The sequence below is a fragment of the Salvelinus namaycush genome, chromosome 4 (genome assembly GCF_016432855.1).
Source record: "Salvelinus namaycush isolate Seneca chromosome 4, SaNama_1.0, whole genome shotgun sequence".
Taxonomy (NCBI): domain Eukaryota; kingdom Metazoa; phylum Chordata; class Actinopteri; order Salmoniformes; family Salmonidae; genus Salvelinus; species Salvelinus namaycush.
In genome coordinates, this window is record NC_052310.1 from 78,298,720 (window position 1) to 78,370,808 (window position 72,089).

General features: G+C 44.9%; 2 protein-coding genes across 2 annotated transcripts; both read left to right on the plus strand.

Annotated features, from left to right (window-relative positions):
* The first annotated feature begins 8,465 nt into the window (after positions 1–8,465).
* LOC120046010 (protein TANC2-like) lies at positions 8,466–29,234 on the plus strand. Its single transcript, XM_038990922.1, has 10 exons — positions 8,466–8,478; positions 8,526–8,659; positions 8,797–8,920; positions 9,137–9,312; positions 10,174–10,306; positions 13,590–13,681; positions 25,863–26,009; positions 26,519–26,619; positions 26,876–27,767; positions 27,933–29,234. The coding sequence occupies exons 1-10, from the start codon at positions 8,466–8,468 to the stop codon at positions 29,232–29,234; spliced, it is 3,114 nt and encodes a 1,037-aa protein (XP_038846850.1).
* Positions 29,235–42,569: 13,335 nt separating this feature from the next.
* Positions 42,570–57,804, plus strand: LOC120046837 (protein LSM12 homolog A-like). Its single transcript, XM_038992384.1, has 5 exons — positions 42,570–42,715; positions 53,018–53,148; positions 54,133–54,242; positions 54,914–55,040; positions 57,156–57,804. The coding sequence occupies exons 1-5, from the start codon at positions 42,589–42,591 to the stop codon at positions 57,240–57,242; spliced, it is 582 nt and encodes a 193-aa protein (XP_038848312.1). The 5' UTR covers positions 42,570–42,588; the 3' UTR covers positions 57,243–57,804.
* The last annotated feature ends 14,285 nt before the right edge of the window (positions 57,805–72,089 follow it).

Below are 72,089 nucleotides of genomic sequence, written 5' to 3' on the forward strand. Positions count from 1 at the left end.
TGTTCTCTCCTTTCTTTTTCTCTACTGCCACACCACTGTTCTCTCCTTTCTCTTTCTCTACTCCCACACCACTGTTCTCTCCTCCCTCTTTCTCTACTGCCACACCACTGTTCTCTCCTCTCTCTTTCTCTACTGCCACACCACTGTTCTCTCCTCCCTCTTTCTCTACTGCCACAACACTGTTCTCTCCTCCCTCTTTCTCTACTGCCACACCACTGTTCTCTCTTTCCTCTTTCTCTACTGCCACACCACTGTTCTTTCCTCACTCTTTCTCTACTGTCACACAACTGTTCTCTCCTCCCTCTTTCTCTACTGTCACAACACTGTTCTCTCCTTCCTCTTTCTCTAATGTCACACCACTGTTCTCTCCTCCCTCTTTCTCTACTGCCACAACACTGTTCTCTCCTCTCTCTTTCTCTAATGCCACATCACTGTTCTCTCCTCCCTCTTTCTCTACTGCCACACCACTGTTCTCTCCTCCCTCTTTCTCTACTGTCACACCACTGTTCTCTCCTTCCTCTTTCTCTACTGCCACATCACTGTTCTCTCCTCTCTCTTTCTCTACTGTCACACCACTGTTCTCTCCTCCCTCTTTCTCTACTGTCACACCACTGTTCTCTCATCCCTCTTTCTCTACTGACACACCACTGTTCTATCCTCTCTTTTCTCTACTGTCACACCACTGTTATCTCCTCCCTCTTTCTCTACTGCCACACCACTGTTCTCTCTTTCCTCTTTCTCTACTGCCACACCACTGTTCTCTCTTTCCTCTTTCTCTACTGCCACACCACTGTTCTCTCTTTCCTCTTTCTCTACTGCCACACCACTGTTCTCTCTTTCCTCTTTCTCTACTGCCACACCACTGTTCTCTCCTCCCTCTTTCTCTACTGCCACACCACTGTTCTCTCCTTCCTCTTTCTCTACTGCCACACCACTGTTCTCTCCTTCCTCTTTCTCTACTGCCACACCACTGTTCTCTCCTCCCTCTTTCTCTACTGCCACACCACTGTTCTCTCCTTCCTCTTTCTCTACTGCCACACCACTATTCTCTCCTCCCTCTTTCTCTACTCCCACACCACTGTTCTCTCCTCCCTCTTTCTCTACTGCCACACCACTGTTCTCTCCTCCCTCTTTCTCTACTCCCACACCACTGTTCTCTCCTCCCTCTTTCTCTACTGCCACACCACTGTTCTCTCTTTCCTCTTTCTCTACTGCCACACCACTGTTCTTTCCTCACTCTTTCTCTACTGTCACACAACTGTTCTCTCCTCCCTCTTTCTCTACTGTCACAACACTGTTCTCTCCTTCCTCTTTCTCTAATGTCACACCACTGTTCTCTCCTCCCTCTTTCTCTACTGCCACAACACTGTTCTCTCCTCTCTCTTTCTCTAATGCCACATCACTGTTCTCTCCTCCCTCTTTCTCTACTGCCACACCACTGTTCTCTCCTCCCTCTTTCTCTACTGTAACACCACTGTTATCTCCTCTCTCTTTCTCTACTGTCACACCACTGTTCTCTCCTTCCTCTTTCTCTACTGCCACATCACTGTTCTCTCCTCTCTCTTTCTCTACTGTCACACCACTGTTCTCTCCTCCCTCTTTCTCTACTGTCACACCACTGTTCTCTCATCCCTCTTTCTCTACTGACACACCACTGTTCTATCCTCTCTTTTCTCTACTGTCACACCACTGTTATCTCCTCCCTCTTTCTCTACTGCCACACCACTGTTCTCTCTTTCCTCTTTCTCTACTGCCACACCACTGTTCTCTCTTTCCTCTTTCTCTACTGCCACACCACTGTTCTCTCTTTCCTCTTTCTCTACTGCCACACCACTGTTCTCTCTTTCCTCTTTCTCTACTGCCACACAACTGTTCTCTCCTTCCTCTTTCTCTACTGCCACACCACTGTTCTATCCTCTCTCTTTCTCTACTGCCACACCACTGTTCTCTCCTCCCTCTTTCTCTACTGCCACAACACTGTTCTCTCCTCTCTCTTTCTCTACTGTCACACCACTGTTCTCTCCTCCCTCTTTCTCTACTGCCACACCACTGTTCTCTCCTCCCTCTTTCTCTACTGTCACAACACTGTTCTCTCCTCCCTCTCACTACTTATCACTTATCTTATGTGTTTAAATGCAGTGGGGTCATTGGTTTAAAACACTGTTGTGATATCTAACATTTTTCATCCCTTCATAGAATGCTGTGTAAAACCACTATTAATGCCAGATATTACAATCGTTCCACCATCAAACCATTCTATTAATGTCAAATAATATAATCAGTCCACCATCAAACCATTCTATTAATGTCAAATAATATAATCAGTCCACCATCAAACCCTTCTATTAATGTCAAATAATATAATCAGTCCACCATCAAACCATTCTATTAATGTCAAATAATATAATCAGTCCACCATCAAACCATTCTATTAATGTCAAATAATATAATCAGTCCACCATCAAACCATTCTATTAATGTCAAATAATATAATCAGTCCACCATCAAACCATTCTATTAATGTCAAATAATATAATCAGTCCACCATCAAACCATTCTATTAATGTCAAATAATATAATCAGTCCACCATCAAACCATTCTATTAATGTCAAATAATATAATCAGTCCACCATCAAACCATTCTATTTATGTCAAATAATATAATCAGTCCACCATCAAACCATTCTATTTATGTCAAATAATATAATCAGTACACCATCAAACCATTCTATTAATGTCAAATAATATAATCATTCCACCATCAAACCATTCTATTAATGTCAAATAATATAATCAGTCCACCATCAAACCATTCTATTAATGTCAAATAATATAATCAGTCCACCATCAAAACAATAGCGTACGAGGGATTGTTTCATTATGCAGACAATGCAGTCTAGCCTACTAGATTATCCTTAGCGATAGTGCCTTCGGAAAGTATTCAGACCCCTTGACTTTTTTCACATTTTGTTACGTTACAGCCTTATTCTAAAAATTACTAATTTGTTTTTTTCCCGTCATCAATCTAAACACAATACCCCATTATGACAAAGCAAAAACAGGTTTTTAGAAATGTATTTATTAAAAATAAAAACTGAAATATCACATTTACATAAGTATTCAGACTCTTTACTCATTATTTTGTTGAAGCACCTTTGGCAGCGATTACAGCATTGAGTCTTCTTGGGTATGATGCTACAAGCTCTACGAACCTGTTTTCACTTTGGCATTATGGAATATTGTGCATAGATTGCTGAAAGAAAAAAAATGAAATCGATTTTAGAATAAGGCTGTAACGTAACAAAATATGGAAAAAGTCAAGGGGTCTGAATACTTTCCGAATGCACTGTACAGTATTTACTGGTAGCCCATTATATTACACATTGGAACTCAGACTCCCCGCTGTCGGGGCAATCATAGGCTTACCAGTGTTCTCAGAAGGGGGGTCACTCTTATGAGCACCACTGGGTCTCAGGCAGTCATCAGCTTGATTTTCTGGAAGAGGAGGAAGGCCAGCACTCTCACTAGAGGAACTGTCACTCTTCTGGAGAGGAGGAGGAGGAGGAGGGCCAGCACTCTCAGTAGAGGAACTGTCACTCTTCTGGAGAGGAGGAGGAGGAGGGCCAGCACTCTCACTAGAGGAACTGTCACTCTTCTGGAGAGGAGGAGGAGGAGGGCCAGCACTCTCACTAGAGGAACTGTCACTCTTCTGGAGAGGAGGAGGAGGAGGGCCAGCACTCTCAGTAGAGGAACTGTCACTCTTCTGGAGAGGAGGAGAAAGAGGGCCAGCACTCTCACTAGAGGAACTGTCACTCTTCTGGAGAGGAGGAGGAGGAGGAGGGCCAGCACTCTCACTAGAGGAACTGTCACTCTTCTGGAGAGGAGGAGGAGGAGGGCCAGCACTCTCAGTAGAGGAACTGTCACTCTTCTGGAGATGAGGAGGAGGAGGAGGGCCAGCACTCTCAGTAGAGGAACTGTCACTCTTCTGGAGAGGAGGAGAAGGAGGGCCAGCACTCTCAGTAGAGGAACTGTCACTCTTCTGGAGAGAAGGAGAAGGAGGGCCAGCACTCTCAGTAGAGGAACTGTCACTCTTCTGGAGAGGAGGAGAAAGAGGGCCAGCACTCTCACTAGAGGAACTGTCACTCTTCTGGAGAGGAGGAGGGCCAGCACTCTCAGTAGAGGAACTGTCACTCTTCTGGAGATGACGAGGAGGAGGAGGGCCAGCACTCTCACTAGAGGAACTGTCACTCTTCTGGAGAAGAGGAGGAGGAGGGCCAGCACACTCACTAGAGGAACTATCACCCTTCTGAAGAGGAGGACGAGGGCCAGCACTCTCACTAGAGGAACTGTCACTCTTCTGGCGATAAGGAGGAGGAGGAGGGCCAGCACTCTCACTAGAGGAACTGTCACTCTTCTGGCGATGAGGAGGAGAGGGAGGGCCAGCACTCTCAGTAGAGGAACGGGCACTCTTCTGGAGAGAAGGAGAAGGAGGGCCAGCACTCTCAGTAGAGGCACTGTCACTCTTCTGGAGAGGAGGAGGAGGAAGGCCAGCACTCTCAGTAGAGGAACTGTCACTCTTCTGGAGAGGAGGAGAAGGAGGGCCAGCACTCTCAATAGAGGAACTGTCACTCTTCTGGAGAAGAGGAGGAGGGCCAGCACTCTCAATAGAGGAACTGTCACTCTTCTGGAGAGGAGGAGGAGGAGGGCCAGCACTCTCAGTAGAGGAACTGTCACTCTTCTGGAGAGGAGGAGAAGGAGGGCCAGCACTCTCACTAGAGGAACTGTCACTCTTCTGGCGATGAGGAGGAGGAGGAGGGCCAGCACTCTCACTAGAGGAACTATCACCCTTCTGAAGAGGAGGACGAGGGCCAGCACACTCACTAGAGGAACTATCACCCTTCTGAAGAGGAGGACGAGGGCCAGCACTCTCACTAGAGGAACTGTCACTCTTCTGGCGATAAGGAGGAGGAGGAGGGCCAGCACTCTCACTAGAGGAACTGTCACTCTTCTGGCGATGAGGAGGAGAGGGAGGGCCAGCACTCTCCTTAGAGGAACTGGCACTCTTCTGGAGAGAAGGAGAAGGAGGGCCAGCACTCTCAGTAGAGGCACTGTCACTCTTCTGGAGAGGAGGAGGAGGAAGGCCAGCACTCTCAGTAGAGGAACTGTCACTCTTCTGGAGAGGAGGAGAAGGAGGGCCAGCACTCTCAATAGAGGAACTGTCACTCTTCTGGAGAAGAGGAGGAGGGCCAGCACTCTCAATAGAGGAACTGTCACTCTTCTGGAGAGGAGGAGGAGGAGGGCCAGCACTCTCAGTAGAGGAACTGTCACTCTTCTGGAGAGGAGGAGAAGGAGGGCCAGCACTCTCACTAGAGGAACTGTCACTCTTCTGGAGAAGAGGAGGAGGAGGGCCAGCACACTCACTAGAGGAACTGTCACCCTTCTGAAGAGGAGGAGGAGGGCCAGCACTCGCACTAGAGGAACTGTCACTCTTCTGGCGATGAGGAGGATAGGGAGGGCCAGCACTCTCACTAGAGGAACTGTCACTCTTCTGGCGATGAGGAGGAGGAGGAGGGCTAGCACTCTCACTAGAGGAACTGTCACTCTTCTGGCGATGAGGAGGATAGGGAGGGCCAGCACTCTCACTAGAGGAACTGTCACTCTTCTGGCGATGAGGAGGAGGAGGAGGGCCAGTACTCTCACTAGAGGAACTGTCACTCTTCTGGAGAAGAGGAGGAGTAGGGCCAGCACTCTCACTAGAGGAACTGTCACCCTTCTGAAAAGGAGAAGGAAGGCCAGCACTCTCACTAGAGGAACTGTCACCCTTCTGGAGAGGAGGAGGAGGGCCAGCACTCTCACTAGAGGAACTGTCACTCTTTTGGAGAGGAGGAGAAGGGGGGCCATCACTCTCACTAGAGGAACTGTCACTTTTCTGGAGAGGAGGAGGAGGAAGGCCAGCACTCTCACTAGAGGAACTGTCACTCTTCTGGAGAAGAGGAGGAGGAGGGCCAGCACTCTCACTAGAGGAAATGTCACTCTGCTGGAGAGGAGGAGGAGGAGGGCCAGCACTCTCACTAGAGGCACTGTCACTCTTCTAGGGAGGAGGAGGAAGAGGGCCAGCACTCTCAGTAGAGGAACTGTCACTCTTCTGAAGAGGAGGAGGAGGGCCAGCACTCTCACTAGAGGAACTGTCACTTTTCTGGGGAGGAGGAGGGCCAGCACGCTCACTATAGGAACTGTCACTCTTCTGGAGAAGAGGAGGAGGAGGGCCAGCACGCTCACTATAGGAACTGTCACTCTTCTGAAGAGGAGGAGGAGGGGGGCCAGCACTTTTTACTGGAGGAACTGTCACTCTTTTGGAGAGGAGCAGAAGGAGGGCCAGCAATCTCACTAGAGGAACTGTCACTTTTCTGGAGAGGAGGAGGAGGAAGGCCAGCACTCTCACTAGAGGAACTGTCACTCTTCTGGAGAAGAGGAGGAGGTGGGCCAGCACTCTCACTAGAGGAACTGTCACTCTTCTGGAGAGGAGGAGGAGGAGGGCCAGCACTCTCACTAGAGGAACTGTCACTCTTCTGGAGAGGAGGAGGGCCAGCACTTTCACTAGAGGAACTGTCACTCTTCTGGAGAGGAGGAGTAGGAGGGCCAGCACTCTCACTAGAGGAACTGTCACTATTCTGGGGAGGATGAGGAGGAGGGCAGGCACTCTCACTAGAGCAACTGTCACTCTTCTGGAGATGAGGAGGAGGAGGGCCAGCACTTTCACTAGAGGAACTGTCACTATTCTGGGGAGGACGAGGAGGAGGGCCAGCACTCTCACTAGAGGAACTTCCACTCTTCTGGAGATGAGGAGGGCCAGCACTCTCACTAGAGGAACTGTCGCTATTCTGGGGAGGAGGAGGAGGAGGGTCAGCACTCTCACTAGTTCCTAATGTTTTGTCCATTCAGTGAACGTTGCGTTGTTTAACTTCTCTGCGCTACGCATCCCTAGTACGGGATCACTTTCCTAAACAACCGCTAGAATTGCAGGGCGCCAAATGCATAAATATTACTAAAAATATTTATAATCATGCAATCACAAGTGAAATATACCAAAACACAGTTTAGCTTGTTGTTAATCCACCTATTGTGTCAGATTTTGAAAATATATTTTACAGCGAAAGAAATTCAAGCTTTTGTGAGTGTAGCTTTCAATGCTACATCAGCTAGCCTCAAATTAGCATGGTCACAAAAGTGTGAAAAGTAATAAAATGAATCGCTTACCTTAGATAATCTTTGGACGTTTCCACTCACGAGACTCCCAGTTACACAACAAATCTTTTTTTTGTTCGATAAATATTACTTTTATCACAAAAAAACGCCATTTGGTTTGCGCGTTATGATGAAAAACACTACAGCCTCGTTCCGGTCCTGAAAGGAAGATGGAAATTTCCAAACGTATCAGATTAAAAAATATTACTAAAAAGATTTATAATCATGCAATCACAAGTGAAATATACCAAAACACAGCTTAGCTTGTTGTTAATCCACCTATCGTGTCAGATTTTGAAAATATATTTTACAGCGAAAGAAATCCAAGCTTTTGTGAGTGTAGCTTTCAATGCTATAACATTAGCCTTATATTAGCTTGGCTAGCTTGGTCACGAAAGTAAGAAAAGCAATCAAATTAATCGCTTACCTTTGATAATCTTCGGGTGTTCCCACTCACGAGACTCCCAGTTACACAACAAATGTTCTTTTTGTTCGATAAATATTACTTTTATCACAAAAAAACGCCATTTGGGTTGCGCGTTATGATGAAAAAACAAAAGCCGTGTTCCGTTCGACAAATCCCAAAAAGTATCCGAAATGGTCGTAGAAACATTTAAAATGTTTTTTATAATCAAACCTCAGGTTGTCTTTAAGAAACATAATCGATAATATTTCAACCGGAGCATAACCTATTCATTAAGAGAGAAAACGCAAATGGTGAGCTCCTCCCGCGTGCGCAGGAAATATTCGGAGGACAACTGACCTCGAAACATCTCGCTCATTTTTCAAAATAAAAGCCTGAAACTATGTCTAAAGCCTGGTCACAGTCTGAGGAAGCCATTGGAAAAAGAATCTGGTTGATACCCCTTTAAATGGAGGTTAGACAGGTCAGGAAACAACGTTTTTTTAAATTTTTTATATCACTTCCGGGTTAGATTTTCTCAGGATTTCGCTTGCAGAATAACTATTATTTTTCTCACAGACAATATTTTGACAGTTTTGGAAACTTTGGAGTGTGTTCTATCCTAATCTGTAAATTATATGCATATTCCGTTTACGTTGGGTACGTTATTTGAAGAAGAAAAAAAACATTCTGACCCCTAGCGCTAAGAATTAATACGTGTTTCCTCCCTGCCCTGCCCTGGGTGTCCTTCCTGTACAATCTGCATACTAACACATGGCACACACAATAACTGTCAGTCTTAGAATGATGTAAAATATGGAAAAGACTGGTGTACAACATGGCTGATCCCTGTGTGTCCCTCTCCTCTTCCTGTAGCTCTCACGGCAGCAGGGGGCCTGGGGAAGCTAGACGTTTGCAGGCTGCTGCTGGAGCAGGGAGCAGCGGTTGCTCAGCCCAACAGACGAGGCATGGTACCCCTGTTCAGTGCTGTCCGACAGGGAAACTGGCAGGTGAGACTGAGTGCACCCTTTATATTGCACTACTTTTGACCCAAACACTTAATCAGACAAAGAAAGATCGAGCAGCCATGTTGATAGAAACAGGCTGTTGTCTGCTAGATGGTGACGATAGTGTTGTCCTCTCTCAGATTGTGGACCTTCTCCTGACTCACGGAGCGGAGGTGAACCTCGCAGACAAGCAGAGCCGAACCCCTCTGATGATGGCTGCCTCAGAGGGTCACCTGGGCACTGTGGAGTTCCTACTGGCACAAGGTGAGGGTTCGGAGGAAGACATCATCCACTCATTCCTTGACATTTACGTTATCTGTGACCTGCTATCCTTTCATACTTTGAATTATATACTGCAAACTCTCAAGAAACTTTTGTTAAACACAATCACCAAAGCATTGACGGTACTTTATTTTACCAATTTACTTTTTACTCCCAATGCTGACCTGTAAACCCTGACCCCTCTGATCCACCTGCCAGGTGCGTCCCTGCCTCTGATGGACAAGGAGGGGTTAACAGCTCTGAGCTGGGCGTGTCTGAAGGGACACCTGCCCGTGGTGCGCTGTCTGGTGGAGAGGGGGGCTGCTACAGACCATGCTGATAAGAACGGACGCACGCCCCTCGACCTGGCCTCCTTCTACGGGGACTCAGAGATGGTGAGTGGTAGTACAACATTAAGAAAAAAATGTGTTCAAGTATATAAGTATAGTTATATTTGTGTATATTTTGCTAGCAGTAACTCTCCCAAATGTTAGTACCATCCTATGATCCTGCTCTGATGAAGATCATTAATCAATACATTCCTCCCTCTTCCCCACTGTCCTCGCCCCTGTCCTCCCTCCTCCCCACTGTCCTCCCTCCTCCCCATTGTCCTCCCTCCTCACTGTCCTCGCCCCTGTCCTACCTCCTCCCCACTGTCCTCACCCCTGTCCTCCCTCCTCCCCACTGTCCTCGCCCCTGTCCTCCCTCCTCCACTATCCTCACTCTTCTCCCCATTCACTCTCCTTCCCACTGTACCCCCTCCTCCACCTGTTCTCCCTCTTCCGCCCATCATCCCTCCTGCCCCCGTCCTCCCTCCTCACCCCTGTCCTCCCTCCTCCCCGTTCTCCCTCCTCCCCATCCTCTCCCCGTTCTCCCTCCTCCCCCATCCTCCTCCCCCATCCTCCCCCCTGTCCTCCCCCCATTCTCCCTCCCCCCATTCTCACTCCTTCCCACTGTCCTCTGTCCTCCACCCGTTCTCCTGCCCCCTTGTTCTCCCTCCTCCCCCCTGTTTTCCCTCCCCCCATTCTCACTCCTCACCCCCTTCTCCCTATATTCTCACTCCCCTCATTCTCCCCCCCCCCTGTTCTCCCTCCTCCCCCCCCTTCTCTCCTCCTCCCCCCGTCCTCCCCCATTCTCCCTCCGCCTATTCTCACATCCTCCGTACTGTCCTTGGTCCTCCACCCGTTCTCCCTCCCTCCTGTTCTCCCTCCCCCCCTGTTCTCCATCCACCCCCCGTCTGCTGTCTGTCCTCGCAGGTCCAGTTCTTAGTGGACCAGGGGGTGATGATAGAGCATGTGGACTACAGTGGGATGTGTCCTCTGGACCGGGCCGTGGGCTGCAGGAACACGTCCGTGGTGGTCACCCTGCTCAAGAAGGGAGCCAAGATAGGTATTGAGAATGGACTTAGTGTTAGACTGGAAGCCAATAGATTTTGGACAGGGGCTGTCCAAAATGGGACCTGGTCAAAACTAGTGCACTGTGGGGTAAAGAGTGCCCTTCTAGACGCAGCCAGGATTTGAAATTCCTTTCCTGGAAAAGAACCCCATTCTCTCTATAGTGCAACAGTTTGGATCTCTTGACTGTAAAATTGGAAAACAAAATTACACTTGACTATCTGATGTTGAGACACAATTCAAAGACTATCCATGCTGCAGTAGGATGACACAGCAATACAGAATCTGCATCCTAAATGGCAACCTATTTATTATATAGTGCACTACTATTGACCAGAAGTAGTGGACTAAAAACAGAACACAGGGCCATTTGGGATGCAACTTGTTACTGTCTCTTTGGAGCTGAGCAAACAGCTGAACCCCACTGTTTTGTGTTCCCCCTGCTGCTCCTGGTGCACCATACTGCAGGTCTTCTCTGTTCTCTCTGACTAGTCCTTCCTCAGATCATAAGATGTCTCTGTGTTGTTCTACTGTTTCCTCCTGTAGTATTTCTCTGTTCTCTCTGCCTAGTCCTTCCTCAGATCTGTAGATGTGTTTGTGTTGTTCTACTGTGTCCTCCTGTCGTCTTTCTCTGTTCTCTCTGGCTAGTCCTTCCTCAGATCATAAGATGTCTTTGTGTTCTACTGTTTCCTCCTGTAGTATTTCTCTGTTCTCTCTGGCTAGTCCTTCCTCAGATCTGTAGATGTGTTTGTGTTGTTCTACTGTGTCCTCCTGTAGTCTTTCTCTGTTCTCTCTGGCTAGTCCTTCCTCAGATCTGTAGATGTTTCTGTGTTGTTCTACTGATTCCTCCTGTAGTATTTCTCTGTTCTCTCTGACTAGTCACTCCTCAGATCTGTATATGTTTCTGTGTTGTTCTACTGTGTCCTCCTGTCGTCTTTCTCTGTTCTCTCTGACTAGTCCTTCCTCAGATCTGTAGATGTGTTTGTGTTGTTCTACTGTGTCCTCCTGTAGTATTTCTCTGTTCTCTCTGACTAGTCCTTCCTCAGATCTGTAGATGTTTCTGTGTTGTTCTACTGTGTCCTCCTGTAGTCTTTCTCTGTTCTCTCTGGCTAGTCCTTCCTCAGATCTGTAGATGTTTCTGTGTTGTTCTACTGTTTCCTCCTGTAGTCTTTCTCTGTTCTCTCTGGCTAGTCCTTCCTCAGATCTGTATATGTTTCTGTGTTGTTCTACTGTTTCCTCCTGTCGTCTTTCTCTGTTCTCTCTGACTAGTCCTTCCTCAGATCTGTAGATGTTTCTGTGTTGTTCTACTGTTTCCTCCTGTAGTATTTCTCTGTTCTCTCTGGCTAGTCCTTCCTCAGATCTGTAGATGTTTCTGTGTTGTTCTACTGTGTCCTCCTGTAGTATTTCTCTGTTCTCTCTGACTAGTCCTTCCTCAGATCTGTAGATGTGTTTGTGTTGATCTACTGTTTCCTCCTGTAGTCTCTCTCTCTTCCTCTATTTCAGCTCTCTCTGGTTCATTCTTTCTCTCGTTATTTTTTTTTTTTTTTTCTTCTTTCTTTCTTTCTTTCTTTCTTTCTTTCTTTCTTTCTTTCTTTCTTTCTTTCTCTCTGCTCTCTTTTTTGTTCATGTTCTCTGTCTCTCTGTCCTTCTATGTGTGATCTCTGAGACAGGCTGTTAGTAGAGTGTGTTTTTTCTTTCCTCTTATCCCTGCTTCTCACTGCTGCTTTTTTCTGTTCCTCTTCTCACTCTTCATCCTCCAACTTTTTCTCTTTGTCTTTTTTCCCCACTTGCCTTTTCGTCCACGCACCTTTTTCTGTTTTTTCTTTTTTTGATTACTCTGGCCCACTGCACTCCCCCTCCCTCCCTTGCTCATGACCCCCCCCGACCTCTCTGCTGTACCAGGATGTCAGACGCTGCCCAGTCGGCCTAGAGGTAATCCCAAGGCTGTCGGCATCTCACCCCAGCAGGCATTTTGACAGCCCTACCTCCTCTTTCTGTGTTGTCTTAGTGTCGTCATGGTCTGTGTCAGCAGGCCAGTTTAGCTATAACCCCCATCTACAACCCCCATCCTGAGAAATAACACTCAGGTATTACTATTAACTCTGAGGCCAAGATTCAATCTGATCGCGGATTATAGGCATTGACCTTTAAAGGGAATGTTCCAGCGTTCATGGAGATCCTGTACATGGTAAATGCTGGATATGTCGGCTCAATCGTAAATTGCCTTTAAAAGCAGCAATGCCTATAACCTGCGATCAGATTAAATCCCAGCATGACAGAGATAACTATAACTTGGACTGCTTTTATTTAGAGGTAGATGTTGACATTCCAGTTGGTTATGATGTGTTATGACAGCATACCCAGCCTCGAGCACACTACACTGTATGTGTCTTGTCATGCAAGAAGACAACCCACCTTGTCCTCATGCAGGATTCCCACCCACCTTGTCTTCATGCAAGAACCCCATCCACCTTGTCCTCATACATGAAGCCCACCCACCGTGTCCTCATGCAAGAAGCCCACCCACCTTGTCCTCATGCAAGAAGGCCACCCACCTTGTCCTCATGCAGGAAGCCCACCCACCTTGTCCTCATGCAAGGATCCCACCCACCTTGTCCTCATGCAAGAAGCCCACCCACCTTGTCCTCATGCAAGGATCCCACCCACCTTGTCCTCATGCAGGAAGCCCACCCACCTTGTCCTCATGCAAGGATCCCACCCACCTTGTCCTCATGCAAGAAGCCCACCCACCTTGTCCTCATGCAAGAAGCCCACCCACCTTGTCCTCGTCTCTCCAATCAATGTGTAAATGTTTTTCAAGTGTTGCTATTGCAGAGAGATACTGTATGATAAGTTATCCTAGTTAGATTAATATTTTATGTGATGATTCCGCCTATGCTGACTGTCAGTTGAGGGATGAGCGTCGCGTAGGAGTGACACCACCTGACGTAAGGCAATTAGTTAGATTGGGAGTGACTCAGCCTTTACCAGCTGCATAATTTAGTGTTTTGTTAAATCATATTTCTACCCTTTTGGCTTGTGACTATTGATTGATAAGCCTGGGCTTTTGTCCCAACAGTGCACTCCTTTATCTGGATCAATAGATGTTAGAGAGAGAATAGCGTAATTTTCTCTGCAGTGGACAGACATCTGTCTATCTCTGTCATTCCTGCCACTTTGTTGGTTGTTGTTGTCACTTGTTATTGTTACGTGTTTACTGTGACTCCAAAACAACATGTTTTTTATCGTTCCCTGCTTTCTCATCCTGTGTTCTTCAGGTCCAGCCACATGGGCCATGGCTACCTCCAAACCCGACATCATGATCATCCTACTGAGTAAGCTGATTGAGGAGGGAGACAGCTTCTATAAGGTGAGATCAGGAGGCCCTACCCTAATCTGAGGAAGGACTGTCACCTGTTGTTGGAAAATATTCATACATATAAGAAAGAAAATATATACAGTACCAGTCAAAAGTTTGGACACTCCTACTCATTCAAGGCTTTTTCTTTATTTGTACGATTTTCTACATTGTAGAATAATAGTGAAGACATCAACATTATGAAATAACACATATGGAATCATGTAGTAACCAAAAAAGTGTTAAACAAATCAAAATACACTGCTCAAAAAAATAAAGGGAACACTTAAACAACACAATGTAACTCCAAGTCAATCATACTTCTGTGAAATCAAACTGTCCACTTAGGAAGCAACACTGATTGACAATAAATTTCACATGCTGTTGTGCAAATGGAATAGACAAAAGGTGGAAATTATAGGCAATTAGCAAGACACCCCCAAAAAAGGAGTGATTCTGCAGGTGGTGACCACAGACCACTTCTCAGTTCCTATGCTTCCTGGCTGATGTTTTGGTCACTTTTGAATGCTGGCGGTGCTTTCACTCTAGTGGTAGCATGAGACGGAGTCTACAACCCACACAAGTGGCTCAGGTAGTGCAGCTCATCCAGGATGGCACATCAATGCGAGCTGTGGCAAGAAGGTTTGCTGTGTCTGTCAGCGTAGTGTCCAGAGCATGGAGGCGCTACCAGGAGACAGGCCAGTACATCAGGAGACGTGGAGGAGGCCGTAGGAGGGCAACAACCCAGCAGCAGGACCGCTACCTCCGCCTTTGTGCAATGAGGAGCACTGCCAGAGCCCTGCAAAATGACCTCCAGCAGGCCACAAATGTGCATCGACGCTCTGGCCGATGATTTGTTTACCTCTGGATAACATGAAAACAGCCTAACCAGCTCTGCTGGCAACAATTTTATTGTGCTTTTTTGCAGACTGACACCGGCCATATTCAACGGGGGTTGTACACACGGGTTGTGCACACGGGTGAGCCAACAATGCCACAGTGCTGGGAGCTAACCAACCATGTTCAAATGTTAGCTAGCTAACATTAGGCTCTAACTAGAACAGCAAACGGCTCTGGGAAACAAATAATAACGTCAGTTAGGGAGCCAGACAGCTAACGTTAGCTAGCTAACAGTACACTTTAACTTAAGATATAGCTATCTTATTTCTTTACTTACCTACACACACACAAACATACCTTTTTTCACGCACCATTGGTTAGAGCCTGTAAGTAAGCATTTCACTGTAAGGTCTACACCTGTTGTATTTGGCGCACGTGACAAATAAACTTTGATTTGATTTGAGCTAGCTAAGTAAACAATATACCTAGCTAGGTAAACAAAGTGTAAGTTCACACACGTCACGTAACGTTAGATAACGTGCCAGCCAGCTATTGTTAGCTAGTTAAACAACAATGAACAGAGCCAACAATGCCACAGTGCTGGGAGCTAACCAACCATGTTCAGTGTTAGCTAGCTAACATTAGGCTCTAACTAGAAGAGCACACGGCTCTGGGAAACGAATAATAACATCAGCTCGGGAGCAAGCTAGATAATGTTAGCTAGCTAGCTAACAGTACACTTTAGCTTGAAATAAAACCACTTTCTGTCAAAATTAGGAAACGTGTAATATCTGAAAATGTAGCTAGCTAACGCTAGACTAACTTACCTGTATACATCATCATGCATGATGGACGTGTCTCCCTGTCAGGAATGCCATGCCACAGTTGCCCTTAGTTTGAAGATGTAATCTGGAGACAGGTGTTTTATCCATCTCTTTACCTATCATACTCTACATCCACTGATTTCAAAACTTGATCCTCCAGAAAGTGGAGAGCAACACTTATGCAGCTCCACTACACAATACATGTTTTTAAAAGCCACGTTCGACAGGATTACAAACACAAACTGACGAGCACCAAATAGACAGAAGCCTTCTATGGCAGACCAGTCCGAACTCCTCTCTCGGCATGTCCAGCCCACTCATTATCTCAGCCAATCATGGGTAGTGGGAGAGTTGCTGGCTTTTTCTGTGGCATAACTAACAAGGCTTGTAATTTAACAGATTGCATAGAAGTTTGTTATTAATAAGGCACATGAAAGTTCACATGTTCGAGAACGCATTTCTGGCCAAAAATGCATTTTGATTTAAAAAAAAAATGTTTACGTTCAAACTGCTCTCCTGTGAAGTTGTGACTTGTGACATACACCTAGTTTCCTGAATCACATTTGACCAAGAAGAAGAGTGATGGTGTTGCATCAGCTGACCTGGCCTCCACAATCACCCGACCTCAAACCATTTGAGATGGTTTGGGATGAGTTGGACCGCAGAGTGAAGGAAAAGCAGCGAACAAGTGCTCAGCATATGTGGGAACTCCTTCAAAACTGTTGAAAAATAATTCCTCTTGAAGCTGGTTGAGAGAATACCCAGAGTTTGCAAAGCTGTCATCAAGGGTGGCTACTTTGAAGAATATAACATACATTTGCTTACTAAACTAAGCAAAAAAAGAAACATCCCTTTATCAGGATAATTTGTAAAAATCCAAATAACTTCACAGATCTTCATTGTAAAGGGTTTAAACACTGTTTCCCATGCTTGTTCAATGAAACATTAACAATGTCACGTTCCTGACCTGTTTTCTGTTGTTTGGTATGTGTTTATTGGTCAGGGCGTGAGTTTTGGGTGGGCAGTCTATGTTTTCTGTTTCTATGTTGGTTTTGGGTTGCCTGGTATGGCTCTCAATTAGAGGCAGGTGTTTGACGTTTCCTCTGATTGAGAGTCATATTAAGGTAGGTTGTTCTCACTGTTTGTTTGTGGGTGATTGTCTTCCGTGTCAGTGTATGTTCGCACCACACGGGACTGTTTCGTTGTCGTTAGTATATGTAGTCTGTTCCTGTTCGTGCGTTCTTCATGTTTTATGTAAGTTCTCTCGTTCAGGTCTGTCTACTTCGTTTTGTTGTTTTGTAAAATTATCAAGTGTTCTTCGTGTGTTTAGTTTCGTCTTGTTAATAAAGTTCATTATGTATTCACAACCCGCTGCACGTTGGTCCAATCCTTGCTACTCCTCTTCGGATGAAGAGAAGGAGGAGGCCCGTTACAGAATCACCCACCAAACCCGGATCAAGCAGCGGGTTAACGGACAGCGCACGAAACAGGATTTCTGGTCTTGGGAGGAGATCATAGAAGGAAAAGGACCATGGGCGAAGGTTGGAGTTAATCGTCGCTCTGGGGAGGAGAAGGAGGCAGCCACAGCCCAGGAGTGGCGTTATGAGGGGACGCGTCTAGCACGGAAGCCCGAAAAGCCCGCAAGTACAACCCAAAAATTTCTTGGGGGGGGGCTAAGAGGTAGTGGGTCTAGGGCAGGTAGGAGACCTGCGCCCACTTCCCAGGCTAACCGTGGAGAGCGGGAGTACGGGCAGACACCGTGTTACGCAGTAGAGCGCACGGTGTCTCCTGTACGTGTGCATAGCCCGGTGCGGGTTATTCCACCTCCCCGCACGGGTAGGGCTAGAGTGAGCATTGAGCCAAGTGCCATGAAGCCGGCTCAACATATCTGGCCTCCAGTACGTCTCCTCGGGCCGGTGTACATGGCACCAGCCTTACGCATGGTGTCCCCGGTTCGCCAACACAGCCCAGTGCGGGTTATTCCACCTCCCCGCACTGGACGGGCTACGGGGAGCATGCAACCAGGTAAGGTTGGGCAGGCTCAGTGCTCAAGGGAGCCAGTACGCTTGCACGGTCCGGTATATCCGGCGCCACCTTCCCGCCCCAGCTCAGTACCACCAGTGCCTACACCACGCACCAGGCTTCCAGTGCGTCTCCAGAGCCCTGTTCCTCCTCCACGCACTCTCCCTGTGGTGCGTGTCTCAAGCTCAGTGCCTCCAGTTTCGGCACCACGCATCAAGCCTCCTGTGCGTCTCCAGAGCCCTGTACGCACTGTTCCTTCTCCCCGCACTCGCCCTGAGGTGCGTGCCGTCAGCCCGGTACCTACAGTTCCGGCACCACGCACCAGGCCTACTGTGCGCCTCAGCAGGGCAGAGTCGGCTGTCTGCCCAACGCCGCCTGCACTGCTCGTCTGCCCAGCACCGTCTGAGCCATCTGTCTGCCCAGCACCGTCTGAGCCATCTGTCTGCCCAGCACCGTCTGAGCCATCTGTCTGCCCAGCGCCGTCTGAGTCATCCGTCTGCCCAGCGCCGTCTGAGCCATCCGTCTGCCCAGCGCCTTCTGAGCCATCCGTCTGCCCAGCGCCTTCTGAGCCATCCGTCTGCCCAGCGCCTTCTGAGCCATCCGTCTGCCACGAGCCATTAGAGCCGCCCGTCTGTCCCGAGCCATTAGAGCCGTCCGTCAGTCAGGAGCTGCCAGAGCCGCCAGCCAGTCAGGAGCTGCCAGAGCCGCCAGCCAGTCAGGAGCTGCCAGAGCCACCAGCCAGTCAGGAGCTGCCAGAACCGCCAGACAGTCATGAGCTGCCCTACAGTCATGAGCTGCCCTACAGTCATGAGCTGCCCTACAGTCATGAGCTGCCCTACAGTCATGAGCTGCCCTACAGTCATGAGCTGCCCTACAGTCATGAGCTGCCCTCCAGTCATGAGCTGCCCTCCAGTCATGAGCTGCCCTCCAGTCATGAGCTGCCCTCCAGTCCGGAGCTGCCCTCCAGTCCGGAGCTGCCCTCCAGTCCGGAGCTGCCACTCAGTCCGGAGCTGCCACTCAGTCCGGAGCTGCCACTCAGTCCGGAGCTGCCACCCAGTCCGGAGCTGCCACTCAGTCCGGAGCTGCCACTCAGTCCGGAGCTGCCACTCAGTCCGGAGCTGCCACCCAGTCCGGAGCTGCCACTCAGTCCGGAGCTGCCATTAGTACAGAGTTGTCCCTCTGTCCTAAGCTACCTCTCTGTCCGGAGCTACCTCTCTGTCCGGAGCTACCTCTCTGTCCGGAGCTACCTCTCTGTCCTGAGCTACCTCTCTGTCCTGAGCTACCTCTCTGTCCTGAGCTACCTCTCTGTCCTGAGCTACCTCTCTGTCCTGAGCTGTCTCCTCTATGTAGGAGGGGCCTTAGTGAAGGTTCCTGGACCATGGTCGGGGGCGAGGGTCGCCACTCAAAGGACGCTAAGGAGGGGGACAAAGACAGTGGTGGAGTGGGGTCCTCGTCCACCGCCGGAGCCGCCACCGCGGACAGATGCCCACCCAGACCCTCCCCTTGAGTTGTAGGGGTGCGCCCGGAGTTCGCACCTTGAGGGGGGGGGGGTTCTGTCACGTTCCTGACCTGTTTTCTGTTGTTTGGTATGTGTTTATTGGTCAGGGCGTGAGTTTTGGGTGGGCAGTCTATGTTTTCTGTTTCTATGTTGGTTTTGGGTTGCCTGGTATGGCTCTCAATTAGAGGCAGGTGTTTGACGTTTCCTCTGATTGAGAGTCATATTAAGGTAGGTTGTTCTCACTGTTTGTTTGTGGGTGATTGTCTTCCGTGTCAGTGTATGTTCGCACCACACGGGACTGTTTCGTTGTCGTTAGTATATGTAGTCTGTTCCTGTTCGTGCGTTCTTCATGTTTTATGTAAGTTCTCTCGTTCAGGTCTGTCTACTTCGTTTTGTTGTTTTGTAAAATTATCAAGTGTTCTTCGTGTGTTTAGTTTAGTTTTGTTAATAAAGTTCATTATGTATTCACAACCCGCTGCACGTTGGTCCAATCCTTGCTACTCCTCTTCGGATGAAGAGAAGGAGGAGGCCCGTTACAAACAATTAATGAACATGCACCTGTGGAACGGTGGACACTAACAGCTTACAGACGGTAGGCAATTAAGGTCACAGTTATGATAACTTAGGACACTAAAGAGGCCTTTCTACTGACTCTGAAAAACACCAAAAGAAAGATGCCCAGGGTCCCTGCTCATCTGTGTGAATGTGTCTTAGGCATGCTGCAAGGAGGCATGAGGACTGCAGATGTGGCCAGGGCAATAAATTGCAATGTCTGTACTGTGAGACGCCTAAGACGGCACTATAGGGAAACAGGACGGACATCGTCCTCGCAGTGGCAGATACACGTGTAACAACACCTGCACAGGATCGGTACATCCGAACATCACACCTGTGGGACAGGTACAGGATGGCAACAAAAACTGCCCGAGTTACACCAGGAACGCACAATCCCTCCATCAGTGCTCAAACTGTCTGCAATAGGCTGTGAGAGGCTGGGTTGAGGGCTTGTAGGCCTGTTGTAAGGCAGGTTGTCACCAGACATCACCGGCAACATCGTCGCCTATGGGCACAAACCCACCATTGCGGGACCAGACAGGACTGGCAAAAAGTGCTTTTCACTGACACGTCGTGGTTTTGTCTCACCAGGGGTGATGGTCGGATTTGCGTTTATCGTCAAAGGAATGAGCGTTACACCGAGGCCTGTACTCTGGAGCGGGATCGATTTAGAGGGGGTAGGTCCGTCAGGTTCTGGGGCAGTGTCTCACAGCATCATCGGACTGAGCTTGTTGTCATTGCAGGCAATCTCAACACTGTGCGTTACAGGGAAGACATCCTCCTCCCTCATGTGGTACCCTTCCTGCAGGCTCATCCTGACATGACCCTCCAGCATGACAATGCCACCAGCCATACTGCTCATTCTGTGTGTGATTTCCTGCAAGACAGGAATGTCAGTGTTCTGCCATGGCCAGCGAAGAGCCCGGATCTCAATCCCATTGAGCACGTCTGGGACCTGTTGGATCGGAGGGTAAGAGCTAGGGCCATTCCCCCCCAGAAATGTCCGGGAACTTGCAGGTGCCTTTGTGGAAGAGTGGGGTAACATTTCACAGCAAGAAATGGTAAATCTGGTGCAGTCCATGAGGAGGAGATGCACTGTAGTCCTTAATGCATTTGGTGGCCACACCAGATACTGACTTGTCACGAACCGGCTCAAAGCCCGTAACAAAAGGGAGACAACGTGGGGAAAAGGAGTAACAAAATATGTATTTATTAACTAAAGTAACTAAGTATAATATACAATGGTGTGTGTAATCAGTAATCAGTAGTGTAAGTGAGTGTTTTGCATGCATGAATGTGATAATGCAGGGTGTTGAAAGATGCTAAAACAAACAACCAAAAAACCACCAAGAAACACAAACAAATCTATCAAGGTGTCTGCCTGGAGAGAGTCTCTCCATGAATGGGGAAGTGGTGTATTTATCCTGGGAGACACCGGGCCCAGGTGTCTCCCATGTAGCTGACGACCCTCCCAACTCCGCCCACCGACATCCTAATAAGGAAACAAGAACAAAGAGAGAATACGGCAGACAGAGTGGGAGGGTCGTCACATTCCCCCCCATAAAACCGGGGACCAACAAGGACCCCGGAACAACATACCAGCCTCTGCGTCCCAAATTGATGAGGGGTTACGTGCACACTTCCAATTTGCCCCAGCCAACCTCCTCCTCCCCAGACCTCAGCAACCTTAGTGCATAGGAAGCAACATTTAAGAGGAAAGAAGTCTCCCCAGACCTCCGCAACCTTAGTGCATAGGAAGCAACATTTAAGAGGAAAGACTCCCCAGACCTCAGCAACCTTAGTGCATAGGAAGCAACATTTAAGATGAAAGAAGACTCCCCAGACCTCAGCAACCTTAGTGCATAGGAAGCAACATTTAAGAGGAAAGACTCCCCAGACCTCAGCAACCTTAGTGCATAGGAAGCAACTTTTAAGAGGAAAGACTCCCCAGACCTCAGCAACCTTAATGCATAGGAAGCAACATTTAAGAGAAAAGAAGAATACAAGACCAGGAGGGAACAGAGAGGAAAGACAGAACCAGACAATACAACCATTCAAGAACAGGGCGCACGAGACCACCTCAGCTACAAACTCCAACGAAAAGAACAAGGTCCTTAATTTTTTAACAACTCCCAACGATTCATAGCCACTTCCCAACGTAACAGACTACTCATTTCAATCAACCCTGCAATATACCATCGTCAGGACCAGGCACATCTTCCTCCTCATGCACAGATCTAGCATGATAAGAACCCAAGGAAACAACGGTATCAGCCAAAATAACAGGTTTACCGTCCTCTGTAGACTCCCACTGTTCAATCTCAGAGGAACGTGCATAATAGGGTTTTAACAAATTTACATGGCACAGCTGGTGTGCTTTCCTCCGTTCTGGAGTTGCAACTAGGTAATTTTGCTCAGTGTACTGACGCACCACTGTATATGGACCTTGAAACTTGGCTTGAAAAGGAGAACCAACAATTGGCAGCAGAGCAAGAACCTGATCACCCGGATTAAACTGACGAGGCTCAGTTCGGCGATCAAATATGCCCTTCAACCTCTCCTGTGAAGATGATAACTTCTCTTTAACCATTTCTCCCTTTTTAGAACGAGGCAAAGGACCCACACAGTCAATGATCAGATACTCAAAAGGTTGGCTGAGTACAGGAATAGGAAACAGTGGTACCGGCTTAATAGCTTGATTAGGTTTACCAGTTAATTGACAGGTATGACAAGTTTTGATGAAATCAGAGACATCCCTCTTTAATCCAGGCCAAAAGAAATGTCTTAATATGCGATGGTATGTTTTCCTCACACCCATATGTCCAGCAACATCATTGTGAGAAGTTGTCAACACCAACTCACAAAGCTTTACTGGTACCACAACCTGACTAATCGCCTCCCCCAGAAAACAACTACCATGAGACACCCACTTTCTCATCAGGACATCCTCTTGGAGAAAATAGCCATGGGCGACATCTCCCAACTGTTCCACAGGCACAATTTGGTCACGCAACTCTTCTAATGTGGGATCAGTCTGTTGCGCATTGATTAGATCTGAGTGGGTAACAGATAACGGAATAACAGGGAAAGCAGTGGCATACTTCTTTGTGGTATTCTCATTATTCGGCACAGTGACCAGTTCGCCGCGGCTCATAGAATGCGTCACTGCACACGCACTGAACATCTCTGGGGAGCTCTGTACACTCTCATCAGGAATCTCAACAACTGACGGCTTTATGGAAACAACTAGAGATGGAACCTCGACAGGCCATACACGATCACCAGCCAAGTTATTCCCAAGAATAACGTCAATACCCTCAATAGGCAACGAAGGACGCACCCCCACAACAACCTCACCTTTTACCAGCCCACAATCCAACATCAGTTTATGCAATGGAACTGACAGTGTTCAAACCTATTCCCCTAATTAGAACACTATTTCCTGAATCAGTCTCAGCAGAAAAGGGTAACACAGACTCCAACACAAATGATTCAGAGGCACCTGTGTCTCTCAGGATCTTCACTGGCACTAGGTCCTTTCTTCCTAACCTAGACACAAAACCTTCCGTAATGAAAGGTAAATAGTTTGGATCAATATGGACTTTCACATGCTCCTGGGTCAGAGGCAATGAGTCATGAGTGAACTGATGTGGAACAGGCACAGCTAACGCGGTAGGCTTAGATTTAGCGTAAGCACCCTTTGACCTGAGATGTGGACATTCGTTTTTCCAATGACCTGAATCGTGACAGTAGTGACACTCTTGCCCAAAGTTAGCTTTATCACGGGAGTCAGGCTCAACCCTAGTTGAATAGGACTCTGCCCATGAACCATAGTATCTCGGTGAGCGAAGCCCAAATCTATCCGAACGCCCCCACTCATTCCGAATACAGGGCTCTGCAAAGACACTTTTGTGAGTCAACACATACTCATCCGCCAAAACCGCAGCTTCAGCGACATTCTTTACTTTTCGTTCGTTAATATACGTGGCAATACGATCAGGGATTGTGTCTTTAAATTGCTCTAACATAATCAGATCACACAGCCTTTGGAAAGTCACAACTGCAGAGGCGGAACACCAGCGATTAAACTGTAAAGATAATTGTCGTGCAAACTCAACATGAGTCTGTTTATCATCCCTTTTTAAAGTTCTAAATCGTTGGCGGTAAGCCTCAGGGACCAATTCATAAATCTGTAACACAGCCGTTTTAACCTTGTCATAACTGGCACTGTCGTGTACACTAAGAGCTGAATATGCTTCCTGCGCTTTACCAGTCAGCACACACTGCAACATTAAGGTGCGGTCAGAATCAGGCCAACTCCTAGCGTCAGCAACACGCTCAAACAACGAAAAGAATGTCTCAGGGTCCTTTTCATTAAACTGAGGCATTAACCGTAAGTTCCCAACAATATCAAATGTGTCCGGGGCACGACCAAAAGAGGAACGACCCCTAGGTAAATCTGGGTCACCTTCCCAGAACAAACTCTCCCCTGAGATCTTTCCTTCCCTAACCAACTCTATCCGTTCTTGTTGCAACTTGATTTTAGCATACTCCATATCGAATTCCTTTTCATACTTTACACGATCATGCTGCTGCTGTAACAGAAGCAGTTTTTTCTGCTGTTCAAAAAGAAGACTACTAGGACTAACCGATGAAATGGCCATTGTAACGTTACGGGGAGATGACTCCTCAGCAGAGGCTAGCCCAGTAGTAACTTCAAGAATACCACTCTCCATCAGATTGGCCTTCAATATCAACCTAATAGAATTCTTTAGACGTTTATCACTAATTTCAACCTTGTAGTGTTCAGCGATTTTCAACAGCTGTTCTTTAGTACCTAATTCTAACAATTCCTCTGATGGAAAGCGAATGAACTCATCTACATAAGACGCCATAGTTACAACAAAAAAAAATTCTCGCTCTTCCCCTCTGCTGAGCACACCAGACCACAACCAGAGAAATGACAATCACACTGGGCACCACAGAAAAGAGATGTGAAACAGAGCTTCCCCAAAACCTATAATAATTCAACCCTAGTCTTCGTGCGGATTTGTGGTGGGTATTTACGCACTGTAGCCCGCTGGCAAGGAAATAAACCCCCCAGCACGCTGGCAGATTCCACCAAGCCACGGATGTGCCCCCGAGACAACTGCTCAGTCCACAGACACCACACAAAAATAACAAACATTAACCATGCCCAACATATTCCAAAAAGGAAACACGTCGCTAAGCCTATCAGGGGTAAAAGGCTATAGCTCCAGGTAGCAAGTTCCACTACCCTACCCAAATCTCCCACTGAGGAACACAGCCGATTACTCACCTCAGACCGATGTCCCAACAGAAAGTAGAACAAGAGTTTCCAGGCTGGGCAGGGCCCTGGAAACTAACCAATGTACTCTCTCCAAAGCAGCACACAAACCAAACAACAAAGGCAACCAATACTGGGCCTATCAAACTCAAACAAAATATGCAAACCAAACACGTACCTCCACGTTCTCCCAAACCAATACGTTCAATTATCCCGGACGAGCCCCCACTTGTCACGAACCGGCTCAAAGCCCGTAACAAAAGGGAGACAACGTGGGGAAAAGGAGTAACAAAATATATATTTATTAACTAAAGTAACTAAGTATAATATACAATGGTGTGTGTAATCAGTAGTGTAAGTGAGTGTTTTGCATGCATGAATGTGATAATGCAGGGTGTTGAAAGATGCTAAAACAAACAACCAAAAAACCACCAAGAAACACAAACAAATCTATCAAGGTGTCTGCCTGGAGAGAGTCTCTCCATGAATGGGGAAGTGGTGTATTTATCCTGGGAGACACCGGGCCCGGGTGTCTCCCATGTAGCTGACGACCCTCCCAACTCCGCCCACCGACATCCTAATAAGGAAACAAGAACAAAGAGAGAATACGGCAGACAGAGTGGGAGGGTCGTCACACTGTTACTTTTGATTTTGACTCCCCCCTTTGTTCAGGGACACATTATTACATTTCTGTTAGTCACATGTCTGTGGAACTTGTTCAGTTTATGTCTCAGTTGTTGAATCTTGTTATGTTCATACAGATATGTACACGTTAAGTTTGCTGAAAATAAACGCAGTTGACAGTGAGAGGACGTTTCTTTTTTTGCTGAGTTTACATGATTTCATGTGTTATTTCATAGTTTTGGTGTCTTCACTATTATTCTACAATGTAGAAAATAGTAAAAAATAAAGAAAAACCTTTAAATGAGTAGGTGTGCCCAAACTTTTGACAGGTACTGTATATACAGTATACACATCCAAGAAAGAATATGTGATCTAATCAAACTATTTGCGATGCTTTTGTCTACACTTTTGACAGATTTATTTATCCACAAGAGTTTACAGATTTGTTTTAATGGTCAATAAGAGCTATATGTTGTCTGTCTTGTATGAATAACATGTTGTGTGTGTCGGTGTGTTCAACAGAAAGGGAAAGTAAAGGAGGCAGCACAGCGGTATCAGTACGCCCTCAAAAAGTTCCCCCGTGAAGGCTTCAGTGAGGACCTCAAGACTTTCAGGGAGCAGAAAGTGTCCATCTTACTCAATCTGTCCCGATGTCGGAGGAAACTGAACGTGAGTTGGTGGGCTCTGACCATGGATCCATCCCAAATGGCAACCTATTCCCAATATAGTGCACTACTTTTGACCTGGGCCCAGGTGCACTATATACGGAATAGGGTGCCATTTGAGACACAACCATGTATAGTATATTATCAATACATGCATTCCAGAGTAATACATAGTAGTAACTAATAGTAACAGTACTGGATATTACCTCTATTGTCCTCAGTATCTGACTCATGGAGGTAACAAAATCAAATCAAATCAAATACAGTACTGGATAGTACCTCTATTTTCCTCAGTATCTGACTCATGGATGTAACAGTACTGGATAGTACCTCAGTATCTGACTCATAGATGTAACAGTACTGGATAGTACCTCTATTGTCCTCGGTATCTGACTCATGGATGTAACAGTACTGGATAGTACCTCAGTATCTGACTCATGGATGTAACAGTACTGGATAGTACCTCTATTGTCCTCTGTATCTGACTCATGGATCACTTGTTATTACATTCAGGACTTTGGGATGGCTGAGGAGTTTGCTACAAAGGCACTTGAATTGAAACCAAAATCATACGAAGCGTACTATGCCAGAGCCCGCGCCAAGCGTAGCAGCAGGTAACTTTCTATTTACATCCCTGCTTCCCTTCCACTGTAGAATAGTTGACATATTCTGCTCTGATCTCATATTTTTCAGTCTCTCATAAGATTTTCCTCCTTTTTTGTGACCAATTGTTTTTTCCTTAGTTTATACATTTTCACAGCAGTGTTTTATAAAATAAATAAAATAATAAAAAAACACTTCATGTAAGAATACAAACCTCACCTCAGTTCCAACCCTGTTGCATTTTCCCACTCCTACCTGTCTCTGCAGGCAGTTCCCTGAGGCCTTGGAGGACCTGAATGAAGCAATGAAGCAGAGCCCCAACCACCCTGAGATCCAGCGCCTCCTGCAGCGGGTAGAGGAGGAGTGTCGACAGCTTACCCAGGAGGAGGAGGACGCACAGAAGCTGGAGCCTCCCCCATCTCCTCCCCCCTCGCCTCCCCCATACGAGGGGGAGGAGGAGGAGATGTCCCTGTCCTCCCTCCCACTCCCCCTGGAGCTCCCCCCTCCCCCGGAGCCTCGGCTGGAGGACATGGAGCCGGTCCAGGATCTGTTTGAGGACGAGGACTATCTGGTGCAGGAGGCCATGTCTATGGGGAGTATGGGTTCTATGGGTCTGGCCCTCGAGAGGGAGCTCTGCTCCAACCCCTCCAGCCTGCCTATCATCCAGAGCCCCCCTCTTTCTCCAACCATCCACCAGCACCCCTACCACCAGGACCAGGCATTCCTGTCGGGGGGCTCCCCCATGGGCCAGGCTTACGTCTACGACCAACCCAGCCCCACCTCCATGTCCTCTCCCGGCATCCAGAACTACCAGCTGCCGTCGCCCCCCTCTCTCTCCCCCACGCACCACAACTCCCACTACCGACACAGCCCTCCACAGACCTCCCCGGTGCACCAGACCACCTACCGCTTCAGCCCCCCGCCCAATGGAGGAGGGGGACAAGGGATGGACCACGGATACCAGAGCCCCCCGCTATCCCCTCTGCGTCGGGGTGGGGTACAGAGCCAGTACAGAGCCAGTCCCCCGGTGGAGAGTGTGTGTCTGTACAGGTCCCAGTCAGGGTCTCCGGTGCGCTACCAGCAGGAGCAGCCTACCCTTTCAAAGATGAGCAGCCAGAGGTCCTTCCAGCAGAGCTCACAGCCTTCCCTGCACCACCAGGCCTCCCTGCACCACCAGGCCTCTCTGCACCACGACACCCTCCAGACCCACCAGCACCACCAGGCCCAACTGAACCACCAGGTCTCCCAACAGCACCACCAGGCCCAACTACAGCACCAGGCCTCCCAACACCACCAGGACTCCCTGCATCACCAGACTCAACAGCACCACCAGGCCCAGGGCCTGCGCCTCCAGCCCTCCATGGCCCAGATTGTTCGCACCAACCAGCCCAGCAACACATACGGCCAGATGGGCCACCCCATGCGTTACCAGGGGGCCTCCATGGACGTGCCGATGGAGAGCCAGAGCCGGTTGATGTACCAGCCCTCCCTGGATGGTCGCTCCATGCCCCAGTCCAGCCTCTCAGCTGGGGCCCTCTGTCAGCACGTGGGCCGAGGAGGGGTCATAGAGGGCCTGATGAAGGACGAGCTACCCCAGCGCCCCTCCTCTGCCTACCGTGCCAGCAGTGGGGGAGGACAAGGGGGCCAGCTCCAGGGGGCTGTCCGCTATAGCCAGACCCCCCAGATTAGCCGCAGCCAGTCAGCCGCCTACTACCCTGGTGCCAAGCACGAGCTGGAGCGCCAAAACAGTGCCATGCCCCAGTGCCAGCTCGGATCACCAGAGATCGGCCACATGGTGAGGCGGCCCGTCAGTGCCACTACCACGGAGATCAAACCGCACATTTCCACTCCCCGGCCCCTCATCCACTCCCAGAGCGTGGGCCTCCGCTTCTCCCCTTCCAGCAACAACATCCCCACAGGGGGCTCTAGCTGTAATCTAGCCCCAGGCTTCAGGCCTTCCTCCTCCATCCAGGGGATGGAGATCCCGCTGCAGGTGGCTTACGAGGGCTACGAAGGCTACGAGGGGTACGAGCGTTCCTGTAACGACGACATCTCCCCAAACTCGCCCTCCCAGGGCAGCGGTGGTGGGCTGTACCAGGGTGAGAGCACCCGCTCACGGACCACGCCCTTCATGGGCATCATAGACAAGACAGCACGGACTCACCAGACTCAATACCTGCAGCAGCCCTCGTCCCAGCGGCCCTGGGCTATGACCTCCATGGACTCTGGCATCAGCCCCACATCGCCCGGCCAACTGGTCCAGCATGGCTCGTCCTACAGCCCCCCCACCTCGCTGGGGAACTTCGCTTACTACAACAAGACTAACAACGCCCAGAACGGACAACTCCTGGAGGAAGACTACTACCCCCAGCAGCCCCAGCATCAGCAGTCCTCCCTGGGCAAGCTGGCCAACGGAGCCTCCCGGGGTGGAGGAGGGGACATCCTGGAGCGGGTGAGCCAGGTGCCCACCTATCCAGACGTGAAGGTGGCCAGGACTCTGCCCGTAGCTCAGGCCTACCAGGACAACATGTACCGACAGCTCTCTCGTGATATGTCCCGTGACTCTAGGCAGGGCCCCACCTCCCCCATCAAACCAAAGAGACCTTTCGTGGAGTCGAATGTGTGAATGTACCGTCCACGGCCGGACTGGGCGTGTGAGTGGGAGGGGAGGAAGAGAGGGGCGAAACGGAGGGGAGGAAGGGAGGGGAGGGGGGGATGTTGAGTTAAGGCTGCTGACCTTGTATGACATTGATGAAGAACACATGATACATAGACAGATTACAGCCCCGCTCACACAGAGAGCAGTCTGCAACAGGCCCTGCTTACACAGAGAGCAGTCTATAACAGGCCCCACTCACACAGAGAGTAGTCTACAACAGGCCCCACTCACACAGAGATCAGTCTACAACAGGCCCCACTCACACAGAGAGCAGTCTACAACAGGCCCCACTCACACAGTGAGCAGTCTACAACAGGCCCCACTCACACAGACAGAAGTCTACAACAGAACCCACTCTCACAGACAGTAGTCTACAACAGAACCCACTCACACAGAGAGCAGTCTACAACAGAACCCACTCACACAGAGATCAGTCTACAACAGGCCCCACTCACACAGAGAGCAGTCTACAATAGGCCCCACTCACACAGTGAGCAGTCTACAATAGGCACACACTGGGGGTAGTAGTCTAGTCATACAGTACATAGATACTAACACACTGGGGGTAGTCCTGATCAAACACAGGGTCAGAGTCCCTAACACTTCCAGGGGGAGGGAGTGGGAGTGAAACTGAGGGCCCTTACCTTACTGTACCTGTGGATTCTCTATCCATCTACCATATGCTATCTTTAAAATACGACTTATGCTCTTATTCAAGGTTGCTAGACTCTCTGTAATACAATATTAATATGTTCACTACTGTAAATGGGTCAGAAATTACAACGTGAGTGTGCATAGAGAAATTATTATATTTATTATTAAGTTATATAATGTAAATACATATAAAAACATGAATGACTTTCTTTGTGTTCTTTCTGTTTTTAATTGTTTTTTAGCCTTCTGTCCATGTGCTGTCCTTAATAAGTCCTTGCTCCCATCGAGCGCTTTTTCAGCTATACAGCCAGTTGAAACTCGTCCAAAACACTCAATCATCCACGAACTAGGCCGGAGATATCTTTAGTCGATTTAAGGATGAAAAGTGTAAAACTGCAACACAAAAAGTCACAGCATACAAAACACACACATACCAAGTAGCTAGCATGTAGCTAGCTACATTCATTTCAATAGGAACGGCTAATCCGGTTTAGGCTAGTGACAATATATCTGTAAAAGTAACACAAACGTATGCTATGTAAGTGTTAATAAAACAACCAGGAATGTTAATACTTACAGATGATACCAACTGAAGGGCTGTAAAGGACAGGATGACGGTGGATAGAACAGTATATCGTGGTTAGACTGAACACTAAACAGCAGTAAACAAAAAAATCATTAATTTCATATGAATGGCACTTCTTCTGCAATACAAAGACCATTAGGTGGGAGCAAAGGCAATACATGCTTAATGTTGTCCATGATGTAACAACATGGTTTCAGAATCAACTAGGACAGGGAATGAGGGACATTTAGAAACTTTGAATTACTCACATGTGAAAGGATATTTTCCTAGTTTCTAAATATTAGCTTTGTCATGTTATATTTTTGATATTTTAATTTAACTTTTTATTACGTTTAATTTATTCATAAATGTCTGCACTAAATGCCTGTGAAGTTCTTAACTTAAGGTGCACTTTATGTATTTTTGTTACTTTATCGTTATTGAATGTTATTGATTTTGTAGAAATGGAGGTCAGGTGGGGCTTCTGACCAATGATACTGGATTATTACTGATTACTCATTGTCGTAGGAACTCTGATCTACAAAGCAAAGTAATGAATGACAATATAAAGTGCAAACAATGTTTTTAAATGTCTGAAGATGTATAGACTTTATAGCACATTGTAACAGCTGCATATACTGGCCATCCCCCTCAACCCAACCCCAGATCCCTTCATAGACAGACAGATCTCATACGCAAGTGGCTTGTGTTCTTTTTTTATCCTTACCACGAGTGAAAATGCTCCTCTTTTGCAGTTTCCTTATATCTACTATTCAATTCAATCACAGTGTGTGGAACCTATTGACTGACAGTCAATCAGATGGTCCCAAATCCAGTGACAAAGCACTTAACTTCAGTGTCAAGGGAAAGTCCTGGAGAGAGAAATGTAAAGATTGTATTCATGACTAACATATTTTTATATTTGCCAGGTGAGAGTATAAAAACAATGGGTGTGTGAATGTACTTCAGTCAGATTGAATGCTCAGTCAGTTGCCACTGCTTCATGGACAGCTTCCATTTTGATCTTGTCTGCTATTCAAATGGCTGAATAAAATGATTCAAATGGTTCCCTACCCACAGGATAGCTCATTTGGACAACTTTAAGACCATACTGTATGTGTGAGGAATTGTACTATTCTTTCAAAAAGGACTTTAAAAGGACTTTTGAGGCGTTTTGTTTTCAAACTTTTTATGTAAATTAGTTGACTGTAAAATGTAAATTAGTTGGCTGTAAACATTCAGATGCATGTTTTATTATTTGTCCTGATCTCAAACAGAAACACATACAGTATACACAGTGTCCTGAATCTGGTCTGGGATCTATGATATACATCTGGGATATACATCTGGTCTGGGTTCTGTGATAGACATCTGGGATATACATCAGGGATATACATCTGGCCTGGAATCTGTGATGGACATCTGGTCTGGGTTCTGTGATAGACATCTGGGATATACATCTGGTCTGGGTTCTGTGATAGACATCTGGGATGGACATCTGGTCTGGGTTCTGTGATAGACATCTGGGATATACATCTGGTCTGGGATCTTTGATAGACATCTGGGATATACATCTGGTCTGGGATCTATGATAGACATCTGGGATATACATTTGGTCTGGGATCTTTGATAGACATCTGGGATATACATCTGGTCTGGGATCTTTGATAGACATCTGGGATATACATCTGGTCTGGGATCTATGATAGACATCTGGGATATACATTTGGTCTGGGATCTATGATAGACATCTGGGATATACATCTGGTCTGGGATCTTTGATTGACATCTGGGATATACATCTGGTCTGGGTTCTGTGATAGACATCTGGGATATACATCAGGGATATACATCTGGCCTGGAATCTGTGATATTCATCTGGTCTGGGATCTGTTATAGACATCTGGGATATACATCTGGGATATACATCTGGTCTGGGACAGACATCTGGGATATACAGTACCAGTCAAAAGTTTGGACACACCTACTCATTCAAGGGTTTTTCTTTATTTTTACTATTTTCTACATTGTAGGATAGTAGTGAAGACACCAAAACTATGAAATAACACATATGAAATCATGTAGTAACCAAAAAAGTGTTAAACAAATCAAAAAATATATATATTTTCCGATTCTTCAAAGTAGACACCCTTTGCCTTGATGACAGCTTTGCACACTCTTGACGTTCTCTCAACCAGCTTCACTTGGAATGCTTTTCCTACAGTCTTGAAGGAGTTCCCACATATGCTGAGCACTTATTGGCTGCTTTTCCTTCACTTTGCGGTCCAACTCATCCCAAACCATCTCAATTTGGTTGAGGTCGGGTGATTGTGGAGGCCAGGTCATCTGATGCAGCACTCCATCACTCTCCTTATTGGTCAAATAGCCTTTACACAGCCTGGGGGTGTGTTGGGTCATTGTCCTGTTGAATAAAAAAATGATAGTCCCACTAAGCGCAAACCAGATGGGACGGTGTATCGCTGCAGAATGCTGTGGTAGCCATGCTGGTTAAGTGTGCCTTGAATTCTAAATAAATAACTGACAGTGTTACCAGCAAAGAACCACCACTCCATAACACCTCCTTCTCCATGCTTCATGGTGGGAACCATACCTTCGGCGATCATCCGTTCACCTACTCTGCGTCTCACAAAGACACGGCGGTTGGAACCAAAAACAAAACTTTGGACATCAGACCAAAGGACAGACTTCCACCGGTCTAATGTCTATTGCTCGTGTTTCTTGGCCCAAGAAAGTCTCTTCTTCTTATTGGTGCCCTTTAGTAGTGGTTTCTTTGCAGTAATTCGACCATGAAGGCCTGATTCACGAAGTCTCTTGTGAACAGTTGAGATGTTGAGATATGTGTGTTACTTGAGCTCTGTAAAGCATTTATTTGGGCTGCAATTTCTGAGGCTGGTAACTCTAATGAACTTGTCCTCTGCAGCAGAGGTAACTCTGGGTCTTCCTTTCCTGTGGCGGTCCTCATGAGAGCCAGTTTCATCATCACACTTGAAGGTTTGCGACTGCACTTTAAATTCTTAGGGCTGAGATCCCGGTAACGGGATCGATATGACAACAGCCAGTGAAAGTGCAGGGCGCCAAATTCAAAAAACAGAAATCTCATAATTTAAATTCCTCAGACATACATGTGTCTTATACCATTTTAAAGGTAATCTTGTTGTTAATCACGCCAAAGTGTCCGATTTCAAATATGCTTTTCAGCGAAAGCACCACAAACGATTATGTTAGGTCACACCAAACCACAATAAGCACAGCCATTTTTCCAGCCAAAGATAGGAGTCACAAAAAGCACAAATAGAGATAAAATGAATCACTAACCTTTGATGATCTTCATCAGATGACACTCATAGGACTTCATGTTACACAATACATGTATGTTTTGTTTGATAAAGTTCATATTTATATAAAAAAATCTGAGTTTACATTGGCGCGTTACATTCACTAGTTCCATAAACATCCAGTGATTTTGCATAGCCACATCGTTTCAACAGAAATACTCATCATAAATGTAGATGATAATACAAGTTATACACATGGAATAATAGATATACCTCTCCTTAATGCAACTGCTGTGTCAGATTTCAAAAAAACTTTACGGAAAAAGCAAACCATGCAATAAGCTGAGACGGCGCTCAAAACAATAGTCAAATTAGCCACCATGTTGGAGTCAACAGAAACCAGAAATTACATGATAAATGTTTCCTTACCTTTGATGATCTTCATCAGAATGCACTCCCAGGAATCCCAGGTCCACAATAAATGCTTGATTTGTTCGATAATGTCCGTTATTTATGTCCAATTAGCTATTTTTGTTAGCGCGTTTGGTAAACAATTCCAAAGTCACGAAGCGCGTTCCCTAAAAGCTGACTAAATCTCCAAAAGTTCAGTAACAGTCAGTAGAAACATGTCAAACGATGTATTGAATCAGTCTTTAGAATGTTGTTAACATAAATCTTGAATAACGTTCCAACCTGAGAATTACATTGACTTCAGATGAGCGATGGAACAGAGGTCCTCCTCATGTGAACGCGCATGGTCAAAGAATGGGCAGGTCATGGCAGACCTGACTAATTCCTCTCTCATTCACCCCCCCTTCACAGTAGAGGCATCAGACAAAGTTCTACAGACTGTTGACATCTAGTGGAAGCCGTAGGAAGTGAATACTCATTCATATCTCGCTGTGATTTCAATGTGATCTTGGTTGAAACTCGACCAGCCTCAGAATTTCCACTTCCTGTTTGGATTTTTTTCTCAGGTTTTTTCCTGCCATATGAGTTCTGTTATACTCACAGACATAATTCAAACAGTTTTAGAAACTTCAGAGTGTTTTCTATCCAATAGTAATAATACTATGCATATATTAGCAACTATGACTGAGGAGCATGCCGTTTACTCTGGGCACCTATGTGCACCTTTCATCCAAGCTACTCAATACTGCCCCTTCAGCCACAAGAAGTTAAGAAACTTTCAAAGTTCTTGACATTTTCCGGATTGACTGACATTCATTTGAAATGCATTCCAGGTGACGACCTCATGAAGCTGGTTGAGAGAATTCCAAGAGTGTGCAAAGCTGTCATCAAGGCAAAGGGTGGCTTTGAAGAATCTCAAATATAAAATATATTTTGATTTGTTTAACCCTTTTTTGGTTACTACATGATTCCATATGTGCTATTTCATAGTTTTGATGTCTTCACTATTATTCTACAATGTAGAAAATTGTACAAATAAAGAAAAACCCTTGAATGAGTAGGTGTGTCCAAACTTTTGACTGGTACTGTACATCTGGGATATACATCTGGTCTGGGATAGACATCTGGGATATACATCTGGTCTGGGATAGACATCTGGGATATACATCTGGTCTGGGATAGACATCTGGGATATACATCTGGTCTGGGATAGACATGTGGGATAGACATCTGGGATATACATCTGGGATTGACATTTGGGATAGACATGTGGGATAGACATCTGGGATAGACATCTGGTCTGGGATAGACATGTGGGATATACATCTGGTCTGGGATATACATCTGGTCTGGGATAGACATGTGGGATAGACATCTGGGATATACATCTGGGATTGACATTTGGGATAGACATGTGGGATAGACATCTGGGATATACATTTAGGATAGACATGTGGGATAGACATCTGGGATGTACATCTGGGATAGACATTTAGGATAGACATGTGGGATAGACATGTGGGATAGACATCTAAGATATACATCTGGTCTGGGATAGACATCTGGGATATACATCTGGTCTGGGATAGACATGTGGGATAGACATCTGGGATATACATCTGGGATATACATCTGGGAAATACATGTGGGATAGACATCTGGGATAGACATCTGGGATAGAGAGACATCTGGGATATACATCTGGTCTGGGATAGACATCTGGGATGTACATCTGGGATTGACATTTGGGATAGACATCTGGGATGTACATCTGGTCTGGGATAGACATTTGGGATATACATCTGGTCTGGGATAGACATCTGGGATGTACATCTGGGATTGACATTTAGGATAGACATGTGGGATAGACATCTGGGATGTACATCTGGGATAGACATCTGGGATAGACATCTGGGATATACATCTGGTCTGGGATAGACATGTGGGATAGACATCTGGTCTGGGATAGACATCTGGGATATACATCTGGTCTGGGATAGACATCTGGTCTGGGATAGACATCTGGGCAAGACATCTGGAATAGACATGTGGGATAGACATGTGAGATAGACATCTGGTCTGGGATAGACATTTGGGATATACATCTGGTCTGGTATAGACATCTGGGATATACATCTGGGATAGACATCTGGTCTGGGATAGACATTTGGGATATACATCTGGCCTGGTATAGACATCTGGGATGTACATCTGGGATAGACATTTGGGATATACATCTGGTCTGGGATAGACATTTGGGATATACATCTGGCCTGGTATAGACATCTGGGATAGACATGTGGGATATGCATATGGTCTGGGATAGACATGTGGGATAGACATGTGAGATATACATCTGGTCTGGGATAGACATGTGGGATATACATGTGGGATAGAGTAATGAAGCTGTATCCTTTCCACCAAACCTCCAACCAGACAAAACGCAAAACTCTGAAGCGTTCTAGTTTATTATTTTATTTAATTTAAATGTATTTGCTTGCTGAGCAGAGTTCTTTAGTCTGTAAATGTGAGCTTGCAGAGCGCTGTGATGAAATATTAATTAAAAACTAAAAGAATGTGTTTTTATCTCATGATAACTGATTGTAATCTGTACAGTCAACCCTATGTATTGAATAATAGCATATTTATAAATGGTTACCAACTGAAAAACATCCTGCATGTCATTTATTTGCTTTGGTCTTTCAGGTGAATGATATGAATAGCTGCATACAGTATTCTGACATTTTTATTGTCAGGGCATTTCTTATTTAGTGTTACTTATTAACTTGCCAAGCAAGCATAAACTACTAGTCTGTAGCTGGGTACAGCAAACTACTTGAGATGAACAATGACTCATGAATTGATTAGGTTTAACCAGAAGGTGGAACTATTTCCCTATAGTTCAAGTTTTATCACATGCACAAACAGGTACAGTGAAATGCTTAACTTGCAAGCTCTACCCAACTGCAGTAATCAATATCAAAATAGTATAACTAATTTTAAAAGATATAATACAGAAAAAAACGAGAAATAAGAGAGGAAGCCATAATAACATATCATTTGTCAATCACTCAATTTCGTAAGGCAGCATTGTAACTAAACAAAGTGAGATTTTGCATACATATTTGGGAGGGATGGAGGGAGACAGTTACACTGCTGGTTACATAGCTGGAAATAGACACAGTATAAGGTAAGAGATAAAGAAAACATTTGGCCTATATCATGCATACTTAAGAAACACGATTACATATTATGTAAACGGGAACGATACACTCTTCAATCATCAGCAGAAAAATTGCCATTCTGCTTTTGCCTAATTCGCTCGATAACAATATGGAAAAAGGGTTTATCTTGCTGCGCAACAATTTCTTGGCCTACTTTTGAGGCCTTGTGGTTAGATTTTGGTCATTGGGCTAGAAATTTCAGCTCCACCTGGCAACCCTGGCCACCCAGACAACTGCAACTCCTATTGGTTGAGAAAGTACACTACATTACCAAAAGTATGTGGACACCTGCTCGTCGAACATCTCATTCCAAAATCACGGCCATTAATATCGAGTTGGTCCCCCCTTTGCTGCTATGACAACCTCCACTCCTCTGGGAAGGCTTTCCACTAGATGTTGAAACTTTGCTGCGGGACTTGCCTTCATTCAGCCACAAGAGCATTAGTGAGGTCAGGCAATGATGTTGGGCGATTAGGCCTGGCTCGCCGTCAGGGTTTCAATTCTTAAATTGGAAACTTAAATCCGTTTTACCTCATTTCTACCAGCATGTTAAATGTGCAAACAGAGGGAAAAGACCACTACAGTCCCTGTGCCCCAAAACACTAAGGTAACCTGCCTAAATGACTACTGACCCGAAGCACTCACGTCTGTAGCCATGAAGTGCTTTGAAAGTCATGGCTCACATCAACACCATTATCCCAGAAACCCTAGATCCACTCCATTTCCATACTGCCCCAACAGATCCACAGATGATGCAATCTCTATTGCACTCCACACTGCCCTTTCTCACCTGGACAAAAGGAACACCTATGTGAGAATGCTATTCAATGACTACAGCTCAGCGTTCAACACCATAGCACCCTCAAAGCTTCCATACGGGCCGCCCCAGGTGGTAAGGGTAGGTAACAACACATCTGCCACGCTGATCCTCAACACGGGGGCCCCTCAGGGGTGCGTGTTCAGTCCCCTCCTGTACTCCCTGTTCACTCATGACTGCACGGCCAGGCATGACTCCAACGCCATCATTAAGTTTGCTGATGACACAACAGTGGTAGGCCTGATCACCGATCCAGATGAGACAGCCTATAGGGAGGAGGTCAGAGACCTGGCCGTGTGGTGCAAGGACAACAACCTCTCCCTCCTTTTTTTTTGGTATTTTCTTAAAACTGCATTGTTGGTTCAGGGCTTGTAAGTAAGCATTTCACTGTAAGGTCTACACCATTTGTATTTGCATGTGACAAATAAGATTTGATATGATATTACCTAAGTCCAGGATGGACAAAGGGGTCGTTGTTGGGGCTCTGTTTCTGGACCCAAGGAAGGCTTTTGATACTGTTAACCATGAGGTTCTCATCACAAAATTGTCCAAGTTCAACTTTTTTCCCGATGCCTTAAGATGGATGAAATCATACCTTGAAGGCAGAACTCAGTGTGTCAGTGAGCAATGAGCTGTCTCCCACTCTTAGCTATGATGTGGGCGTTCCCCAAGGGTCAATACTGGGGCCCTTCCTGTTCAGCCTGTACATTAATGATCTGCCTTCTGTCTGTACTGGGTCTGAAGTTCAAATTTATGCAGATGATATAGTGATATACAGTATGTGCATGCAAAGAGCAAACAACAAGCTGCACGAGAACTCACTACTGTAATGGTCCAGGTGACAAAGTGGCTCAGTGACTCATGTTTGCATCTCAATGTGAAAAAACTGTCTGCATGTTCTTCACAAAGAGGGCAACTGATGCTACTGAGCCAGATGTCTATGTGTCAGGGGAGAAGCTCCAGGTGGTATCTGATTTTAAGTACCTTGGCATCATACTTGATTCCAACCTCTCTTTTAAAAAGCAGGTGAAAAAGGTAATTCAAATAACCAAATTCAACCTAGCTAATTTCGGATTTATACGAAATTGTTTAACTACAGAGGTAGCAAAACTGTACTTCAAATCTATGATACTCCCTCACTTAACATACTGCTTGACTAGTTGGACCCAACATTAAAATCCATTCAGTCTGTCTATGAACGGGCTCTCAAAGTGCTTGATAGGAAGCCAAATAGCCATCATCAAATCAAATCAAATCATATTTTGTTGGTCACATACACATGGTTAGCAGATGTTAATGCAAGTGTAGCGAAATGCTTGCGCTTCTAGTTCCGACCATGCAGTAATATCTAACAAGTAATCTAACAATTTCACAACAACTACCTTATACACACAAGTGTAAAGGAATGAATAAGAATATGTATATATAAATATATAGATGAGCGACGGCCGAACGGCATAGGCAAAATGCAATAGATGGTATAGAGTACAGTACATACATATGAGATGAGTAATGTAGGGTATGTAAACATTATATAAAGTGGCAGTGTTTAAAGTGACTACTGATACTTTTATTACATCAATTTTTCCATTATTAAAGTGGCTAGAGTTGAGTCAGTATGTTGGCAGCAGCCACTCAATGTTAGTGAAGGCTGTTTAACAGTCTGATGGCCTTGAGATAGAAGCTGTTTTCAATCTCTCGGTCCCCACTTTGATGCACCTGTACTGACCTCGCCTTCTGGATGATAACGGGGTGAACAGGCAGTGGCTCGGGTGGTTGTTGTCCTTGATGATCTTTTTGGCCTTCCTGTGACATTAGGTGGTGTAGGTGTCCTGGAGAGCAGGTAGTTTGCCCCCGGTGATGCGTTGTGCAGACCTCACCACCCTCTGGAGAGCCTTACGGTTATGGGCGGAGCAGTTGCCGTACCAGGTGGTGATACAGCCCGATAGGATGCTCTCAATTGTGCATCTGTAAAAGTTTGTGAGTGTTTTTGGTGACAAGCCGAATTTCTTCAGCCTCCTGAGGTTGAAGAGGCACTGCTGAACCTTCTTCACCACGCTGTCTGTGTGGGTGGACCAATTCAGTTTGTCCGTGATGTGTACGCCGAGGAACTTAAAACTTTCCACCCTCTCCAGTACTGTCCCGTCAATGTGAATGGGGGGTGCTCCCTCTGCTGTTTTCTGAAGTCAGCAATCATCTCCTTTGTTTTGTTAACATTGAGTATGAGGTTATTTTCCTGACACCACAATCTGAGGGCATTCACCTCCTCCCTGTAGGCCGTCTCGTCGTTGTTGGTAATAAAGCCTACCACTGTAGTGTCGTCTGCAAACTTGATGAACCGTAGGATAAATAAGGGGGCATATGAGCAGACAATGAAAGCTCTTACAATATTTGATGATTACATTTCTCTAAAACAGGTTATAGGCTACAGTAGAAGAGTCAGAAATGTAGGTGCAATTTAGAGGGGTAAATAGACCAAATTATTAGGGTGAGGCACATGGGCTACTAACATCTTACTACACAACATACACTTAGTATTACTTTCTTAGCTACAGTATACATGTCTCCCTGGCATATTACATAATTTATGAAGCAGCATACAATACATTTTTGGACTCACATTGTTCATGCTGTGCTCACTTGAACAAGAAGGTGGCGCTGCGGTCCTCCGAATTAACAGTTGTTTTGAGCGTGGCACAAATCATGCTTATTTGACAGCATGGCCAATGTTGAATGTTTATCATTTTCAATTTGGGAAAAAAAAACTTAATCCCAGATTTGGGACCACACAGCCACTGTCACTGATTTCTTCCAAACCACTCGTTGAATTTGCGATTTCCAACTTGTTGTGTAATGTTTATGTCCAATGGCCTATGAGCACTGATACGTTTTATCCATAATTTCTCTTCATTATTTATTTTCATATGAAAAGGATTAAAAAGGATTTGCCAGTAGATTGTCAATTTGATTAATGATGATGAATGCTAGCTAAAATTGTGAAAGTATGATGTTGACATGATCAGTCCAATAAAAGCTTCTGTATAACGTGGTTTGCTGTCATTTTATCTGTGGCCAATGACCTTGAGCCTTCTTGGATGGGCACTTCTATGGCAGCTGAAGGGCTAAAATGTTCAAGGTCTCCTTACACTTGGCAGTGACGTAATCCCCATTAGTGACAGAACACTGAGCCAATCACGGCGCAGCGCTCCATATGTTCTGCTGGCTTGCCCCACCACCACAGAAAGCACTGAGCTAGGCTGAAACACCTGCATTTTGGAGCTGCCTTACTCAAGAAAACAAAAAAGAGACCATAGCTGTGTTCGAATACTCATACTAACCACACAATTTGTGACATTAATTGACTATATAGTATGCTTATTGGTCATAGTATGGATATAGTTATTATTGCAAAAGTTCCCGGATGTCGTACTAAATTCACCAAAATACTAAGTATACACGCAGAGAACACTATTTCCGTACTTTTAGGGCCAATAATGCAATTCTTCAGTAAATGGGCGTGGCTTCACAACGTTTTCAGATTTGAAGAAAATGGCAGAAAATATGCAGCCGATGTCCGACGAGAGCAAATACAAATTCATTGAACTAACTAGTGGGAAATGTTAGGGAAATATTTAGCAATGTAATAAAGTAATTACTTTTTAAATAAGTTACGTTACATGTTGTGTTGGCTGACAATTTGTTAGCTACGCTATCCTTATGAAACGCATAGCATTACAGTAGTATGTGCCTGTATGTTAGCTAGTTACCTAATGTTCTGAATTTACAATCTGACAACGCTCTGGATTTACGAACGCCCAGAGTACACTCTGTTACTGCAGATTGAATTTACGAACACACCCGAAACCGTACATTTTTTTTGCTAGTCATTTGTTGTGTTAACAAGCTAGCAAGAGGTTGCATAGCAACAGCATCAATTTCCGTTAGACAGGAGCAGCTCTAGTATGCTCAACTGAAACGATACAGTTTGTTTACAGTATACTAAAATTAACTAATAGTATATAGTATGTAGTATATACTCATTAAGTATGTAGTATACAGTATGTTAGTATGGGTATTCGAAACACAGTCTATGTTGGTATGCAGCTTTATTAATTCAATGATATATATAATTTTTTATATACATTTTTTCATCCAAGGGATCCAACAATATGATATCCTTGGTAAAAATCTAAATGTAATGCTAGAATGCCAGCTAGCTACAGTATGAACTGTGGAATTAATTAAAATCATCATATGCAACGTATGTAATTTGACATTGCCCGAAGTCGTCCAAGTGACGAGTTCACGTACTAATTTTACGTAATACTGGAGCTCCGCTTTCCTGGCGGAGAAGATGGCGGCTCCTGGACCGGGGGAGTATTTTAGCGTCGGGAGCCATATCTCTTGTCTTACCTGCTTGGGCCAGCGTCTGCAGGGAGAAGTGGTGGCCTTCGACTACCAGTCCAAGATGTTGACTTTGAGTATCCTTTCTCCATTTTAGGATGCCATTGAATCATTGGCCTGTGTGCCTTCGGCGAGGGCCTGTCTGTAACCAACATATGTCAAATAGTTATCCGCGCAGGCGTAATTGTAGCTAGGCGAAATGCTTAGCTAGCTGTGTCCGACGTGAAATATTTTGATACAATTCATTACTTTTGTATTACATTTTGTTAATGTTGCTGGAGTTTTGCTCTGATCGCGTAGTTGTTGCTTACATGTGTTGTGAGCCAACGTAGAATTGCTGATCCTCGACTAGGATCACTATTTGGCAGAACCCATTATGGCATCATGGCAGATTCATTAACAGTATACAGTAATTGTTATTGGCTAGCGTGACAGTCTTGCTTACTAACTGACCAGCGCAGATGGTTTTGACATGCGATATACTGTCATTCTTATTGCCACCTAACTGATTGCAATGGTAGGTAAGTGACAATTAATTTCATTTCCTCAACGCTAACTAGCGACGTTCATTTGCTGTTAGTTAGCAGCTATCGTTAGCTTGCGTTTAGATAGCCAGCAAATTATAATTTATGGTACCATTTGACGCTGTTAAGAATATCAAGCATAAAGACAGTCTTAGTTATCAATCGGATTAACTAGCATGGCATGATTGACTTGTCAAAGTCAGTGGATGACCCAAGGGTACCTAGTTAACGTTAGTTAGCTAGTTAGCTAGATACGGTAGTATGATGAAACATGCCGGTTCTGTCACTGTACAGTAAAGCTAGCTAGCTAAAAGCGAATCTTATTGGTCAACTATATGGCTCTTCAATAAACCTTGGCCCAAGTAACTAGCTGAAAAAGCAATGGATTTCTCTCGTCAATCCACACTTTTGAGGGTGGGCGTAGGACCACCATATGCATGTGCTCCAATGACTGGTTGTCAGTAGCCCTTGATCATGACTCTCAGTTCCATTACATTACACTTAAGACGTTGGATGGAAGCGTCTCCTGTAGTAGTGGGTGGGGGTTGTTAAAATCTAACGCTCGGTCTGAACATTAAGATGCATAGCTTGCAGTGCAGTTTTGTATTTCTAGCGCGCATTTTCCGTACTTGAGGCACATGTGCTTCGCTTTTCAACTAGCAAAAAGCTTGGTAGTTGGAGTGTGTGTATTCGTTTGTATGCAACGGTAAAGCAACGTACGAGTAGAAAATATTGAGCTCATGCGGTGCTGACCTGTTGCACCCTCTACAACCACTGTGGTTATTATTTGACCCTGCTGGTCATCTATGAACGTTTGAACATCTTGAATAACAATCTTGCCTTAATACCATGTACTCTTATCTCCACCAGGCACAGCCAGATGAGGACTGGCCACCCCTCAGAGATGGGTTACTCTCTAGGTTTCTTCCTATGTTCCTGCCTTGCTAGGGTGTTTTTCCTAGCCACCGTGGTTCTACATCTACATTGTTTGGGGTTTTATGCTGGGTGTCTGTATAAGCAATGTGTGACATCTGCTGATGTGAAAAGGGCTTTATAAATACATTTGATTTGGTACACAGAACACACCACTGCCTAGTGCTGCACCCCCAAAGCACTGCGCCATTGACAATGAATGACTTCCGCTGGAACAGTTTGATGCATACGGTGGACATGAGGCGTAATGACCTTAACTTTAATATCAGAGAGAAATCATTTGAAAAATACAGGTTAAATTGATACTCACCTTGGTCGTGCCGAAGTGTAATGGAAGTGTAGTTTAGTCTGATGGAGGCTCCATATCTTTAACTGCTACAGTGTAGTTTGGTCGGATGGAGGCCCCATAGCTGTATGGATCTGCTGCAGTGTAGTTTGGTCGGATGGAGGCTCCATAGCTGTATGGATCTGCTGCAGTGTAGTTTGGTCGGATGGAGGCTCCATAGCTGTATGGATCTGCTGCAGTGTAGTTTGGTCGGATGGAGGCCCCATAGCTGTATGGATCTGCAACTGCTACAGTGTAGTTTGGTCGGATGGAGGCTCCATAGCTGTATGGATCTGCTGCAGTGTAGTTTGGTCGGATGGAGGCTCCATAGCTGTATGGATCTGCTGCAGTGTAGTTTGGTCGGATGGAGGCTCCATATCTTTAACTGCTACAGTGTAGTTTGGTCGGATGGAGGCTCCATAGCTGTATGGATCTGTAACTGCTGCAGTGTAGTTTAGTCGGATGGAGGCTCCATAGCTGTATGGATCTGCTGCAGTGTAGTTTGGTCGGATGGAGGCTCCATAGCTGTATGGATCTGCTGCAGTGTAGTTTGGTCGGATGGAGGCTCCATATCTTTAACTGCTACAGTGTAGTTTGGTCGGATGGAGGCTCCATAGCTGTATGGATCTGTAACTGCTGCAGTGTAGTTTAGTCGGATGGAGGCTCCATAGCTGTATGGATCTGCTGCAGTGTAGTTTGGTCGGATGGAGGCTCCATAGCTGTATGGATCTGCTGCAGTGTAGTTTGGTCGGATGGAGGCTCCATATCTTTAACTGCTACAGTGTAGTTTGGTCGGATGGAGGCTCCATAGCTGTATGGATCTGTAACTGCTGCAGTGTAGTTTAGTCGGATGGAGGCTCCATAGCTGTATGGATCTGTAACTGCTACAGTAAGTGTGTCTTTATTTGAAGGATTCTTTCTCGCTGATAAGACAAGGGCCATATGTTTAGAAAGCCATTTCGCAAGCAATGATTATTGATGTTTCTAAACGTTAAAGATGCACTATGCAGAAATCATTCCACCATTTCCTGGTTACGCAAATCGTAGTAGTGCCTCTAATTTTCGTTGGTGACAAAACAAGCAAGTATAGTGTAGAGTTGTTGTACCATCTAAACCGCTGTGAAAAATATTTTCCATAACCAAACATTTTGTATTTTCAGCCATTTGAAGCTGGTGTTCCAAACCAAAAGTAATAGACGTAAGAACAAAACTTAAGAACGTGCAGCATAGAAATGGTGCACATAGAACATATCTACTACCACTTAGACTTGCTTTCAATGAGTGACAGATCTTTAACTTATGTTTCTATGTGAATTTGTTCTGGTTGCCAAAAAAGTTACATATTGCAACTTTAAAACACAGCTTCGGGATTGTAGTTCACATAAGTCGTGGCCGAAGCTAATGGCTGAGAACTGTAGGGAGAAGGCAGAATGCTGCCTACAGTTTGAGCGCTAGGTTGTCACATGCATGCCGCTATTGCCATTTGAACTGTATTTTTTCTTCTCGTTATACTAGTCCACTGAGACTGAAGATGTTGTTTAGCACTCACAGAGCTTCTCAATTTAATTGTAGATTAAATTGTCAATGAATGGCAGTGGCCCCACCAGGAACAAAGCATGCAAACATGTAACCACAGTTGCAATTCTTTCTGTGTTGTGGTTAAAGCCATAACTGTAGTTGGATGTTTTGTAGATGAATAAATCACATTTTATTAGTCACATGCGCCGAATACAACAGGTGTAGATCTTACAGTGAAATGCTTACTTACAAGCCCCTAACCGACATTGCAGTTTAAAAAAATAGAGATAAAAGTAACAAGTAATTAAAGAGGAGCAGTAAAAATAACAATATATACAGGGGGGGGTACCGGTACAGAGTCAATGTGCGGGGGCACTGGTTAGTTGAGGTAGTATGTAGGTAGAGTTATTAAAGTGACTATGCATAGATGACAACAGAGAGTGGTGTGGGGGGTGCAATGCGAATAGTCTGGGTAGCCATTTGACTAGATGTTCAGGAGTCTTATGGCTTGGGGGTAGAAGCTGTTTAGAAGCCTCTTAGACCTAGACTTGGCTCTCTGGTACTGCTTGCCGTGTGGTAGCAGAGAACAGTCTATGACTAGGATGGCTGGAGTCTGACAATTTTTAGGGCCTTCCTCTGACACTGCCTGGTATAGAGAGCTTGGCCCCAATGATGTACTGGGCCGTTCTGTAGTGCCTTGCGGTCGGAGGCGTAGCAGTTGCCATGCCAGTCAGGATGCTCTCGATGGTGCAGCTGTAGAACCGTTTGAGGATCTGAGGACCCATGCCAAATCACGGTGTGCTTGGACCATGTTAGTTTGTTGGTGATGTGGACACCAAGGAACTTGAAGTTCTCAACCTGCTCCACTGCAGCCCGTCGATGAGAATGGGGGCGTGTTCAGTCCTCTTTTTCCTGTAGTCCACAATCATCTCCTTTGTCTTGAACACATTGAGGGAGAGGTTGTTGTCCTGGCACTACACTGCCAGGTCTCTGATCTCCTCCCTGTAGGCTGTCTCGTTGTTGTCGGTGATCAGGCCTACCACTGTTGTGTCATCGGCAAATTTAATGATGGTGTTGGAGTCGTGCCTGGCCGTGCAGTCATGAGTGAACAGGGAGTACAGGAGGGGGCTGAGCACGCACCCCAGAGGGGCCCCTGTGTTGAGGCTCAGCGTGGCGGATGTGTTGTTACCTACCCTTACCACCTGGGGTTGGCCCGTCAGGAAGTCCAGGATCCAGTTTCAGAAGGAGGTGTTTAGTCCCAGGGTCCTTAGCTTATTGATGAGCTTTGAGGATGCTATGGTGTTGAACGCTGAGCTGTAGTCTATGAATAGCATTCTCACGTAGGTGTTCCTTTTGTCCAGGTGGGAAAGGGCAGTGTGGAGTGCAATCGAGACTGCATCATCTGTGGATCTGTTGGGGTGGTATGCAAATTGGAGTTGGTGTAGGGTTTCTGGGATGATGGTGTTGATGTGAGCCATGACTAGCACTTCATGGCCACAGATGTGAGTGCTTCGGGTCGGTAGTCATGTAGGCAGGTTACCTTAGTGTTTTTGGGCACAGAGGCTATAGTGGTCTGCTTAAAACGTGTTGGTATTACACACTCGGACAGGGAGAGGTTGAAAATATCAGTTTAGGCACTTGTTATTTGGTCAGCGCATGCTCGCAGTACACGTCCTGGTAATCCGTCTGGCCCTGCGGCCTTGTGAATGTTGACCTGTTTAACTTCTCTGGGATATGTGGGACGCTAACGTCCCACTTGGCCAAAAGCCAGTAAAAATGCAGAGTGCCAAATTCAAATAAATTACTATAAAAATCAATCTTTCATGAAATCACACATGAAGGACACCAAATTAAAGCTACACTTGTTGTGAATCCAGCCAACATGTCTGATTTCAAAAAGGATTTACGGCGAAAGCACACAACGATTATGTTAGGTCAGTTAGGTCAGTACATAGCCACAGAAAAACACAGCCATTTTCCCAGCAAAAGATAGGAGTCACAAAAAGCAGAAATAGAGATAAAATTAATCACTAACCTTTGATGATCTTCATCAGATGACACTCAAAGGACATCATGTTACACAATACATGTATGTTTTGTTCGATAATGTGCATATTTATATATCCACAAATCCCAGTTTACATTGGCGCCATGTTCAGAAATGCCTCCAAAATTGCAGAGAGCCACATCAAATAACAGAAATACTCATCATAAACTTTGATGAAAGATACATGTTTTACATAGAATTAAAGATACACTTGTTCTTAATGCAACCGCTGTGTCAGATTTCAAAAAAACTTTACGGAAAAAGCAAACCATGCAATAATCTGAGACGGCACTCAGATATAAACAACATTTCTCCGCTATTTTGGAGTCAACAGAAATACGAAATTACATCATAATTACATCATAAATATTCACTTACCTTTGATGAGCTTCATCAGACTGCACTCCCAGGAGTGTTGTTTTGTTTGATAATGTCCAGTATTTATGTCCAAGTAGCTACTTCTGTTAGCATGTATAGTACACATATCCAAACGCTCGCGCAGATCCAGGCGAACGTCGGACGAAAACTTCAAAAAGTTATATTACAGGTCGAATAAACTTGTCAAACTAAGTAGAGAATCAATCTTTAGGATGTTGTTATCATAAATATTCAATAACGTTCCAACCAGAGAATTCCTTTGTGTCTATAGAAGTAATGGAACGCAAGTCGATATCATGAGGAATGCGTGTGACCAGGAACTCTGCCAGACCACTGACTCAAACACCTCCCATCCGGCCCCACATCACAGTAGAAGCTTCATTCAACGTTCTACAGACTGTTGACATCTAGTGGAAGGCGTAGGAAGTGGAAACAGATCCATATCCCACTGGGATTTCAATAGGCGATGAGTTGAAAATTGATCAGCCTCAGAATTCTCACTTCCTGTTTGGATTTTTTCTCAGGTTTTTGCCTGCCGTATGAGTTCTGTTATACTCACAGACATCATTCAAACAGTTTTAGAAACTTCAGAGTGTTTTATATCCAATAGTAATATCAATATGCATATATTAGCATCTGGGACAGAGTAGGAGGCAGTTCACTCTGGGCACGCTATTCATCCAAAGTGAAAATGCTGCCCCCTATCCTAGAGAAGTTAAAGGTCTTACTCACATCGGCTGCGGAGAGCGTGATCACACAGTCTTCCGGTACAGCTGGTGCTCTCATGCATGTTTCTGTGTTATTTGCATAGAATTAGTTTAGCTCGTGTCACTGGGCAGCCCTCGGCTGTGCTTCCCTTTGTAGTCTGTAATGGTTTGCAGGCCCTGCCACATCCGACTAACGTGAATAGCATGCGTGTTTTGTTCAGATGGCATGATTGAAGTGGAATGTCCATCTTACCAGGTATCCTGGTAGTTTTTGACAAGCTATTCCAGAGGTGATAGATGTGACTCCCATCACGGCCAGTTGTGATACAGCCTGGAATCGAACCAGGATCTGTAGTGACGCCTCTAGCACTAAGATGCAGTGCCTTAGACCGCTGCGCAACTCGGGAGCCCATTCATGTCCCTCTACTTTCTCTAGGATGCTTCCTGTCATTCATTGCTATGCTATAACCTGGGAATGTTCTCCTGTGGCTGCAATAGGTGGCAGCATTTCCCTTGGTTGTCATTCCAGCTGACTATGACAGTACTGCTACGGCCTACCCCAAGACTTCCTCAGCCTCTAACCACAGCTGCTGGCGGGGAGCCATGCGCCTGGCAAGACTTCCTCAGTCTCTATCTAACCACAGCTGCTGGCGGAGTGCCATGTGACTTCCTCAGTCTACTACTCTATTACGTTGATCTACAGCTGTCTGAGATTTCACATTTTTGATGTGGAGAATGGACCCTAATATTGACGATAGATGGGGGAAATAGACCCTAAAATTGATGGGGAGAATAGACCCTAATATTGGTGGGGAGAATGGACACTAATATTGACGATAGATGGGGAAAATAGACCCTAATATTGGTGGGGAGAATAGACCCTAATATTGACGATAGATGGGGAAAATAGACCCTAATATTGACGATAGATGGGGAAATAGACCCTCATATTGACGATAGATGGGGAAAATAGACCCTAATATTGACGATAGATGGGGAAAATAGACCCTAATATTGACGATAGATGGGGAAATAGACCCTCATATTGACGATAGATGGGGAAAATAGACCCTCATATTGACGATAGATGGGGAAAATAGACCCTCATATTGACGATAGATGGGGAAATAGACCCTCATATTGACGATAGATGGGGAAATAGACCCTCATATTGACGATAGATGGGGAAAATAGACCCTCATAATGATTGACTCATTCTAACCCTGTTGATGGTGGTGATATATTTGCTCAGTCAAATACCTGTAGAGGAGTAGAAGGCACTCAATCAACGTGAGATGAGGTGCAAGCAAAAAAAATCATAAAGGCATTTGGAAGGAATAGGCTTTACTCTCACGTGAGAAACACGCCTGCCAAATGCTCAGTCAAATGGCTGGATTATTGTGCAGCATGACAGATATGCAGTCTGGACTGTTGGTAAAATGGGGTGTTTTTGTATAGACTTAAAGTGAATCCTCAATATTTATCCACAGGTCTTGAGATTCTTTGAATGTCACTGATGCTCTAGCCATGTGCTAGGATGCTTCTTTTCTACTGTTACTGATGCTACTATGCATTGTGTGATGCTGCTGCGGCTACTATGCATTGTGTGATGCTGCTGCGGCTACTATGCATTGTGTGATGCTGCTGCTGCTACTATGCATTGTTTGCTGCTGCTGCTACTATGCATTGTTTGATGCTGCTGCTGCTACTATGCATTGTTTGATGCTGCTGCTGCTACTATGCATTGTGTGATACTGCTGCTGCTGCTACTATGCATTGTGTGATACTGCTGCTGCTGCTACTATGCATTGTGTGATACTGCTGCTGCTGCTACTATGCATTGTGTGATACTGCTACTGCTGCTACTATGCATTGTGTGATACTGCTACTGCTGCTACTATGCATTGTGTGATACTGCTACTGCTGCTACTATGCATTTTGTGATACTGCTGCTGCTATGCATTGTGTGATACTGCTGCTACTATGCATTGTGTGATACTGCTGCTACTATGCATTGTGTGATACTGCTGCTACTATGCATTGTGTGATACTGCTGCTACTATGCATTGTGTGATACTGCTGCTACTATGCATTGTGTGATACTGCTGCTACTATGCATTGTGTGATGCTGCTGCTGCTACTATGCATTGTGTGATGCTGCTGCTGCTACTATGCATTGTGTGATACTGCTGCTACTATGCATTGTGTGATGCTGCTGCTGCTATGCATTGTGTGATGCTGCTGCTGCTATGCATTGTGTGATGCTGCTGCTACTATGCATTGTGTGATGCTGCTGCTACTATGCATTGTGTGATGCTGCTGCTACTATGCATTGTGTGATGCTGCTGCTACTATGCATTGTGTGATGCTGCTGCTACTATGCATTGTGTGATGCTGCTGCTACTATGCATTGTGTGATGCTGCTGCTACTATGCATTGTGTGATGCTGCTGCTGCTACTATGCATTGTGTGATGCTGCTGCTGCTGCTACTATGCATTGTGTGATGCTGCTGCTGCTGCTACTATGCATTGTGTGATGCTGCTGCTGCTGCTACTATGCATTGTGTGATGCTGCTGCTGCTGCTACTATGCATTGTGTGATGCTGCTGCTGCTGCTACTATGCATTGTGTGATGCTGCTGCTGCTGCTACTATGCATTGTGTGATGCTGCTGCTGCTACTATGCATTGTGTGATGCTGCTGCTGCTACTACTATGCATTGTGTGATGCTGCTGCTGCTACTACTATGCATTGTGTGATGCTGCTGCTGCTGCTACTACTATGCATTGTGTGATGCTGCTGATGCTACTATGCATTGTGTGATACTGCTGCTGATGCTACTATGCATTGTGTGCTGCTGCTGCTACTACTGCTACTACTATTGTTATGAGAATTTCGTTATCAATGTTCATAAACTTCAATTAGTCTACTCAGTTAGCAACCCAGAGTTTCTGGTTTAAATGGTGGTGATCCACTGACATGTTAGAAAATCAATGTGTGTAAATACCCTCACATTGCCATGAAGGCAAGATGCTACCTGTCTGTGCCTGGCACTTCCGCCTCTAGCGAGAGGGTGTGCTCCACGGCAGGGGACATAGTGACTGCAAAGAGGTCTACCCTCTCCCCAGACTATGTAGACATCCTCATCTTTTTGAAAAATAACTTGAAGTTAAGCTCAGGTCTGCTTTGCTTTCTTTACTTTTCTTTGATGATGTGGACACGGGCTATTGTTTCATTCACTATTGTTCAAAGGAAGAAGGTATCATGCCTCATACTGCACTTTAATTTAACAATTGAGTATTGAATATTTTATTTAAATATTTGATTTAAACATTGAAAAGTTTGTTCCTTTAAGTGTTCTTTTAAGTCATAAATGGAAAGCAAAGTTATATTTGTTTCCACTTTTTTTTTTTCTGATCCGAAAAATGATCCGATCTGTGACTCAAAACCGGGATCCGAACAGCAAGTTTTTAAAATTTGTTCCACTACTACTACGCATTGTGTACAGCTACTGCTACTACTATGCATTGTGTACAGCTATTACTATGCATTGTGTACAGCTACTACTATGCATTGTGTACAGCTACTGCTACTACTATGCATTGTGTACAGCTACTACTACGCATTGTGTACAGCTACTGCTACTACTATGCATTGTGTACAGCTACTACTATGCATTGTGTACAGCTACTGCTACTACTATGCATTGTGTACAGCTACTGCTACTACTATGCATTGTGTACAGCTACTGCTACTACTATGCATTGTGTACAGCTATTACTATGCATTGTGTACAGCTACTACTATGCATTGTGTACAGCTACTGCTACTACTATGCATTGTGTACAGCTACTACTATGCATTGTGTACAGCTACTGCTACTACTATGCATTGTGTGGCACTGCTGCTACTACTCAGCTTGTTTACCTTGACTTGAGTTCCTCCCAGAATGTGATCCCTCCAGCAGAAAGCCAACTCTCCACGACGTCATCCTGATCAATTTAGCCTATGTTTCTGAAGTGGATATAATAAATGACCGCACTGAAACTCCTCCTCTAGCATCACTGAATGTTAGCAAGGTAAGCCCTCATCTGCTGTCATACTGTAGGTCCCCCAAATTCAGCCAGTTCCACTGCTTTTTTTCTTTCTGCCCCTCTAATCAGGGACTGATGTCACCATGTGTGTGAAATGAATTATCAGGTAGAACGGAACCAGGAGTAGTCCTGACCTCGGCGGGTAACATTTGAATACCCCTGCTGTAGATGCTGCTTGGCTTTTGTGTATCCTAGCCTAGGCTTTTGTACGGGATTCTTTGTTCTTATGATTAGACTATTTGTATGGAAAACAAAATCTGTTACATTTTTTGTACATCTTATGAACAGGCCAGGTCCAGTGTTAGGTTACTTGCAATGAGATGACTTGAGTTCCATTTGTCACCTGTCTCAAATAATCAACCATCTGAGCCAGTCATTGTTAAATCTTCCTTGTCAACTTTCTCATCCCATTTTTCTGATCAAGGCTATCAATTGTGTTTTCAATTGTAAGCGAAAGTTGCGTCTTGCGCCTATTCCCTTCAAATGCATTTATATACTGAACAAAAATGTAACCGCAACAATTTCAAAGATGGCGAGTGCACAGATGAGCTTCCCTGAGACAGTTTGTGCAGAAACAGAAATCCTTCGGTTGTCCACAGTTTCATCAGCTGTCCGGAAGGCTGGTCTCAGATGAGACCAGAGACCAGCTTCTTCACCTGCAGGTGAAGAAGCCGGATGTGGAGGTTCTGGGCTGGCATGGTACATGTGGTTATGAGGCTGGTTGGACGTACTGCCAAATTCTCTAAAACGACATTGCAGTTTGTGCACAAAATTTGAGAGAGATACACTTTTTGTGAATATGGAACATTTCTGGGATCTTTTATTTCACCTCATGAAACATGGGACCAACACTTTGCGGTTATATTTTTTTCCCGTGTAGGTTTTGATTGCACCTCGACTCAAGTTGGTTGACTGCCTTCTTCTCCAAATCCCCTCCTAACTTTCTCCTCCCTGCCATCTTTCTCCCAGCTTGCCAATCGAGCACGGTCAGAGAAGGAAGACAAGCTGTCCCAAGCATATGCAATCAGTGCTGGGGTTTCTGTGGAGGGCCAGCATCTATTCCAGACTATTCACAAAACGTAAGTGCCTTTTTCAATTCAATAATATTAATTCCAGAGGGGCAGAGTGTCGGTGGGCAGCATTGTCTACTGGTTATAATATATCTGACACGGGCAGGGGATTCTTTATGGATCCCAGGCCGCCACTGGGCCTACTGAATATCCTTTCCAGTTATAATGGCTAGGTTTAGAGGCAGGTGATTTGAATATATCCCATGTTAGGTCAACGTTAATTAAAACATTGAAAGTCTTGACCTGATTTTGGCTTTTAATCTTTGTTTAAATTGGTACGACGCGGTAACGACAATCCCAGCTCCGACACCTCCGTTTTTCCACACACAGCCAACGCGGTGCGACTGATGATCAACTGCTGTGCACACAAACTAAGTGATAGCACGTCGGGCGGCAAGATTCTCTGGGAGAATTGGATAAAGGCATTCACATATACCTTACAGTACTAAGTTGTCCCGCATCTCCCCAATGTCTGTATCCCTATCTACCTTTTCAGATAATAGGCTTAGATAATTGTTGTCAAGTTTTAGCTTCATAAATAAATATTCAATTGAGATTTCATGCTTTATTTCAAAATATTAGATTAAAATGTATTTTAGTGGTTTAAATAGACCTGACTCCTCAGCTCAAGGACTGTTTGAACCGTTAAATGATTTAATTATGTGTACTATGTTCTGCAGCATCAAAGACTGTAAATGGCAGGAGAAGAACATAATGGTGATGGACGACGTTGTAATCTCGCCGCCATACCAGGCTGACAACTGCAAAGGCAAAGAGGGAAGTGCTTTAAGTCATGTACGCAAAATAGTGAGTATCGCTTACCTACTACACCTACATCTGTCTACCTACTACTACAACTTTTAGGTCTGTCCACCTACCTACTGCGGTTAGGTCTGTCCACCTACAGTTGAAGTCGGAAGTTTACATACACCTTAGCCAAATACATTTAAACTCCGTTTTTCACAATTCCTGTCATTTAATCCTAGTAAAAATTCCCTGTCTTAGGTCAGTTATGATCACCACTTTTATTTTAAGAATGTGAAATGTCCGAATAGTAGTAGAGAGAATGATTTATTTCAGCTTTTATTTCTTTCATCACATTCCCAGTGGGTCAGAAGTTTACATACACTTAATTAGTTTTTGGTAGCATTGGCTTTAAATTGTGTAACTTGGGTCAAACGTTTCGGTAAGCCTTCTACAATCGTCCCACAATAAGTTGGGTGAATTTTGGCCCATTCCTCCTGACAGAGCTGGTGTAACTGAGTCGGGTTTGTAGGCCTCCTTGCTCGCACATGCTTTTTCAGTTCTGCCCATACATTTTCTATGCGATTGAGGTCAGGGATTTGTGATGGCCACTCCAATACCTTGACTGTGTTGTCCTTAAGCCATTTTGCCACAACTTTGTAAGTATGTTTGGGGTCATTGTCCATTTGGAAGACCTATTTGCGACCAAGCTTAAACTTCCTGACTGATGTCTTGATGTTGCTTCAATATATCCACATCATTTCCCTCTCTCATGATGCCATCTATTTTGTGAAGTGCACCAGTCCCCCCTGCAGCAAAGCACCCCCACAACATGATGCTGCCACCCCCGTGCTTCACGGTTGGGATGGTGTTCTTCGGCATGCAAGCCTCCCCCTTTTTCCTCCAAACATAATGATGGTCATTATGGCCAAACAGTTCTATTTTTGTTTCGTCAGACAAGAGGACATTTCTCCAAAAAGTACGATCTTTGTCCCCATGTGCAGTTGCAAACCGTAGTCTCGCTTTTTTATGACGGTTTTGGAGCAGTGGCTTCTTCCTTGCTGAGCGCCTTTCAGGTTATGTCGATATAGGACTCGTTTTACTGTGGATATAGATACTTTTGTACCCGTTTCCACCAGAATCTTCACAAGATCCTTTGCTGTTGTTCTGGGATTGATTTGCTCTTTTCGTACCAAAGGGCGTTCATCTCTAGGAGACAGGACGCGTCTCCTTCCTGGGCGGTATGACGGTTGCGTGTTCCCGTGGTGTTTATACTTGCGTCCTATTGTTTGTACAGTTTGAAGGTGGCACCTTCAGGCATTTGGAAATTTCTCCCAAGGATGAACCAGACTCGTGGAGGTCTTGGCTGATTACTTTTGATTTTCCCATGATGTCAAGCAAAGAGGCACTGAGTTTGAAGGTAGGCCTTGAAATACATCCACAGGTACACCTCCAATTGGCTCAAATTATGTCAATTAGCCTATCAGAATGACATCATTTTCTGGATTTTCCCAAGCTGTTTAAAGGCACAGTCAACTTAGTGTATGTAAACTTCTGACCCACTGGAATTGTGACACAATGAATTATAAGTGAAATAATCTGTCTGTAAACAATTGTTGGAAAAATTACTTGTGTCATGCACAAAGTAGATGTCCTAACCGACTTGCCAAAACTATAGTTTGTTAACAAGAAATTTTTGGAGTGGTTGAAAAACGAGTTTTAATGACTCCAACCTAAGTGTATGTAAACTTCAACCGACTTCAACTGTACCTACTGCAGTTAGGTCTGTCCACCTACCTACTGCGCTTAGGCCTGTCCACCTTACTACTACTACTACTACTACTACTACTGTTAGGTATGTCAGCCTAACTTCTTCTACTGTTAGGTGTGTCAACCTTACTACTACTTTTAGGTCTGTCAACCCTACTACTACTACTACTACTGTTAGGTCTGTCAACCTAATTACTACTATGGTTATATGTCAACCTACCTAACTACTACTACTATTGTTATAGCTGTCAACCAACCTACCAATTGTTATAGCTGTCAATGCATTGCCTTTGCTGTGTAACAATTATACAATTAACATGTAGTTTGCACTTTTTCTTAACTTTTGTTATGGTAACAAATAGTAATGATCATACATCTCAAGTTGTCTTCCCTTGTCCTCCTCTGCAGGTTGAGAAACATTTTAGAGACTTGGAAAGTCAGAAGCAACGTTCACAAGCACAGCAAACACAGAAGGACTCCACTTTATCATCTTGAGTCAGCGCAGGGCAGTGTGGGTCGGGCCAGCCAGGGAATGCAACACTGCGGCGGGCTGGTGGACGGCACGGCGGGCAGTCTGTCTCGACTGCCGGACGAGGTTGGCATTCCTAGCCCTCCTTGTCAGAGACCAGGAAGATCCAGCGCTGAAGAGCACTGGGTCCAGAAGATCTAAAAACAGTAACGAAAAAGACACACAAAAAAAAGAGGAAAGAGTTAATCTTAAATTAGACTTTATGAAGATAATTTAAAACATCAACCATGACGCAACCATATAGTTAAAGGAAACTAACTTCATCTCACTCATCCCTCCCATCAATCCATCATCTTCCTCTTGTCCCCAATGGCTTTTCTCCTTTCTTTTCCATAAATGTCATTTATTCAAAAAGAGAAAAATAGAGCAGTCAAAGGCTTGTTGGCTTTATTTCTGTCAGTTTCCTTTTTTTGCTATATCCATGTTATACAAGTGTCTGTTTTTCTGTCTTTTAAACAAAACGTGACTTGAAATGCCACACTTTAAAAATACATTTTCTAAAATAAAAGTAACACATTCTGACTGTAATACAGTAATTTCAATAGCTTTTTGCGAGGCAAAGAACACAAACCTTTGAAAGAGTCATATGGCAAATTATTGATTTCCTGTTAGGTATTTTCATTGTACAATGAATTGTGGTATATGGAACATTGTCTCTGCAAAAGAATGGTCAGTCAATAGTGCAGTAGGCCTAGCCTCATTAAACTGCTGACCACTGCATTCATGATTCTGTTCACATGAAGTGAAACCGAATGTGAGCTCTCGTGAGATCGGTCTGGTTTTCCAAGGCTCCAGTAGGCTACCATTTAATCATGACTATTCAATGTGCATGGTCAAACCTGGCATGCCACCCTTTATACACCTGACCATGTACATGCCGTCCAGTTAACTAAAACATTATACTGCTGTTGGTGCCATTTAAAGTAAACATGTTTCATGTAAGTTGTTCAACAACTTGTTTCATGTAAGTTAAGTTGTTCAGAAGAATTTGACTACACAGCAATTGTTATTTTCTCATTAGAAAAAGGTTTGATTACAGAGAACTGACCTCACAGAATCCATCCCTTCATTACCTGGACATTCAATTAAAATGGGAAACGGATTCTTATTTCTCCAATGCTGGCCCCTGCTGTGCTTGCTGCTTCAAATAACTCAGGACAGAGGATACTGAACAAGATTGGTGAAGGGAGGCTAAGTTGTTATTCCAATGGACTGTAAATTACAGGTCATTTCAGTGTCAGTGATGGTACCTGTCGAAGTAGGAAGTGAGAATCTGCAGGTAATGTCATTACATTCCACTGGGTACCTGCTTGTCTGATCACGGAGAAGACTAATTCATGGACTGCCGGAGACATGATTGGACAAGGGCAGTGCTTCCCAACTCCAGACCTCGGGTACCCCCAGCAGCATACATTTTTATTGTAACCCAAGAGAAACTCACCTGAGGGTTAGTTGACTCAGGTGCGGGAACACTGGACTAGGGTGTGTATTTTCTGTTGATTGAACCTTTATTTATCCTGGAAGTCCCATTGCGGTCAGAAGACCTCTTTTTCTGTTGCATATTTAGATTGACTGAGCACTAGATAATGAAGCTATATAAGTCAGAGGAATATGGTGGGAGGGGCTATAGGACAGGCCCATTGTAATGGCTGGAACGGAATAGTATCAAACATGTTTGACTCCGTTCCATTGATTCCATTCCAGACATTACAATGGGCCTGTCCTATAGCCCCTCCCACCAGATTCCTCTGATAAGCCTTTGTGTTGCTAAATGACATCTCATCAAACATAATGTTCAAGACGGTTTTATATTGTGGCAAACACAAATCCCTATTATGGGGGTCCACCCAAAATGGACCATCTCTGATATTAGATACTTGATCTATTTAATCGCCAACGTTCACCAACAGCATCAACTATGAACTGCATCACATGACCATATCTGTCCCCATAACAGCTACATTGTTTAAAAAAATTAAAAACCATCATAGACCAACAAAATCTAAGGGGATCCAATTTGGGAATTGGATGAAGATAACCACATGCAAACAGTAACAGTCTGGTACAATAGTGGTAGGTCTGATTACCAACAATGATGAGACAGCCTACAGGGAGGAGGTGAGAGCCCTGGTGGAGTGGTGCCAGGTAAATAACGTCAACATAAAGGAACTGATCGTGAACTACAGGAGACAGCAGAGAGTACGCCCCCATCCACATCAACGGGACCACGGGAGAGGGTCAAAAACATAGCTGACAACCTGAAAATAGTCCCTTCACAAAGACAGCGTGGTGAAGGCACAACAGTGCCTATTCAACCTTGGAAGGCTGAAATAATTTGTCTTGGCCCCCTAAGACCCTCACAAACTTCTACAGATGCACCATTGAGAGCACCTTGTGTGGCTGTATCACCGGAGGGTGGTGCAGTCAGCCCAACGAGTCACCAGGGGTACACTGCCTAAACTCCAGGACATCTACAGTACCCAGTGTCACAGAAAGGTCAAGAAGTTAATGTCAAGGACCTCAGTCACGCGAGCCACGGCCTGTACACCTCGCTACCATCGAGAAAGCAGAGACAGTACAGGTACATCAAAGCTGGGACCGAGAGCCTAAGAAATCGCTTCTATCTCCAGGCCATCAGACTGTTAAGTCACCACCAGCATTAGTCACTGTTCTAGCCAGCTACCACCTGGTACTCTACCCTGCTGCTCTATGTAAATAGTCATTGAAAACTGGTCACTTTAATAATGTTTACATAATGTTTTACCCACTTTATATGTACACTGTACAAAATATGCTCTTTCCATGACATAGACTGACCGGGTGAATGCTATGATCACTTATTGATGTCACTTGTTAAGTCCACTTCAATCAGTGTAGATGAAAGGGAAGAGACAGGTTAAAGAAGGATTTTTAAGCCTTAAGACAATTGAGACATGGATTGTGTGCCATTGAGGCTGTTGTGGTATATACTGTATTCTATTAATGGCACATCCTATATAACTACTGTTGTACACACCTTTTCCATTCATATACTGTCTATACACCAATATATGTGTATATATTCCTGTCTCTGACCTTGCTCGTTCATATATTTCCTAATTTCTTTATGGATTATGTGTGTATAGTTTATTTTTATTGCCAGGTATTACTGCACTGTTGGAGCTAGAAACAAGCATTTTGCTTCACCTGCGTACGCTATCAATAAATGTAGATTTTATACGTCCTCCAGATTCAGAAATGAGACCTACATGTACAGCTTCTGAATAATGCTAGGTCTGAGTGTGTTGCTTGTTCTGAGTCACTACATGTTAGAATCACCTGTGGCAGCGATTACAGCTGTGAGTCTTTCTGGGTAAGTCTTTGCACACCTGGACTACAATATATGCACATTATTCTTTAAAAATGTATTCAAGCTCGGTCAAGTTGGTTGTTGATCATTGCAAGACATCACGTTTCAAGTCTTGCCATAGATTTTCAAGCACATTTAATTAAAAACTAACTAGGCCACTCTGGAACGTTCAACGTCATCTTGGTAAGCAACGGCAGTGTATATTTGGCCTTATGTTATATGTTATTGTCCTGCTGAAAGTTGAATTTGTCTCCCAGTGTCTGGTGGAAAGCAGCTTGAACAAGGTTTTCCTATAGGATTTTTTTTGTTGTTGCTTATTTTATTACATTTATTTTTATTCAAAAAAACTCAGTCCTTGTCGATTACAAGCATATCCATAACATGATGCAGCCATTCCTGGAAGCTGAGAATGTCCCAGTTTTACCATGGCATGCATACTCACCAGACATGTCACCCATTGAGCATGTTTGGGATGCTCTGGATCAACGTGTATGACATCGGGTTCCAGTTCCCGTCAATATCCAACTTTGCACAGCCATTGAAGAGGGGTGGGACAACGTTCCACAGGCCACAGTCAACAGCCTGATCAACTATGCAAAGGAGATGTCACGCTGCATGAGGCAAATGGTGGTCACCCCAGATACTGACTGGGTTTCTGATCCACACACATACTTTAAAAAAAAGTTTTCTGTGACCAACATCTGTATTCCTAGTCATGTGAAATCCATAGAGTAGGGCCTAATGAATTTATTTCAATTGACTGATTTTCTTATATGAACTGTAACTCAGTAAAATCTTTGAAATTGTTGCATGTTGCCTTTCTATTTTTGTTCAGTGTAATTACCTCAAATTTAAATGTGTGCTTTTGGTGAATGAACGATTGACAAACGACCTTGACAAAGCATTAAAGTACAGTGTATCATTTAGATTAGAAAATAATTCCTTTCCAGGCCCTATCATCCTTCTCTTTCCTGGAGAGAATGGACCTCAGCTACAACTGGCTGCGGTGGCTCCCGCCTGACTCCAACAGTCTGTCCTCTTTCCTGGAGAGAATGGACCTCAGCTACAACTGGCTGCGGTGGCTCCCGCCTGACTCCAACAGTCTGTCCTCTTTCCTGGAGAGAATGGACCTCAGCTACAACTGGCTGCGGTGGCTCCCGCCTGACTCCAACAATCTGTCCTCTTTCCTGGAGCTCCGCCTGGACCACAACCTCCTGAAACAGCTGGACGTTCTGGGCCTTGAGCAGTTTGAGAACCTCAGGAACCTGGACCTCAGCCAGCACCGCCTCTGGATGATGGAACTGGGGGCCCTGAGGATTCCTGTCCCACCTCCGCCACCTCAACTTCCAGGTTGATGTGTCATGTAATCTTGTTTGTCTTCAGTTCAGAATACACAGTATATGTGCAATTTGATTATTTAGTAATCCTGAAACAAAAAAATGCAATATTGAAAAAATATACAGTACCAATCAAAAGTTTGGACACACCTACTCATTCAAGGGTTTTTCTTTATTTTTACTATTTTCTACATTGCAGAATAATTGTGAAGACATCAAAACTATGAAATAACACATGGAATCATGCAGTAACCAAGAAAGAGTTAAACAAATCAAAATATATTTTAGATTCTTCAAAGTAGCCACCCTTTGCCTTGATGACAACTTTGCACACTTCCCATTCTCTCAACCAGCTTCATGAGTAATGCTTTTCCAACAGTCTTGAAGGAGTTCCAACATATGCTGAGCGCTTGTTGGCTGCTTTTCCTTCACTCTGCGGTCCAACTCATCCCAAACCATCTCAATTGGGTTGAGGTCGGGTGATTGTGGAGGCCAGGTCATCTGATGCAGTACTCCATCACTCCTTATTGGTCAAATAGCCTTTACACAGCCTGGAGTTGTGTTGGGTCATTGTCCTGTTGAAAAACAAATGATAGTCCCACTAAGCACAAAGGGTGGCGTATCGCTGCAGAATGCTATGGTAGCCATGCTGTTTAGTGTGCCTTGAATTCTACATAAATAACTGACAGTGTCACCAGCAAAGCACCCCCACACCATCACACCTCCTCCTACATGCTTCACGGTGGGAACCACACATGCAGAGATCATCCGTTCACCTACTCTGTGTCTCACAAAGACATGGTGGTTAGAACCAAAAATCGCAAATTTGGACTCATCAGACCAAAGGACATATTTCCAATGGTCTAATGTCCATTGCTTGTGTTTCTTAGCCCAAACAAGTGTCTTCTTCTAATTGGTGTCCCTTAGTAGGTTTTTCTTTGCAGCAATTTGATCATGAAGGCCTGATTCACTCAGTCCTTTGAACAGTTGATGTTGATGTGTCTGTTACTTGAACTCTGTGAAGCATTTATTTGGGCTGCAATCTGAGGTGCAGTTAAATGCTGATTTCTGAGGCTGGTAACTCTAATGAAATTATCCTCCACAGCAGAGGTAACTCTGGGTCTTCCTTTCCTGTGGCAGTCCTCATGAGAGCCAGTTTCATTATAGCGCTTGATGAATTTTGCGACTGCACTTGAATACATTTTCAAAGTTCTTGAAATGTTCCGTATTGACTGACCTTAATTTCTATAAGACAACTTTTACGAAGGCACACCTGTCAATTGAAATGCATTCCAGGTGACTACCTCATGAAGCTGGTTGAGAGAATGCCAAGTGTGTCCAAAGCTGTCAATGGCTGCTTTGAAAAAATATATAATATGTTTTGATTTGTTTAACACTTTTTGGTTACTATATGATTCCATATGTGTTGTTTCATAGTTTTAATGTCTTCACTACTATTCTACAATGTAAAAATATAGAAAAACTCTGGAATGAGTGTGTGTCCAAACCTTTGACTGGTACTGTATATTTAACCTGCAGGGGAACCAACCAGCTCACCGTCCTGAGAGAGGGGATTGGCAGCAAGGTCTGGAGGTATTGCAGGGGAACCAACCAGCTCCCCGTCTTGAGAAATAGCGGAATCTTTTATAATATATGCCATTTAGAAGACAATTTTATCCGAAGCACGTACATTTTACGTATAGGTGGTTCCAGGGAATCAAACCCACTACCCTGGAGTAATGCTTTACCAACTGAGCTACATAGCACCTTATCCAGAATTAGACACAGAAAAAAAAACGGAGTTAAAGAAAATTAAAACAAAGCTTAAATCGTGCCAGCTTCCTAGGCTTTTCACACACGACAGTGTGTAGGGTTTACAGAGAATGATGCGAAACACCAAACACATCCAGTCAGCGACAGTCCTGTGGACAAAAACAGCTAGTTGATGACAGGTGGATGGAGAATGGCAAGAATCGTGCAAACTAACAGCCGGGCCACAAACAGGCAAATAACGGCAGTGGTGTGCAGAACGGTGTCTCGGAACGCACAACTCGTCGAGCCGTGTCAAATCAAATCACATTTTATTTGTCACATACACATGGTTAGCAGATGTTAATGCGAGTGTAGCGAAATGCTTGTGCTTCTAGTTCCGACCATGCAGTAATATCTAAAAAGTAATCTAACCTAAACATTTCACCACAACTACCTTATACACACAAGTGTAAAGGAATGAATAAGAATATGTACATAAAAATAATGAATGAGCGATGGCCGAACGGCATAGGCAAGATGCAGTAGATGGTATAGAGTACAGTATATACATATGAGATGAGTAATGTAGGGTATGTAAACATATAAAGTGGCATTGTTTAAAGTGGCTAGTGATACATTTATTACATCAATCTTTTCATTATTAAAGTGGCTAGAGTTGAGTCAGTATGTTGGCAGCAGCCACTTTATGTTAGTAATGGCTGTTTAATAGTCTGATGGCCTTGAGATAGAAGCTCTTTTTCAGTGTCTAGGTCCCCACTTAGATGCACCTATACTGACCTCGCCTTCTGGATGATAGCGGGGTGAACAGGCAGTGGCTCGGGTGGTTGTTGTCCTTGATGATCTTGTTGGCCTTCCTGTGACATCGGGTGGTGTAGGTGTCCTGGAGGGCAGGTAGTTTTCCCCCAGTGATGCATTGTGCAGACCTCACTACCCTCTTGAGAGCATTACGGTTGTGGGCGGAGCAGTTGCTGTACCAGGTGGTGATACAGCCCGACAGGATGCTCTCAATTGTGCATCTGTAAAAGTTTGTGACTGTTTTTGGTGACAAGCCAAATTTCTTCAGCCTCCTGAGGTTGAAGAGGCACTGCTGCGCCTTCTTCACCACGCTGTCTGTGGGTGGACCATTTCAGTTTGTCCGTGATGTGTACGTCGAGGAGCTTAAAACTTTCCACCTTCTCCAGTACTGTCCCGTTGATGTGGATAAGGGGCTGCTCCCTCTGCTGTTTCCTGAAGTCCACGATCGTCTCCTTTATTTTGTTGACATTGAGTGTGAGGTTATTTTCCTGACACCACACTCCGAGGGCCCTCACCTCCTCCCTGTAGGCCATCTCGTCGTTGTTGGTAATCAAGCCTACCACTGTAGTGTCATCTGCAAACTTGATGATTGAGTTGGAGGCGTGCATGGCCACGCAGTCATGGGTTAACAGGGAGTACAGGAGAGGACTGAGAACGCACCCTTGTGGGGCCCCAGTGTTGAGGATCAGCGGGGTGGAGATGTTGTTACCTACCCTCACCATCTGGGGGCGGCCTGTCAGGAAGTCCAGGACCCAGTTGCACAGGACGGGGTCGAGACCCAGGGTCTCGAGGTTAATGATGAGTTTGGAGGGTACTATGGTGTTAAATGCTGAGCTGTAGTCGATGAACAGCATTCTTACATAGGTATTCCTTTTGTCCAGATGGGTTAGGGCAGTGTGCAGTGTTATTGCGATTGTGTCGTCTATTGGGGCGGTAAGCAAATTGGAGTGGGTCTAGGGTGTCAGGTAGGGTGAAGGTGATATGGTCCTTGACTAGTCTCTTAAAGCACTTCATGATGACGGAAGTGAGTGCTGCGGGGCGATAGTCATTTAGCACAGTTACCTTCGCCTTCTTGGGAACAGGAACAATGGTGGCCCTCTTGAAACTTGTGGGAACAGCAGACTGGGATAAGGGTGATTGAATATGTCTGTAAACACACCAGCCAGCTGGTCTGCGCATGCTCTGAGGACGCGGCTGGGGATGCGGTCTGGGCCGGCAGCCTTGCGATGGTTAACACGTTTAAATGTTTTACTCACGTTGGCTGCAGTGAAGGAGAGCCCGCAGGTTTTGGTAGCGGGCCGTGTCAGTGGCACTGTATTGTCCTCAAAGTGATCAAAGAAGTTGTTTAGTTTGTCTGGGAGCAAGACATCGTGGTCCGCGACGGGGCTGGTTTTCCTTTTGTAGTTAGTGATTGACTGTAGACCCTGCCACATACCTCTCGTGTCTGAGCCTCTGAATTGCGACTCTACTTTGTCTCTATATTGAAGCTTAGCTTGTTTGATTGCCTTGCGGAGGGAATAGCTACACTGTTTCTATTCATCACAGATGGGCTATTGCAGCAGACGACCGCACAGGATTCCACTCCTATCAGCTAAAAATAAGAAGAAGCGGCTCCAGTGGGCACGCATTCACGAACACTGGACAATTGGGGAGTGAAAAAACATTGCCTGGTCTGACGAATCCCGGTTCCTGTTGCATCATGCTGATGGCAGAGTCAGGATTTGGGTTAAGCAGCATAAGTCCATCCTGCCTGGTGTCAATGGTATAGGCTGGTGGTGTAATGGTGTGGGGATTGTTTTCCTGGCACACGTTAGGTCCCTTGATACCAATTGAATGATGTTTCCATGCCCCAAAGAATTCAGACTGTTCTGGAGGCAAAAGGGGGTCCAACCTGGTACTAGATGGGTGTACCTAATTAACTGGTGAGTGCTGGCCTGTGTGGTGAGGGGAAACCTTTTGACACCACTTCGATACCGATGTGGCTATTTCGCAGCAGGTTAGGAGAATTAAGGTTGCAATTTAGGAGACGGAAGTTAAGGTCAGGAAAAGGGTTGGGGAAAATGCTCTCCTAACCTTCTTCGATAATCACTTCTAATAAAAGTGGTGTAGAAAGATGTCTCTTGTGGTGAGGTGTGGTGACGAGGGAAGCTAATAGTTAATAAGGACCTTTTGTGTGCTCACTGCAAACTACAAATACACTGCGGTTATATGTCAATATACAGCTATCCTGCAGGGAAATTAGACAGTGGTCACTGAGTTCTGGTTTCCTCTGTTTATATCAATTACAGCTATCCTGCAGGGAAATTCATCAATGGTTACAGACTTACGCAGCTCATAAGTCACCACCTCCTGTGTAGCTTGGTTTGCAACCTCAGAGGTGTATTTACTTTGTGATATTGGAAAATAAGGTGGCTTAACCTGAACCTGGGGGCTCCCTATAAATGCCTATAATTAGACAATATGATTGTTTTGAGTTTCAACTGACTTTTTTTAACAACTGATGACCCTGGAGTTAGCAGCACTGTTGTTTAATTATGATGCAATGATTTCAAAGTCTGGTTTGTTGTTAAACATTCTCTGTCTGCTGATCACTGCCCTCTCCTGCTCTCTGCCTGCTTATCACCGCCCTCTCCTGGTCTCTCTGCCTGCTCATCACTGCCCTCTTCTGGTTTCTGCCTGCTCATCACTGCCCTCGTCTGGTCTCTGCCTGCTCATCACTACCCTCGTCGGTCTCTGTCTGCTCATCACTGCCCTCTCCTGGTCTCTCTGCCTGCTCATCACTGCCCTCTCCTGGTCTCTCTGCCTGCTCATCACTGCCCTCTTCTGGTTTCTGCCTGCTCATCACTGCCCTCGTCTGGTCTCTGCCTGCTCATCACTACCCTCGTCGGTCTCTGTCTGCTCATCACTGCCCTCACCTGGTTTCTGCCTGCTTTTGAGGCATTAGGTAGCCTAGTAGAGCATTGGGCCAGTAACCGAAAGGTTGCTGGATCAGATCCCCGAGCTGACAAGGTAAAAATCTGTCGTTCTGCCCCTGAACAAGGCAGTTAACCCACTATTCCCCGGTAGGCCGTCATTGTAAAAAAATAATTTGTTCTTAACTCACTTGCCTAGTTAAATAAAGGTTACATAAAAATGTTTAAAAAATCACTGCCCTCTCCTGGTTTCTGCCTGCTCGTCACTGCCCTCTCCTGGTTTCTGCCTGCTCATCACTGTCCTCTCCTGGTTGCTGCCTGCTCATCACTGCCCTCTCCTGGTTTCTGCCTGCTCATCACTGTCCTCTCCTGGTTGCTGCCTGCTCATCACTGCCTTCTCCTGGTTGCCGCCTGCTCATCTCTGGTCTCGACAGATATTTTTTTTTTCCTGGTTTGGATTTTATTACAAACTCAAAAAAGTTCTGGGACACTGTAAAGTCCATGGAGAATAAGAACACCTCCTCCCAGCTGCCCACTGCACTGAGGCTAGGAAATACTGTCACCACCGATAAATCCACGATAATTGAGAATTTCAATAAGCATTTTTCTACGGCTGGCCAAACAGATCACTGACCATTTCCACCGTACCTTCTCCGCTATGCAATCTGTTTCCGAGCTGGTCATGGGTGCACCTCAGCCACGCTCAAAGTCCTAAACGATATCTTAACCGCCATCGATAAGAGACAATACTGTGTAGCCGTATTCATCAACCTGGCTTTCGACTCTGTCAATCACCACATTCTTATTGGCAGACTCAACAGCCTTAGTTTCTCAAATGACTGCCTCGCCTGGTTCACCAACTACTTCTCAGACAGAGTTCAGTGTGTCAAATCAGAGGGCCTGTTGTCCGGACCTGGCAGTCTCTATGGGGGTGCCACAGGGTTCAATTCTAGGGCCGACTCTCTTCTCTGTATACATCAATGATGTCGCTCTAGCTGCTGGGGATTCTCTGATCCACCTCTACGCAGACGACACCATTCTGTATACTTCTGGCCCTTCTTTGGACACTGTGTTAACTAACCTCCAGACGAGCTTCAATGCCATACAACTCTCCTTCCGTGGCCTCCAACTGCTCTTAAATGCAAGTAAAAAGAAATGCATGCTCTTCAACCGATCGCTGCCCGCACCTGCCCGGCCATCCAGCATCACTACTCTGGACGGTTCTGACTTAGAATATGTGAACAACTACAATACCTAGGTGTCTGGTTAGACTGTAACCTCTCCTTCCAGGCCCACATTAAGCATCTCCAATCCAAAATTAAATCTAGAATCGGCTTCCTATTTTGCAACAAAGTATCCTTCACTCATGCTGCCAAATATACCCTCGTAAAACTGACTATCCTACCGATCCTCGACTTCGGCGATGTCATTTACAAAATAGCCTCCAAGACTCTACTCAACAAATTGGATGCAGTCTATCACAATGCCATCCGTTTTGTCACCAAAGCCCCATATACTACCCACCACTGCGACCTGTACGCTCTCGTTGGCTGGCCCTCGCTTCATACTCGTCGCCAAACCCACTGGCTCCAGGTCATCTACAAGTCTTTGCTAGTTAAAGCCCCGCCTTATCTCAGCTCACTGGTCACCATAGCAGCACCCACCCGCAGTACGCGCTCCAGCAGGTATATTTCACTGGTCACCCCCAAAGTCAATTCCCCCTTTGGCCGCCTTTCCTTCCAGTTCTCTGCTGCCAATGACTGGAACGAACTGCAAAATGACTGAAGCTGGAGACTCATATCTCCCTCACTAACTTCAAGCACCAGCTGTCAGAGCAGCTCACAGATCATTGCACCTGTACATAGCCCATCTGTTGATAGGCCATCCAACTACCTCATCCCCATACTGTATTATTTATTTATTTTGCTCCTTTGCACCCCAGTATCTCTACTTGCACATTCATCTTTTGCACATCTATCACTCCAGTGTTTACAACTTATTCTGGCTGAGATCCCGTTAACTTCTTATGGCTGCAGTCCCGTTAACGGGATTGATATGACAACAGCCAGTTGAAGTGCAGGGCGCCAAATTCAAAAAACAGAAATCTCATAATTAAAATACCTCAGACATTCATGTGTCTTATATCATTTTAAATGTAATCTTGTTGTTAATCCCACCAAAGTGTCCGATTTCAAATAGGCTTTTCAGCGAAAGCACTACAAACGATTATGTTAGGTCACCACAAAACCACAATAATCACAGCCATTTTTTCCAGCTAAAGATAGCTTCACAAAAAACAGAATAGAGATAAAATTAATCACTAACCTTCGATTATTTTCATCAGATGACACTCATAGGACTTCATGTTACACAATACATGCATGTTTTGTTTGATTAAATTCATATTTATATCAAACAATCTGAGTTTACATTGAGGCGACTAGATTCACTAGTGGCAAAAACATCAAGTGACTTTGCATAGCCACATCGTTTCAACAGAAATACTCATAAATAGATTTTTGCCTGCCATATGAGTTCTGTTATACTCACAGACATCATTCAAACAGTTTTAGTTTATCCATATCTACTAATAATATTGCTTATCTTAGCTTCTGGGACTGAGTAGCAGGCAGTCTACTCTGGGCACCTTATTCATCCAAGCTACTCAATACTGCCCCCAGCCAAAAAATAAGTTAATTGCTATATCGTAATTACCTCGCCACTATGGCCGATTTATTGCCTTACCTCCCTTATCTTACCTCATTTGCACACACTGAATATATACTTTCTTTCTACTGTATTATTGACTGTATGTTTGTTTATTCCATGTGTAACTCTGTGTTGTTTTATGTGTCAAACTGCTTTGCTTTATCTTGGCCAGGTCGCAGTTGTAAATGAGAACTTGTTCTCAACTAGCCTACCTGGTTAAATAAAGGTGAAATATATATTTTGTAATCTGTCTACCTGGGCCCGTATCCACAAAGCGTCTCAGAGTAGGAGTGTTGATCTAGGATCTGTCCACACAAACATGTTCATTATGATCTAACAGGTCAAACTGATCCTAAATCAGCACTCCTATTCTGAGGCACTTTGTGGATACAGGCCCAGATCTTCCAGCAGTATTCCTAGGATGCTGTAAATAATTGAATAGTGAATATACACAATACCAATTGTGTATTTAGTTGTTTATTATTTAAATGCATGATATAACCAACACTCAGGAATGTCATCAGGAATGGAAACAAATGCTATTCAAAAAGAAGTATGATGCATTACGTACAGACGGAGTTGATTGTAGTTCTAATCAGTGGTGTAAAATATTTATGTAGAAATACTTTAAAGTACTACTTAAGTAGTTTTTTTGGGTATCTGTTCTTTACTTTACTATTTATATTTTTGACTTATTTTACAAATGTATACTTGTTCTTCTGATACTTAGGTATATTTTAGCAATTACATTTACTTTGTATACTTTGTATAAAAATACTTTTAGACTTGTACTCAAGTAGTATCTTACTGGGTGACTTTCACTTTTACTTGAGTCATTTTCTATTAAGGTATCTTTACTTTTACTCAAGTATGGCAGTTGGGTATTTTTTCCACCATTGGTTCTAATTGCATTATGTACAGAAGTAGTGTAGTTCTAATTGATAGGAGATCAAAGGACATCCAACCAACTTGGCACAACTGTGGGATGCACTGGTTAGAGTCAACATGAGCCAGCATCACTGTGGAATGATTTCGACACCTTGTAGAGTCCATGCCCCAACAAATTGAGGATGTTCTGAGCCGGGACAGTTGTTGCTCAATATGCGATAATGTGACTAGAATGACGTTGTAAACAACAGCCAATTCCAGAACATAGGCATGTCTTACATGGGCAGAAAGCTTAAATTCTTGTTAATCTCACTGCAGTGTTCAATTTACAGTAGCCATTACAGAAAACAAATACCATGCTATTGTTTGAGGATAGTGCACAACAAAACACTTTTATCACAGCATCTGGTTTGATACATTCACCTCTGAAGGTAAATACATACAATTAAATAAAATTGTATTTGTCACATGCGCGAATACAACAGGTGTAGACCATACAGTGAAATGCTTACTTACAAGCCCTTAACCAACAATGCAGTTTTAAGAAAAATAAGTAACAAATAGTTAAAGAGCAGCAGTAAAGTAACAGTAGCGAGGCTATATACAGGGGGTACCAGTACAGAGTCAATGTTCAGGGGCACCGGTTAGTCGAGGTAATTGAGGTAATATGTACATGTAGGTAGAGTTAAAGTGACTATACATAGATAATAAACAGAGAGTAGCAGCAGCATAAAAGAGGGGGGCAATGCAAATAGTCTGGGTAGCCATTTGATTAGCTGTTCAGGGGTCTTATGGCTTGGGGGTAGAAGCAGTCTATGACTAGGGTGGCTGGAGTCTTGGCCCCAGTGATGTACTGGGCCGTACACACTACCCGCTGTAGTGCCTTACGGTTGGAGGCCGAGCAGTTGCCAAAGCAGGCAGTGATGCAGCTATAGAACATTTTGGGGATCTCAGGACCCATGCTAAATCTTTTCAGTCTGCTGAGGGGGAATAGGCTTTGTCGTGCCCTCTTCACGACTGTCGTGGGGTGTTTGAAGCATGATAGTTTGT

What these genes read in the sequence shown, in the direction of transcription:
- LOC120046010 (XM_038990922.1), top strand. An exon ending in GATGTCGGAGGAAACTGAAC is followed by an intron (nt 26,010 to 26,518) that starts GTGAGTTGGTGG and finishes TATTACATTCAG; the next exon opens with GACTTTGGGATGGCTGAGGA. An exon ending in CGCGCCAAGCGTAGCAGCAG is followed by an intron (nt 26,620 to 26,875) that starts GTAACTTTCTAT and finishes CTGTCTCTGCAG; the next exon opens with GCAGTTCCCTGAGGCCTTGG.
- LOC120046837 (XM_038992384.1), top strand. Translation starts at nt 42,589, where the DNA reads ATGGCGGCTCCTGGACCGGGGGAGTATTTTAGCGTCGGGAGCCATATC. An exon ending in GTCCAAGATGTTGACTTTGA is followed by an intron (nt 42,716 to 53,017) that starts GTATCCTTTCTC and finishes AGTTCCTCCCAG; the next exon opens with AATGTGATCCCTCCAGCAGA. An exon ending in TTCCAGACTATTCACAAAAC is followed by an intron (nt 54,243 to 54,913) that starts GTAAGTGCCTTT and finishes TATGTTCTGCAG; the next exon opens with CATCAAAGACTGTAAATGGC.